This window comes from Arachis ipaensis, chromosome B8 (genome assembly GCF_059453495.1).
Source record: "Arachis ipaensis isolate K30076 ecotype BB chromosome B8, ASM5945349v1, whole genome shotgun sequence".
NCBI classification, from domain to species: domain Eukaryota; kingdom Viridiplantae; phylum Streptophyta; class Magnoliopsida; order Fabales; family Fabaceae; genus Arachis; species Arachis ipaensis.
In genome coordinates, this window is record NC_142443.1 from 33491179 (window position 1) to 33562913 (window position 71735).

Consider the following 71735-nt stretch of genomic DNA (forward strand, 5'->3'; position numbering starts at 1 on the left):
TAGCTTCCACCAAGAGAACCATCATAGCTGGGACTTCTTCGAACAAGGTGACCCCTTCCCCATTTCTTGCCCATATTTGGCTAAAGCATCGGCACATTGATTCGCCTATCTGAAGATGTGCCGAATCACCACCTTCTGTGGTTTTGTCAGCAACTCTTTGATCGACCTCACTAGGGAAGCTCCAATGTGAGTGATAAACCACTATTTTTTTTGTTTATATTGTGTTTAATTGTGTGGTTTTTATCAAATTTTTATCCACTTATTCATTAAATAAGCATGCATTTATAATTCCTTTCTAAAATTACTTTATGGTTGAAAACTTGCTTCCTAAAGACTTTTAATTTTGTATTTTAATTCTCCTTTATTCCATTCGATGCCGTGATCTGTGTGTTAAGTGTTTCAGGCTTTATAGGGCATGAATGACTTGGAGATTAGAAAGGAAGCTTGCAAAAATGGAAGGAACACAAGAAATTAAGGAGATGACCAGCGAGAAGTGACGCGGGCGCATGGCTCACGCAACCGCGCGATATAGAGAAAATTGCAGTGACGCAGACGCATGGCTCACGCGACCGCGCGGATTGGAAACTGCACCAGTGACGCGAAGGCGTGGACGACGCGCACGCGTGACAAGGCAAAACGCTGGATGACGCGATCGCATGACATGCGCGATCTACAGAATCTGCAGAATTCGCTGGGGGCGATTTTGGGCCCTGTTTTGACCCAATTTTTGGCCCAGAAAAGCAGATTAGAGCCAGGGAACATGCAGAGACCAAAGAACAACATTCATTCCACATAATTTTAGTTTTAGATCTGATTTCACCTCTCCTCTAGGTTTTCTCTCTACACATTCATAGTTCTTAGGATTTTGATATTATTGCTTTTTGGATTGGGATATTGAGAAGAGTTATTACCTCCGTCAAGACTTCGTCATTCTAGTTTGTTTCCTTACTTGTCTCTTTCTCTTCCATGTCCTCAATTTATTCAGAATTATTATTGGATTATTTTTAGAATTTATTAATACAAGAACTACGTTTATTTTTAATTGATTTTTTTATTATTATTTATCATGTCTTTATTTATTTCCCTTCCCTATGTTGTAAAGTTTACATTCATAATGAGCGAGTAGTTCCATAACTTGATGGGGAGTTGATTGAAAGGAGGACCTTGAGTTGGAATGCTCAAGAGAAAAATTGTAATTGGGTTTATTGTTGGATTGTCCTCTAGTCACTGACACTCATCCTTTCCAAGGGAGAGGATTGGAACTTGTGAATAGAAATAGCTTTCCAACTTGCTTGACTTTTCCCTACCTAGTAAGGGATAACTAAGTAGAACAACCTTCAATCATCAATTAGTCTTGAGAGTACTCCAACAAGAATAGGGCTTCCAACTAATCTACTCCCAGTCAAGGTTTTTATTTAAAATTACATAAATTCTCTAATTTAATTTCCTGTTTATCAACTCAAACCATTTTAGAAAACATCTGATTAATAAAATAGCACACCTTTCTGCAACTCGTTGGGAGACGACCTGGGATTCATACTCCCAGTATTTTGATTTTAATTTTAATTTTGTGACAACCCTTCTAAATTGATAAGTGGATTTTCGGTTGGTTAAGAACTGTACTTGCAACGTATCTCTTATAATAATTTCTTAACTCGCCAATTTCCGCCACGTCAGTGAGTCTCAGCCGCGGTACTCCGGATGAGATTAATAGCACAGATCGAGTCAGATTCAACTTCCAGGCAAGGGATATGCAAATCTACTGCTAATTTCATTCCTATAAAGAAACGCCAAAGCTCAGCTATAGTGATTGTACATTTTTCAATATTCATACTGAAACCAGCGATGAATTGTCCTTTGGAATCTCTGATTATTCCTCTGCTTGCTCCTTTGCTATCAGGTTGAAACACAGATCCATCAATGTTAAGCTTGGCCCATCCTCTTTCTGGCGGCTTCCACCCAATTCATACTGTTTTGGTAAGACAAAGTGCTCTTCTACTCTGTTCTGTGATATCTAGAATGTGGTTGTAATTCTCTGCTAAGTTTTGAATCTTGTGATGCATCTGATTATTCTGGATAATTAGGTTGCTAAACACTAATTCATTCCTGCATTGCCAAGCTAAGTTACAGGTTGTCACGAAAGTGATGGTCCACGGAGTACCATTCTGGGGTGGAGTATATTTACCCAAGTTATTTTTAAGCCATTCTGAATAGAAAAGGCTAAAAATTTCTTGTTGTAAACTACTATTGACAATGCTGTTCCAAACAGTGCGGATAAAAGGGCAATCACGCAGTGTATGGAGCAAAGTCTCTTCTTCTCCTTGGCATCTTGGGCAGTTACCATCTTCGGTAAGTCCTCTCCTTCTTCTTTTATGATTTGTCAACAATGCCTCATGAGTGAGTAGCCAGCAAAAAGATCTAAGTCTTTGTGGTAATTTGGCTTTCCAAATCTGTTTGTATAGAGAATACTCCTCTCCATCTTCAATATAAAAAGTTTCATAGGCTGATTTTATAGAAAACATGCCATTTGGGCAGGACATCTAACTGATGGAGGCTTCCCCAATTTGCAAATTAGGAGCTTTGATTGTATGTAGAATATCTATGACCTCCTCGAGTAGAACACGATTTAGCGCTTCCCAATCCCAGTCTCTATTTTCATTGATATAGTCTACAACCTTTTTCATTGAGTTTGTCCTCTTCCAGATTAGTTAAGGCAACCTCTTTCAGATTAGTAAACCCAAGGATCCATTGCTCCTTCCAAAAAGGGCTTTATTCCCATCTCCTAGTCTCCAAATAAGATTGGTTTTGAACTTCTCCCAGACCTTGTTACTTCCGAGCCAGGCATTTGAGTTACTTGATCTATGCTGAATCTTTGGTAAGATATCTTCACTGCAGGCATATTTGGCTCTCATGACTTTCACCCAAAATTTATCTCTGTTGTGAATTAGACTCCAGGCGAGTTTCATGAGAAAGAGCGAGTTTGAATCCTGAGCCTTCCTCAAACCCAACCCGCCTTTCTCATTTGGCTTGCATATGCTATCCCAATTTAGCAAGTGAATTTTTCTTTCCCCTTCACCGCTTTCCCATAGAAAATCTCTACAAATCTTGTCAATTTTTTGGCACACTGCTGCTGGGATTTTCATGGTCTGCATGCAATAGCTTGGAATCGTTGCAAGAACCGATTGTATGAGAGTACATCTTCCTGCTAAAGAGAGAGTCTTTCTGTTCCAGCTAGACATCTTGCTTTGCATCTTGTCAATAATAAACTAAAAGTGTTGTTGTTACACCGTTCATGAATGAGTGGGACTCCCAAATACTTTTCCAAGTTGACTGTGAGGTTGATTCCTAGCTCCCGACTCAAATGATGTCTAGTGTTATGGTTGACGTTGCTAAAGAAGAACACACATGACTTTTCAAGATTGACCTTTTGACCCGAGCAACCGCAAAAAAGGGAGAGAGCATGCTTGATGATCTGGACTTGCTTCATATCCGATTTAGCAAAAAGTACTAGGTCATCTGCAAAATAGAGATGAGAAATTTTAAGTCCACCCCTTGAAAGCATGATAGATTTCCATTTTTTGTCATGAATTAATTTATTTATCAAGTGAGATAAGCGTTCAATACAAAAAACAAAAATATAAGGGGATAAGGGGTCTTCCTATCGTATTCCTCTGGTAGGCCTGAATGTCTCTGAAGGAGAGCCATTCCAAAGAATATTCATGGAAATCGTTGATATGCAGTAGCTGACAACTTTAATGATGTTGTCCGGTATACCAGCGTCCTTAAGAGTGTCCATTATGAACGCCCAGTTTAGCCTATCATAGGCTTTTTTGAAGTCAATTTTTATAGCCATAAAACCCTTCCCATGCTTTTTGTTTCTCAGTGTGAACCACCTCTTGTGCGACTAAAATATTATCTGCGCTCACCCTGCCAGGCACAAAACTAGATTGGGTGTTAGAGATAAGTGTGGGCATAAATGTTTTCAGTCTTGAAGCAATAATTTTAGTTACAAACTTATAACAGACGTTACAAAGACTAATTGGCCTAAAATGCCCAAAATTTTCTGGTGAAGCAATCTTAGGAATTAAGGCAATTAGAGTTTTGTTAACTTTTGTAATATTGTTTGGTTCACTAAACACTCCCTTCACCCATACTGTAAAAGAGGTAGCCACCACATCCCATGCTTGTTGATAAAATTTTGCTAAGAGGCCGTCACTTCCGGGTCCCTTCCAGCTTCCCATTGAGAAGACAACATTCTTAATTTCCTCATTTGTCACCTCTCTTGCAATTTCTTCATAATCTCTGTCCTGCAATCTGGGAAATTGGTTAGAGATACCAAAGGGATTAGAGACAAAATCAGAGCAATAAAGAGTCTTAAAGAAATTAACACCCAATTTTTTAATATTTCTGCATCTTCCATCCAATCTCCTTCTTCACTTTTAAGCGCAGTTATTCTATTTCTCTTCCTCTTCCCATTAGCTTTTAAGTGAAAGTATTTTGAGTTCTTGTCCCCGAAGAGAATGGTGTCACATCTAGACATTTGCTGCCAATATGTTTCCTCCTCAATCGCTATGAGCTCATACTCCTTCCACAATTCTTTTTGTAGTTTATCCAAAAAGGGATTGTGATTAAAAGAATGCTTATTGTTGATGCCTTCCAGCCTTAATAGGATGTGTTGTTTTTTCTTGAAAATGTTTCTAAAGACCTCTTTGTTCCATATCTTTGCCTTCTCAATGAAACCTATTATATTATGTAAGAAATCGTTTTCTTCCAACCAGCTATTTTTAACCAAATTGTTGTAGTCTTCATGTAGAACTCACGGAGCAAGGAAGTTGAAAGGTTTAGGTTCTTTATCCCTGTAGGCCAAACAAAAATCCAACAAAATGGGAAAATTATCTGAATTTAGCTTGGGTAAGTGCTTAACACCCATATCTGGAAAAACATCAGAAAACTTAACATTACCTAAGAAACGGTCAAGTCTTCCCTTTGTGTTACCCCTTTGCCAAGTGAAAGGGGGTCCAATAAAGCCTAAATCTTTAAGATCACAATAAATTAAACAATCGTTAAATTTAAGTGTCGAGAGATAGGTTAGAGGATCCTCCTGTGTCATTTAGGGAGAGAATAGAGTTGAAGTCCCCTCCTAGTCACCAAGGACCACTTAAATTAGTGGCAATATCTTTTAACTTGGTCCAAAGCTCGTTCTGTTCCCCCACCTTTGGACTTCCATAAACCGCTGTATAGAACCAAGGATCGCTATTTTGCCACTGGACTTCAAGGTGAATAAATTGCCTATGAATGAGCAGCGATTTTATATTCCACGAATTTTGTTTCCAGAGACACCAAATAGCCCCCGGAATATCCTTCTGCATCACTAATGCACCAAGAGTCAAACTCCAATTTCCTAATAATTGATTCAGCTTTCGAACCTGAGACATGGGTTTCCAACAAAACACAGAAATCAGTTTTATATATGATCCTAAGGTCATTAACAATAGATTTGAAGCCTTTAGCCGAGGCTCCTCGACAATTCCAAATTAAAATATTCATAGATGACAATAAAACAAGAAAAAATTAAAGTCACGGGATATAGAAAACCAAAAACTCCCTGGTTCAGAGAAGCTCAGTCTAGGCTTCCATGTCCTTTGGTTCCTCAACCTTCCTAGCTGCATTTTCATTGATAGCAGATTCTTCAATTTTATACATATCAATAGCCATTCTATTAGCTTCACTGCTCGTGTCCTCATCTTCTGGCAGTTTATCCTTGTAATATTCGTTGCCTTGTGTTGAAATTCCTCCACCCATGATTTTCGTAATAAGAGCATCTAATATTGCGTTGTTAGAACCATTTGTAGGAATATAGTTTCCTTATTTGTGGCTTAGGTAGACTTCCTTGGCCATTCTATTGAACTGCCTCTAGTATTCCTGATGTCTTTGTTCTTGATCTTTTTTGTTGGTCTCGTATGAGTGTTGGCTGGCTTCCGCAATAATGATAGCTTTCTGTTTGTTTTGATTATTGCTCCATGGATTCAGATTATCCTAGTTCTGTTTTTTGTGATTTTCTGTTCCTTTTGTGTTCTTGTTTGGAGGGTTTGACTTTGGTGCTCCTTTTTTGCTTTGATTTTTGGTGTCCATCCTATCATGAGACTGATTTACTTTAGGAAACCCCTCTTTCTTCTGTACTCTACTCTTTTGACTTGCCTGATTGATGTTACCTTTACTTTCTTCTCTTGCCTGATCTTCCTCCACTCCCTGTAGAGCGTCAAATCTGGTATGCCTTTTTTATTCTCTTCATTTATATTTTTTGATCCTTATTTGTATCTTTTTGGAGGCTTTTTGACAACCATCCACGGGCCATAAGGACTTTCCTCATAAATATCAGATTTTATTCCTAGAATTTTGGCTCCTGATTATTGTTTGTTACTATTATTAGTAATACTACCCTCTGATTCTGTTAATCCCTGAAGATCCGTAATATTAATATCTTTCCTGATTTGGTTATCCTGGTCTTTCCGAGTTGTCTGATTCTGTGCTGCGGTTGTATCGTTGGTGTTCCGGTCGTTCTGATGTGTCATTGCTGTCTGATTCTGGCTGTTCTCCGTAGCATTCTTTGCTGTTTTAGGACATCCATCACTCTTGTGACCATATCTTCCACATTTGAAGCAGATTTGGTGAAGACCTTCGTATTTAAGCCCAAATTCTTTTTCCAAAGCTGTGAATGTTGGCACCAATTTTTTTCTCAGATCAATTTTTACGCAAATACGAGCAAATTTATTCCTTGAATGTATAAATGTGTGTTCATCCACTTTTAACATTGTTCCAAGCATTTTTTCTACTTTCCATAGAAAATACCTATTATACAATTCTGCTAGAAGATTAGGTATTCTTACCCAAACTGCTATTTTCTGGATCTCGCCTTCCTGAGGATAAACAGGGATCTCCATCTTTGCACCAAAAGGTAGTGATCAGCAATCATCCAGGGACCCTCGAATAAGGCATGAGAATAGTCCTCCTGGCTCGAGAAACGAATTAGGAAGTAACCCCCACAAGATCCATTATTCGAACTTCTTTTTTTGTCCATCTCCTATTTATCCATCTCTCCATTGTTTGAAGATTCAGACTCTTTCCTAGAGGTTTGATGATGAGTGCTTGCTTCTATGGCCTACATCATTCATCATAATCTTCTAGAGAAACATCTATAACTGGATTGGGAGTGAAGGGAGTCTGCTGGCTCTCCATATGCTCCGTGGGATCTTCACCGAAGATGTAATCTTCAGTGACCATCTCTACAATTTCATATGGGTTCAGCTTATCCAAACCATCACTCATAAGCCTATCCTTATAAGAAGGTTTATTGCTGGTTGTTGCAACATTATCAACCTGTATCTCTCCTATAGGTGTACCTTTTGATTCCTCTATAGCAAATTCTAGTGCCTCTTCTTCTTAGGTAACCTCTATAGTGCTTTTTTATAGCTTTTTGTTGTTTATTTTTACTTTTTTGTGCTCCTTTCTACCTGATCCTCTTCTTTTGGTGATCTTTTTTCAGGTTCAGGGCTACTTGTTGCTGCATTCAAAGAGAGCATTTTTTTAAAAAAAAAACTTTACTCTTAATAAAAAATAAATTAACTTAAAAAAATAATGTGATTAAAAATAAAATGTAAAAAATAATTAAATAATGATCTACCGTAAAAATTTGATATTATTGAATAATAAAATTAAAAATAAAATTTAATTAAATTAAACATTAAAAAATTTTGATATATTAGAGTACAATTTATATTTTATTATATATATCATTTTTTTCGCAAATTTATGTACTAGTCATTCTATAAACATTTCATGATAACTAAAAACCTTTAAGAGTAAAATTATAAAAAAAAATAATTTATTTAGAATGAAAGTAATGTGATTAAGTGTAATTTACTTAGATGTGATTAAAAAATAATTGAATAATATATACAGTAAAAAATTGATATTATAGAAGGATAAAATTAAAATTTATTTCTATATATCGTTTTTGTCTCCAACGTTTTCATCCTATTTAAATCTCTAACGTTTTAAAATCGTCTCAATTTTGTCCCGCCGTCAATTCTATTAACGGATCCCTAACGGCATGACAACATTGAGTCAATTTTGAAATATTAGAAACTTAAATAGGATGATTGAAACGTTAAGAGATAACTTTATAACTTATCCCAAACATTAGGAACAAAAACGATACTTTACCTTTGTAAATTATAATTATGCATTTTTTTGGCAAAACTTTACTAGGTGACGTGGATATTCTTTATGAGCATGATTTTGACTCGTGTTTACTTTAAAATCATATTAGAATCCGTTTGCTTAGTGAAGTTCGATTAATGATTTACACAGCATAAGCACCACTTGATGTTTTCCCCCTTTCTATCTTTTTCTGAGTTTGTTAGAATATAATAATTCCTCATTATTGATCCATTATTACTGAACCACATCATCATGATGATTCCATCTTCATCCTTCATAACATGCAATCAACTTCAATCGCGACTAGAACATGGACACATGCATGGTGCATATGAAAGTGATGGTTCTCTTTTCATGGTGAAGCTAAGGATGGACATATATAAAAGTGCTACAATTGATTTCATGTATGTTTGTTTATGAATATTGAGCAACGTGAGTGTTGTCTCAAAAGGATTCAGAGGCTACTAATTGAATTACAAGTAGAGTTGGCGGCTAAAACGTAAAAAATGCAAAATGCTCTGAGATATTTCATCAACAGTAAAATGTGCATTTGCCAGTTCAAGCAAATTAAAGCGGATAGCCTATTACGCAAAAGGAACTACTTTGGATAAATATGCTAAAAATATTTTTTTTAGATATTTTTTAATAATTAAAATTTAACATATATAATTAATTAAAATATATTATTTTTATTAAAATTAGACTAGACAAATTAGTTTAATCGAAAAATTAATAAATTAAATTTTAAATCGATTTAAATTAATTTTTTTTATAAAAAATAATTATAATATTTTTATTATAAAAAATTATAAAAATACTTTAATTTTATATATATATATTTATTGATTTTAAAAATTCTAAATTCTAAATTTATGACGGTAGAAAAGAAAAAGATTAGAATTTAGGATTCTCAAAATTAATTTATATAATATGAATATTTTAGTTATTTTCTATAATAAGAGTATTAAAGTTATTTTTTATAAAAAAATAATATTAATTTAGACCAATTCAAAATTTAATTTACTATTTCTCGGTCAAATTAATTTGTTTGAACTAATTTTAATAAAATAATACAATTTAATCAATTATATATATTAAATTTTAATTATTAAAAAACATCTTAAACAAAAAAATATTTTAAACGTCTTTATCTCAATCCCTCCCTTGCACAAATCTATCACTATTTATTAGCCTTTGGCTCCTTTCTTATATTCTTACAAGATACATTTTCTAGCTTTCTTCTATGAATTGAATAGCAAGTGTTGATATATAGACAAGGCAACCAAAGACTTTGTTGGCTTAGATACCTACAATATATGTTGATATTTATTATTATGCCATTTTGAAGCAATTAAACTCTCTTCTAACTTTAAGGGGAGAAATCGTGAGAGATGAATAATAAAGAATAAGAACTTCTTATATTAGTTAGTTGTATAAGGAGAGTTCTAACTAACTGAATCCAGCTAAATATCTAACATTTCTAACTGCCTAACAAACTCTATCATGAAATTAGTCCACATGGTTAAATATGCTAACACCTAAAATATCTTAACGCTAAGTGCTTCAACTACGTGAATACAAAGAAAATTGTCTATTGTATATTAGTAATTTCAATATAAAAACAACTCTCTAATAAATGTTCTTAAAATTGTATACCTTTCAATATTAAAATATACGTCATTCAACTAATGAATAATAACAATAAAATCTATTATATATTGATAATTTTAAAGGAAAAGAATCACTGATATATCTATTGTTAAAATAATTCTATATCTTACTATCTTACCATATTAGAATGTATGTTCATATGAATAGATGACATTGTAGATATGCTAATTTTTTTAATGTTATCACTTTACTTAAATTAATAATTATTCTTTCGACAAAGAAAAAGCAATTAGATAATAAGATATGTAATCGAATCTTAACTCTCATTTAAAATATCAGCTTCAACAAAGTTTGATTCTAACATATTAAAAACATGAAAAGAAAAATTAAAGCAAAAGTTAAGCTCGCCTTCTAAGTTCTAATACATGCTTGATGATCCTTTGTTATCTAGTTTTCACAACCTAAGTTAATCTTGAAATCTACTACTTCTACTACTATCATAAAGGGTTGAGGTACTTTAACTACCGTTTTTTTTTTCACATTTTTATTTTATTTTATCAGAAATTTTTTAGGCCAACAGTTTTTAGTAATTTTAATCAATATTTGACTAGCATAGATACCAAGTTATCTTTAATAAATAAATTTTATTAATTTATATGTATACATTTTTATAAATATAACTACAAATTATATTAATTTACGTGTTCAAATTCTAATAAATATAAGTATAAATTATATATTTTTATGTGCAAATTTTTTGTAAATATGAATATAAAATGCAAATTTTTATTGAGTAATTACTGATTCAAACAAAGTGAGTTCTACCCAACCCCTTTTAAATTAATATGTAAATTACTATTTATGACATGTCATATGTTAATTGGATGTTTAGTTTTAGTTTAAGTTAATTTAACTCAATAAGAGTTAACATCTTAACTAAAGTTGGACTATTTTATAATTAAATATTTTTTTAAGATGAATGATTAAATAATTTTTATAAATATTAAAAAATAAATTTATATGTTTTTACATTTTATAAAAAAAAAAGAAATCCTAAATTTATATGTATGCATTTTTAAGACGAGGGGAACTCGACTAGCATTTCCTATAAAAAATGAGAAAATAATCGGAGAAATTCAATTGAAATTGTACTTATGTTTCTTATGAATGATCAATATTGGGGGCAATTACAATCAATTCCAACTTCGATATATGTGACAAAAATTAGTGAACATCTGTCTCGCTTTCTTTTCTTCCTTTTCTCTCTTTTCTTGTACCAAATAATGAACGGCGGATGGATGAAAGCACTGTATCAAATATGTGCACAGCGGCGACGCTGCTACAAGCAGCAGCAGCGTGCTTGTGACGATAGCAGCAGTGATGATTTGGAGATAGGCGACAGCGATAGAATGGGAGAGAAGTTATAAAGAAATTAGGGTTCAATATCTGAAAGTATGATTTGGGGAAAAAGCAAAGATTCAGTTTTTAGTATTTTAGTAAATTATACAATTACCCATTTTGGGTTATAATTTAATTTCAAAATAATTTAACTATAGTTAACATAACAATCAATTAAAGAGTGACATGTCATAGAGAGTAATTTATATGTTGATTTAGAAGGGGTTGAGTAGAACTCACCTTCAAACAAATGATAATATTTACTAGTCATGTGTTGTTATTTTATTTCTATTATATTTTTATTGTTTCTCTTTTTACTATACACATATAATTATTTTCCACTAACAATCACATAAAAAGCACTTATATATTATCACATATATATGATACAAAATTAACTGGCACTATTATTTTATAACTATAAAAAATGTAAAACATTTTTTTTTAAAAAAAAAGGAACAAGATGGCCATAGTAATACCTATATCAAGACGTTAGTTTTAATAATAGTATTAGCCATTTCTATGTTTATACTGACTAAGGTCATCTTTACCTTAATTAGCAAGGGCTTAAATTTTAGAAAGTGGTTAAAAATTAATTTCACAGTAAAAAGAATATTAAAATAAAAATATTAAAACAACAAAAATTTATATATAATTTATTAAAAAAAAATTTGAAGTTTGGGGATATGGCCCTCCTTCCTTCAATAAGGCTCCGCCATGCTATTAATTAGGATCTAGAATAGTTGGCTAAAACTATAAATATTTAGTTAATATGTGTTCTAAAATATATATTAAGGTTATTAATTAAAAAATTATTATGAAAAGTATGCAAAATTTAAATTTCAATATATTTATTAATAAAACTAAAATTCATTAATAATAATAATTTTAGAATCAATCCCGCTACGTTATCAACAACATTTCTGTCAACTTCTGCCAATTCTTATTTATAACTGTGTTTAATGGAAGTGTCTTTGTGGATGTATCTAATAAAAATATTTTTTTATAACTGTGTTTAATAGAAGTGTCTTTATAAATATATTTTTTAGATATATCTCTTTATATATGTATTTAAAATATAATAATTAGTTATTATTGACAATAAATTAGTAGATAATATGTTAACTAAGCTCATATATTAAAACAATAAAACTAACTTTAATGTTTCAAGTTTCTATAAACAATATCAACCGATGTACTTTTCTTCACGGTAGGTCCAATTTTTTTAAAAGAAAAAGAAAAAACAATTCCATGTACTGATTGATGTAAACCTTGGTTAGAGAAATTTCGCACATGTATGTTGCTTGATAAGGGTAATTTGTAGCTGCATACGAATCATAAAAAGTCTCCATTCAGAGTGTGTGTTTGTGTTTTTTTTTTTAATGTCCTTTATTATTAAAAACTTAAAACATTTATTTTTTACGAAAAATTCTTTTTATATTTAAAATAATATCTTTACAGTACTTTTTAAAAAAAAAACAAATTAAGTTATCATTTAAAAGAAATCGTGTAGTTTGCACACAACTATGGGATAATTAGTGGCCTACACACCAATGAGCTTGCCATTATTATAAATAATCAAAGTTGCTAAATGCTTCGTTGAGATTAAGAATAATATTTACTGAAAGGCATGAGGTCAAGAAATAAATAAATAATTGGGGATGACTCCTTTTCCCTATTTAAATTCCTAAGCACATCTACTTTTTAAAAAGCAATTTAATCATCATCATGATCATGCAAGTGTGTAATCTAATTCTCAACGAACAAACAAAGAGATCAAGGACATGAAAGAAATTCACTATGAACTCCATCGTAGTTCTCCTAGCAAAGGGTTGGAGCATTGTCATGAAAGAAATTCACTATTTTCTTTTTGGACTGGACAGATAGTGTCTAATGCTATTATCCTAGCTACCTTCATTCAAGTTCCTCTGTTCTGAAAAATGTTAATTCACGTCTTCGGTGTAAAAAAAAATGTCACTGTTAATTCAAATGTAAGACAAAAAAAAAATGTATTAGTCATCTAGAATTTCTCTTTATATTACACTAAATATAAATGTAACGATAAAAATTAAAGGTTAACTACTTTGTAAGATATTGTAATTTAATTTAATTTAACTTTTATAGTTTAAGAATTTGCAATAAATTTTTTAGACAAAAATTTAAGAGTCAGCAATTTTAACTTATATTAATTAATATTTTTAGTCAATAATCTAATATTTTTAGCCTAGCAGTTCAATATTATCTTTTAACACATTTTTAAATATTGCCAATAAACTGTTAGCCAAAAAAATAAGTTATGCTTAACCAATTCTTTATTTGATATAAAACTTTTTAATTGAGTTCCTATCTTTTATTTTATTTATGATTAAATTCTTAATATAAAATATTTTTGGTTAGGTTTCTTTTGCTTAAAAATAAAAAAAATATTGTTTTAGTCTTAACATTTTATTTAAGTCTTAATTCTGTTTCTAATATTTACAACAACTTATTTTCATCTCAAATCTTTTATTTTGTTATATTTTTGTCATATAATCAAAATTTAAACTTTTTTTTCAAATTATTTTTCTTCTATTGTTATCTTTTGTTTTTTCTTTTATTCTTTTTCTACTTTCGTTACTAAATCGGTACAACTACTATCACAATTATAATTATCATGGCTACTAGAAAAAGATAATACTAAAAAAGAATTCCAAAAAATATAATTTTGATAAAAAAAATTATAACAAATAAAATATTTTAAATATTAAGAAATAAAATAGTATTTCTACATCTTAAATAAAAATTAGAAACAAATTCCTATGATTCTAAAAGTTTTTTTTTTTTGGGTGACTTTATGATTCTAAAAGTTTTAGTACAGTAAAAGTCCACCAAATTTTTAAATCAAAAGGTTTTAATAAAAAAGGATTTTATAATATCAAGACCCGGTTGCAAATATTTAAATTATATGATAATCGGAATTTGAGTGAAACCTAAAGAATTTAATATCCAGCAAATTTGGAGCAGATTAAACATATCTAAAAGATTTCAAATTGATTTTGAAAATAAAAATATTATGTATACATAAAAAATTAATAATTAAATAATTTATTTTATATTTATATATAAATATATATATTATTTTATATATTTTAATATATATTTTATAGAAATAATTAACTTTGTTTATACATGTATGATAAAGTTTTGAAATATAGTATAAAAGTAAAAATTGGATAAAGTGTGAATAAGCACTTAGGGTGTTGATTGATGCTAACGCTGATTCATTGATTACTGAGTGATTAGTGTTGGATTAACGTCACTACGACGTTTTTTGACTTTGCTATTGCCATCTCACCCTCTCTTTCAAATCACCCTCTCCCTTATTCTTCCTTCTTTCTTTCTCTCTCTCTCTCTCTCTCTCTCTCTCTCTCTCAAGCTTCTGCTGCCAACCAATCTCTGCAATGGGTTGTGCTGGATCCTCACAGTCCAAGCCTGATGGTTAGCATCATCCACTGTACCCCCCTTTTTTTTCTTTTTCTTATTTGCTTCCTTGGGTCTTGTTTTCATTTTTTATTTAATTTTTTCTGTGAGCTGAACTTTATCTTTTGCATTTGGTTCCGTTTTTGGTAAAGGCTTCGGTTAATTGATGACGGGTTGTGGTCAAAATCTATTCTTTCTTTCTTTCTTTCTTTCTTTCTTTCTTTCTGGGGATTTGTTTGCTGGGGATGATGTTGATCCTTATAATTGTGGAACCTCCCCAATCATTCTTCTTATCATGTTAATCACTCATCGAATAGTGAGTTTTAGTTGGTAAATATGAATAAAGAATTTCATGGCATAGTTCAGAGCTGCAAATTATTTATTTATTTTTTTTGTTTTGGGGCGGGGGGAGGGGGGGGGGGTTGGGGATGTGATTATGTGAAGTACATTTGTGTAAAGAAATGAAATTCATACCTTTTGATGATACTGTGAGCATTTTTTTTCCCTCTCCTATGGTATGGTTTTTGTTAACTCTGATTGTATCAAAATTGTTCCAAGCATTTCACATATCCGGTTAGCCGGTTTCAAGTTCGGATAAGCTGCGATAAAAGAAGAGATTTGTGTTTGGCTTTTGATAGCCAAAGTAAGATTCTGTGGAATTTCAATGAGAGGGATCAAACACAGAATTGTGCTATGGTCCTATGGCTCGAGTATAGTGTCAAATGAGAAAAGGAACGGTCGGCGAGAGAGTCGACCGACCTAGTGAGATAAAGCTTTGTTGTTAATCTGCTTGATTGTTTCTGAAGGTGTTCTTTTGTGTTAAACTCTAGATGGTGTTTAGATTTGCTTTAATTAGGTTCAGGTGATCTGTTTGGTCTATTTCTCTTTTTGGAAAATTTAGTCACTTAGTAAACAACTGTAGTTGGTTGTTGGTATTTAGTCACTTAATTGATTCCTTTGTGAATTGGGCAGTTAGAAAGGATAAAAACAAGTATCCAATTAGTTTAGTTCCCTTTTCCTTTGAAAATATGTTTTTTTCCCCCTTTTATTTTGAATCTTCAAGATTTTGGTTGAATCACTGTAATTTGGTGGACACATTTGAAACAGCTTGATGAAGTTTAGAGACCAAATACAGTTAAAACTTTTCCAGTATATTTATAAATTTATCTTTATTCCTTTAAATATATGGTCCCATGCAATTGACATTGAAAATGCTACCTTAGTTCCGAGGATCTGAATAAACATGATGATACTAAAAGTTTGTGTTTAATTTTCCTGTCTTGGAATAAGGAAGATAAGAAGCTGCAGCTTATATTTGAATATGCTATTTTCTAAGGCACATCAATTATCAATAGGACTTTCTCCGTATGATCTCTGCATTAAAGTATGTATCCACAAATAGATACATTCATATTGGAGCATTACAACATGATGGGGCCTTTTTTTCGTCTTTCGATAGTACCATCATCAATTGGTTCTGTAGTGATATTTGTTGATAGATAATAATACCATAAAGGGAAAAAGGTATTGTAGACTGATGATTAAGTAATATGTGAATTGAGGTGCACTCTCAGATTGTTGTTGTTTTCTGTTTCTAAGATTAAGTTGCGTATGTAAATCATGTAATTTCTTGTTATTCAATATTGTTAATACTTGCGGATAGAATTTTGATTCCATAATATACTCAAGTGTAAAATTACCATCCTAGTCCTAGAAGCTTGTTCTTGTTGCGAATTCTCTAGTGGTTTCAGCTTAAAGTTCAATATCAGTTTCCATTTGCACCAATATAAAATTGATGTATTTTATAACAGGGGCAATGAAAAAGATCCGGAAGCCTAAGCCTTGGAAGCATCCTCAGCCAATAACAAAGACTCAGCTAATACAACTGCGCGATGAGTTCTGGGACACAGCTCCCCACTACGGTGGCCGTAAAGGTATTACAAAAATTTGATAAGCTACTATATTTGGATTCTTTCAAGACTTACGCATAATGAAATGGGCTTAGTAAACACAAGTGGCCTAAATGGTTCTGCTAGGTTTTTGTTCATATCATGGTGAAATGAATGACGAAATGTGATTGAAGCGGGTTTATCCGAAGAAAATAGGTTCGCGCCTAAAGCTAATCAAGGAAAAATAGAAAATACTGCACTATTTTAGGAGCTCTATTTGATGTTAGTCACTCATGCATATAGGGTTTATGCGCTGTGGATTCTCTTGCTTTATACGTAGAACTCTGGCTGCCAAGGAACAGTAGATGGAATTATATACAAAATCGAGTTGACTCTGATGCTCGAGTATTGTCGAAAGAATCCAAATTAGAATTGCTACTTAGCTTAGCAATATGGAGATAAGATAAAAAAGGAAGAGTTACTTTTAGTTATTGTTCCCACAATGACTTTGCCAAAAGAATCCACATTAGAATTAACACTTAGCTCTATGGAGATAAGAAGATAGGCAGAGTTGCTTTTATTTATTGTTTCCACAATGGCTTTGCAACGTTTTAGTTATAGGAAACTATTGAAAGATGATGACGTCTTCAAGTGGAAATGCCAAGAATCATGGTATGTTTAAATAACAGCCATCTCTCGATAACATAATATAATAACTCCAATTCCGAAAAGAAAGTTAATATCATATGAGTATACAAGTCTGGTCAAAATCATTTTGTTTTGTTTCATGTATGAATAAATATGTTAGTTTTTTCAAGTTAATTGAAGTGCATATTCTGTTTTCTGGATGCTAGAGATTTGGGATGCTCTTCGAGCTGCTGCTGAGGCTGATCTAACTTTAGCACAAGCGATTGTGGATAGTGCCGGGGTTATTGTCCAGAGTTCGGATTTGACAGTATGCTATGACGAAAGAGGTAATCTATTTCCTATTGAAATCACTTATTTTATCTTGTTATTGAACAAAATTTTAAAAGTAGAAGGCGACCAGAAAATAGTTAAATGATTAGAGAGTCTTGCTTTTAAAGTTAAAATTGTAAATTATTAGAATCCAAATATCTTTTGTGGAGCTTCCAACAGCACTACCATACTTTTTTGTAATAATTATCCAACTGTGTGGTCCAACCTTACTCTTATCATGTGACATCCACCTTTATGATGTGGATTACTATTGAGTGAGTACATTGCCTGTTGTTGTTGACAGCTAGTTCACCCCACCACCATCACGTTTTTTCACCCAATCATGCTACATGTATATCAAAAATTAACTACCAAATCAGCCACCTATATAGAATATATGTTGAAATACAAAATATACATTAAAAATGAGTTAGACAATATATGGATACACAAATACAGTGACTGATTTTTTAGGTACACGTAGCATTGTTATTTTTCATCCTAGTTGCCCTGTCATATAAACATACAACATGCTTATGAAATATGAAATATGAAGTGTACATATATGCTACAAAATTCCCGCAAATACTGAATTTATTTTATGAAGGGTGGCATGTCTAATCCTTGCCCAAATTCATCGTTATCGACAACGAAGCTTTCCCAGTTGAATGGTTGCCTTAGTGTTCTATCATCAATCATATTTATTTATTTTTGTCAACCAAAAAGAGGGAAATTGTACTCTGGATCTAGTGTTCTTCATTATGCAGCTATGAGATTACCTTTTATTAGCAGTATTTTTTTTTCCCTTAAATGAAAATACCCAAAAATAAAAGAAAGAAAATTTATTTGTTTTGTTTTGATTGTTGCTTGTATATACTTGTTTTGCAGGAGCAAAGTATGAGCTACCAAAGTATGTATTGAGTGAGCCAACTAACCTGATTCGGGACAGTTAAATAACAGACATTATAAATAGTAACATTGAATGATGAGAAAGCTATATTGTAAATCAATGTATATTATGATCATCTCATTGATTTGGTAACTTTGCATAGAGTAGTAGCAACTGTTATTTTCCCTTTCCAACTGCAACTCACCTTTGACAACTGTCTGCTTTTATGTTTCCTCAATCAATTGAGCAAATCTCTTTAAGTCTGTTCCCTATTTAGCTGACTACTATGCTTTGCTAAATACGGCTCCATTATTTATTTTCCATCAAAGATTAATGAAATGGACATGGCAATTCTGATTACATGCTTGATTAGAATATAGAACTTCTCAATTGAGATTTTGATTTGCACTTTCCATAAGATGTTGTATAAAGGGCTATTTACACTATAATGCAAAAATACTGAACAAAATATGACTACGCTTAGCATGTTAATGGTTAACTTGTGTAATCAAATTGTTGGATTGGTAAGTGTAATACTAAATGCACTAATAGAAAAACTAAAAAAAAAAAAAAAAAAAATAAGAGGTTAATTGGGAATTTAGGCTACCATGCAATAAATATATTTTCACCAAGATTTTTCTTCTACGTATTCAACTTGTTATATTTGCAGTGTTATACCGATTACCGATATAAGCTCATGAAAAAAAATTCAGGCCAATTAAATCAGTGAAGTCACTAACAAATTGTCAAACTAATAACAAGATGATCAACTAAGATCTAATGTGGTTTCTCTAGCTTGACCAATTTGTAAATCGAATACCTCATGAAATTCAAGAATGACCAATTTGTATCATTGTAAAAAGACATCAAAAGCTTCTATTCTCAATTAGATTCACATTTTTTTTTCTCATTGAGCATTTGTGCACAGTTCAAGTGAAGATGCAGCTTAACTTTTTTTGACTGGTATTCTGCTTTTGCTTTATTGCACAATAGAATGATCCATTCTAACTGGCATAGCCTCGTATTGAAAAGGCATCTATGGTTTCCTCAAGAAGCCTTAAGAGTTGGCACTTCACAGTGGTTAAGACAAGAGGAGGATGTGAGAACAAATGAACAATATTAGAATGCGAGTGCTCAAGGAAAACATACAGATAAATGTATTTCAACTGCCTTGAAAACTTCCATGATAGTAAAAATATCTACACAATCCAAAACCCTCACTCACATCATTACTGTACTATCAGCAGCACTAATGGATCATACAGCTTAAACCATTGTCTCCACAATCCTGTAATTCTATCTTGATCTCAAACTCTCTTGAAGAATGAAAGTATATTGCCCTGTTTGGGATCCTTGTTTACCGTTTTCTTGCTTCCTTTTCCAGTGGTATTCACCACAGCTGGAGTCTTCTTAGTTGCCGGGCCACTGGAACTTCACACCAGTGAATACAAGGTTAGTCACAATTAAGAAGCTTGAACGACAAGGCAGTAAACGACTAAAAGTAATCAAGCTTAACAATCTACTTTATTAAATATCTTAAAAGTAATTAGTCCAAATTATTTTCAACACAACCACAAAATAAACAGGCTGTGTTTTTCTAATAGGTTCCATGTTTTATGTAAAAAGCTTCAAGCACACACAACTTAGCTGCACTAGATTCAAGCACAAATCTCCATAACGTTTAGCGTTAGTTCAATAAACTCAGTTCAAATTTTAATATCACAATCACAATTTTTTCTTGGAAGACCTTGAAAGTTGAAATATCAGAAATTCATTGTGGGGTGCAAGGAAGAGCCTAAGTGGCACTGTTATAGTGCTTAGAGGGCAACTGATTCTTTTCAGTGTTGCCTGTTACCAGTCATTTTGTTCAAATGCTAGAAATATAAGGAATTAAAGATGAATAGCACTAACCTGTTGACAGAATTGGTAGATACATTATTCTCAGATTTCTTTGTTGCAACCTTATCAGCTTTCTTCGCTTCTGTTTCCTCCCCTTCCCAGACTACTTCAGTTACTGGAGAGAAATAAATAAAATAAAATACAACAGAAAAAAAATGTAACATAAAAGACTTGTTTCCTGAGAATTGCTAAATTACTTGACATAGTTCACCCCAAGATCATACAAATAAAGTTTAAATGAAATTGATACTTAATGAAGTTGTAAAGGCAGATAAGTTGCTGTTCAAAAAAGATTCAAAGGTGGATAGTTGATCTTTAATAAAGAACAAAGTTCAAAAGAGAAGTTCCAAAGAAATCTATTATATTCATAGAAAAGTTAGCACATAATCTTTAAAGCAAATTGGGGATATGAAAACTGCTTTACAAAAGATAGATACCTTCTCTCCCTCGTTCATCAATTCTGGTCTTCATCACTTTTCTCCTCTTCGGTGAACCAGGTGCAGCATTCTTTGTACTATCTTTATTAACAGAAATATCAGGAGCACAACTCTGTGGCTTCTCACTAGATGATTTACCATTATTTGTGCATTTGTTGATAACCGATAACTCTTCCTGGAAAGGTTGGTTGGCTTTTTCATCAGATGATTTTTCTTCCTTAGCCATTGGTTTATTTTCTCTCTTTGTATCAGAATTTAAGGTGGCTTTCTCCGATGACTTGTTATCCTTTTGTTTAGAATCTTGAGATGATTGCTTCTTTGGCAATTCTGGTGATGATAAACTGACAACATCTTCATCTTCATCCGAGAAGTCAAAGACAACCCTCCTTTTCCTATTGGATGATCGCCTTACTGTGACATCTTGATTATCATCATCACCACTGCCATCTGCTTCACGAGCGCTAGCTTGGGCATCTTCAGTAGCTACTGAAACATTTGAGTGTAAATAAATATAATGGAGACAATATTAACTTTTATATTACTATTACTTTCCTATTAAAATTAAAATCACCAAGAAAATTGTGAAAATCTAAAATATTGCAATTGATACCAACCACTATGATTCGAAACTGCGTTACTACTTTCTACTGGCAGGGAGCTAGGCTTGGGTTTTGCAGATGCACGACCCCAAAAGCTTGCCAATGAACCACCAGTAGAAGAACCACTTTTATCAGATTGTGCTTTCTTTTTTCCTGCAGGCACTACCTTTTCTTTGTCTTCACTGGGTTTGTTAACCTGATCATGAACTCCTGTACTCCCTGTACCATTGCTTTCACTCTTTACATCTTTCACCACATCCTCTGACTTGAGATCAGCTCTGGGAATTGTATCGTGTGCTATATTTTTTTGAGGTTGCAGAACATTCATCTTTGTTTGTCCTATGCCTACTGAAGCTTTTGTCAGTGGAGTTGCAGCAACCACTGGCATGCCATCTACATTTCGTTGAACAAAAGAACTAGATATGCCACAGAACCTGAGAAATATGTTGGTTAGCATCGTGATGAAAATAGAAAATTCTACAACTGCTACTGTACAGCACACTATTTGTTGATTGAGCTAGCATGACATTTTATGTCTCCATGCATAATCATATGAAATATGTATGCAAATATTAAATGAAAATAGAAAATTGACTGAAATTAGAAATTAACAAACTCAAGATAACTAAATACTTTCAACCTCTCACTGCACCATCAGACACGCTAAACAAATGCTTCTGTACTGTATAGAAATTTTGAGGGCATCGAACCTACCTGTTATCTCTCAAGCAATTGTCAACTGACCATGGCTGCTTGAAGAGCTCCTCCGCTTGAATAAATTCTGCATTCCAAAGCACAGCCGGGTCCTTTGGGATGCTAGCTTGCACACTGTATACCTGAATTGAGCAATTGCCATCAAATTCTTGCTGTGCTTCTGCATAAGAGTGGGAAAAGATTAATGTATGTATGTATGTATTCCTAACCCCTGATGTACACAACCGATAGGCCACTTCATATCAAACAACCACAATCAAACACTTTCTGATCATACAACCAGTGAAAGCTCTTGATAAGAACTAACCATTTATTCCATTATATGCAAAACTGAGAGTGCAGGTCATACCAAATGTTGTGTAAGAGAATCACCAAATAGATTCAAATTGGGTTGAATAAGACACTAAATAACAACCCCTGTTTCGCAAGAGTTTAAGGAAACACAAATTAATGCAGGTTCTGTTTGTTTCAAGACTGGCCTTTAAAGCCTGATATCTTAAAGATTAATCACACGAGAGTAAGCTAAGCAGCTAAACAGCAATGAACGAAAATCATAATGGATCCAAGGTTTTATAATCAGAATTTGAGAACTAAGACACAGAACAAGAAATAGTTATGACACAATGAAAATCTCTTACTGAAAGGGTGCCGCAGTGAAAACATTAACCAATATGGAGTAGTTAAATTTGGTTCTTATATCCTCTCCTTTTCTAACAAATTCCTATAACGAAGATGAAATCACAGAATGTAAAACACTCTAGCATACTGATTAATTACTTCTTGGTTCAGAAAACCATCATAGAATAGTACCTGCTAGCTTTGGGCCAGTAACAAGCCTTATGTGGTAACTTGGGTGGCTGCCCTTTAACCAGCCAGACAAAGCATAAACAACCTCCAATCCACCATCATGCTTTTCAACAAACTCCTGAAGCAACCTTTAAAAAAAAATAACTGCTCATAAAATCATAGCATTATTTTTTGGGGAGGGAAAAGCAAAAAATTTAAGGCAATTTTTTTTCTTTTGAGGGGGCGTTAAATTTTACCTCTTTGCCTCATTGGAAGATATCATGTAATTGCGACTGAGCCACTTATATGAAACCTGAAAAGTACGCAACACCCTATCGAATCAAAATTTGCCACTAAAACGAAACAAAATTGGGAATAAAAAGACGCGAAATTTGTTTGACCCACAAGAAAAACCCTCCGAAATTCAAATCCAGAGAAAAAAATAACGAATTTAAGATTTCTCAAAGGAAAAAAAAACAAATGGTAAGTGTGAAGTTGCTTAAATTAACAGAGAATCAGAGAAAATGGGGGAAAACTAAAAGGAATGAGAAAGAGAGAATATACCACTTGAAGTTTATCGGAGACGAGGGATTCGATCTCTTCGACCAAAGCTAGGGTTTGGGTTTGCGCCATAGGGAGAGAACGATTACGAATTGTTAGAGAAGAAGGTTTTCGCGGTTTTTGGTTTCTAGTTTTCTACTCTTTTCCCTCTGCTTCGGATTCCAATTAGAAATACCTCACACTCTCATCGTTTTCCCGCCAAATGATGTTCCTTTGCCCTACACATATACATATTCACGATTGGCAAGAATTTCTGATAAAATCAAATAGTTTGTTAATATGAATGGGAAGTGGGTAACAATGTAGTTGGATACATAAATTAAACACTTAAACTGGTTCCACTAGATTTTAACAATATAGTTAATTTTTAAAATCATGATGCTATGGATAAAAAAAAAAAAAAAGTAGTATATAAGACAAATTTTATGAGATAAATTATAATATCAAATAAATAATTAAAACAAATAAAAATAAAAATTATTAATTAATTAAAATTTATATACAAATTTAATAATTTTAATAACTTATATACCAATTACCAATAGAACTTGTTAAATTTTTAATAGTAAGTCATCAAAATAAAAAACTCAATAATAATTATAATTGTCATTTTATTAAAAATATATTTTAGAGGTTATAATTAATGTGTTTGTAATTTTATAAAAAAAAATACATTAATTGTTGAATGATCTTATCAATATACATTAAAAGCTTTATTAATAGAATATTCCTTAGAATATTGTACCAACTTTAATAATGTAAAGGAGTTTTAAAATTCCAAACAATACAGGAATATGGAATTGGGCTCCCAAAAGGAGATAGAATGAACAAGTTAAGTTTTAAGGTGGTTTTAAAGTTATACTCAAAATTTAAAGTGGTCATTGAAATTAATAATTAGTTAGTTACTTAAATTTGTCTTTAAAATTACACTTCAGAAGATCAAAACTATTAAAGCACTTTCCGTTTATTGCTTGCCATTAAAAAACTAAACTGGACTGATTTTTACCACATTGGTATCGTAATGATTAGATAATGTATCCCGCTAAGAAGTTAATGGAGTATTTGTACAATGTGTACAATAAACTATTTATTTGGCTCAATATGAGTTAAAAAATGAACATCCAAAGTAAAATACTACTAATTTCTCAAACACAATACACACATACTATCCAGAATAATCATTCAGGTACCAGAGATAATAAACATCTAATATCCTACTACTGAATCAAACATTTCTATATCCCCATTGTATACGTTGTATACATTGTATAGATACTCCATTGACTCCCTATACTTCCTCTTAGATAATATGATGGAAAAAAACTTTATTTTTTTAATTTGGTCTCTTTTCTCACTTTTAAAACCCTAATATCTAAATTATCTTTAAATTATATTCAAACCTAAATCTACGGGTATCAAAAAATACTCCTTATTTCTTCCTGTTTGCAATACTCCATTGTCCTTGAATTCAAAAAGTAGTATGTTTAATTAAGGGAATAGATCATTTTAATTATTAAAAAAAATTGAGAGTGTAAAGTGTGATCTTTAATCTTCTATTATTTTTTCTTTCATATTTATTATTGGTCCCACTTATAAAACTAATTGTGAGAGATCATATTTTACTCCCCTAATTATTAAAAAAAAATAGGGAGAATCTATTTCGTATGTTTAATGGGCCACTTAAGTTCCTCATATTTTTTTTTTGTTATCTTACAAGAAATGTAGTTCAACCGGCATTCCTAAAATATCCTACAAAAAATCAACTTCCTGAATCACTCATTCTTCTTTCATTGATGCATTAACTTAAATTCCTCCTTTCTTTTCACCTTTTTCTTCTTATTGGATAATACCTTTGGAAGAAAAGAATAAAAGTTCAACAACAACAAAGGTATATGAATGCCGTTTGATAGTCCAAAGAGCCAGCAATATTCAAGAAATTGTTGAATTATTATAAAATATAAGAACGAAAACTAGTCATATTGATGATAATGCTACTTTACAGTCTCATTTTTAGTGCAAAGCAATTGAGTATAAATTTAATTCTCTAAACATATCTAAATTATTCAGTGCCATCTAAAGATCTACACAATTGCTAGAGTACTTATTGGCACCAAGTAAGAGAGTTTTTCCTAAAATTTTGTTTGGATAAATACTGGTAATATAATTACTAGAAATAATTACTAGAAATAATACTTTTAAACTCATGAGCAGAAACCACTTGCTAAGACTATTCTGAATCACTTGAACTAACATGAGCATTTAGATTCAATTTATTCCCAACATCATCAACAATCTTCCATCTATTATATGCAATAATAGATATTAGCCAAATCAGAATTAAAGTTATCAAAAACAAAACTTTCATTTGATCTTATACCTCAAGCCCACTTTTTTCTTCCTTGAATTTTTTTTTATCATGCGCAACAATCTAAAGAAATCCAAACTAGTTACTAATTAACATTAAACTAAGATCATTTTCCAGCAATACGAACACACTGTCTAGAAAGTGCGACTTTTTTCTTCCTTGAATTTTTTTTTATCATGCGCAACAATCTAAAGAAATCCAAACTAGTTACTAATTAACATTAAACTAAGATCATTTTCCAGCAATACGAACACACTGTCTAGAAAGTGCCTCACATTTGGCGCCTTTGGGGTCAGCGAGAATGTGCCAAGCCTCAGTAAGGCACGAGTGCGAGCTTCTTGAACTGCTGCTGAGGGAGGAAGAGGTCGCCGGCAAATTTAGAGGAGCTGAACTAGGGGAGGGAGTACCAATCGCAACTTTGAGCGGCAAAGAGGATGTTGGAGATTGCAATGATTTGGTGGGCAACAGTGTGGTGGGAGCGTGGGAGGCAGAGGGCAAAGTTGCAGGCAGTGAAAAAGCAACAATGGAAGTGAATGGCAGTGCACGACTGCACGCAGCCAAGAGAACAAAGGAGAAAATAAGGGAAGGTCGGCAAATAGTGAAGATAATTTGGAAATTAGGGTTTTAAAAGGAGAAAGGAACCAAATTGCATAAAGAAGTTTCTTTTACCACATCAGCTAGCTGTTACAGTGTGATTGTGACAGGAATCAGTTCAGCTCAGTTTTTTTATGACAAGCAATGGTCAAAAAGTGCCTTAAAGACTACTATGAGTCCCGGAGTGCAACTTCGAAGACAAATTTAGATAACTATTTCACAGACCACTTTGAGAGTTAAGTGCAACTTCAGAGACCATTTTAAAGCTTAACTCTAGTCATGATAAATCGAGTGATATCATGTATAATATTATCTAACGTAAGAATTCTAAGGTTGGGGGTATCATTATTAAAAGATATTGTTGAGTAATACAACATGCTAATGAGGATAGCCGAGTAGTTTCTCCTCCTTTGTGCACAAAAATATTATTTCTGAAACATACAGTGATGATAATACATAGTACCCAAAATAGCATCCATTGACTCCTCCATTTTTACTATCTGAAGAGATAAACTTCATCATATCCTTTTCTGCAAGCAGCAAAAAACATCAACATCAATAACTTTATATGCAAATAAAATTGTTTTTTTTTTCCAAAAGATATGTTTATTGGCCGTACCCAGCTTTTCCAACATAAGTAGGACTGTAATTGTAAATAAGATTGTCTCTCACTTCTTGAGCATCTGGTCTTTTTGAGGATTTCCTAGCTTCACTGGAGCCATGTCCACAAAAGAAAATGACATATTAACTTAGATGTTGACAAGTGCATCAGTGTCATGAACCATTTCTCCGAAACATGAGTGATTTTATATCTAACGAAGTGATCATAGCAATGGAGATCAAAAAGGAGAGGCGAGTAGGAATATAAGTGTGAACATGACTTTAATAGCCCGTGCGAAGCATATCATAAGAGCTTCTTCGAGCTTATTTCATTAGAATAAGGACTTGTGTTTGTTGAAAAGTGATAATCAATATATTTCAAGCAACTAAATTGCATCATTATTCACTTCCATTGCATTGGCTTTTATAATTAATTAGTCTCTATGACTATTTAGGTAACCTAATGACTTTCCAGGAACATATATGCATCAGCTATGCTTCACGATATTATTATCAAACCATAGAATACTAACCTGACCAAGAAGCTTGCTGTAGAATGAGTTACCCGAATGGCATCCTCTGTGTGTGGGATATTTGCTGAGCCCCATTCAAAGGCATTTTTCTGGGACATCATATATAAAGGACGTTACATGGTTAGAAAATTGAAATGTGATTTGTCAACTGAAGCTTAAAACACAGAAGCAAACAATGATGGATAAATTTAAGGATCACCTCTGGATGCCATTGAAAGGCAGTGACAGGATAGTTGCGAGATTGCATTGTGGAAACATATACCTAAAACAGTTACTGATCACATCACATTCGTTCTTTAACAAAAAAGTAGCTTTTTCTAAAGAAAAGACATTCTGAGGGGTTTGGAAATCAGCATAAGAACTCATATAGACTAAATTTGATACCTTATCATCTTCATCCTTACATGTTGTCAAGACATCAAAAAAACTGGACAACTTCTTGTTGTTCAAAAGCTTTTCTGGGGATATACCAAACTGTCATGTCCAAAATGAATTGAAATTATTTAACTGAAATCATATGATGAACTTCATCAAATTATATACATATTCTGTTAAATTAACTAATCCTGGAAACATATCATCTTGATGACTGAAAAAATGGCATGCAATGGACAATTCTATCTTCTAGCCTCTGCCTAACATCCAGCTATTGTTTGATTGCTCATTATAACTTTTCTATGCAGCTATATTTGATAGGAAATTGCAGGCCAGGCCACCTTTGATAAGGGCATATATCCCATTCGCCCTCTCCCCCTCACCCTTTTTTTTTTCTGAACACACTTGGCTAATTTTAGAACTTAACATCATTGCTACTTCCTGAGAGAGAAAATAATAAAAGATAGATGAAGTAGACAAATGACTTATTGAATGCCAAAAAGTCAAGCATCTAAATATATTGAATTATAATTAAAATGCCTTGAAGGATTCTATTCATTTTCATTCACCATCCTATGGATGAAACTTTTGACTATAAAATAAGTTGTACATCAAACTCAAAAGAACAAGAATAGTTTAGAACTGGATTCAACCTGAAACTATAAATGGATCAATCAAAATGTGAAATTCAGTACACGGATCATGCAGTGCAATAGATTAATAATAAATATAATAATATCTCACGTGATGATTTTGCATAACAATACAATCTGTACTCAACTTCTTCAACAAGTCTGGAGGAAAACTGCAAGAAAGAGAAGAGAATATGAACTCACAGAGTAACAGATCTCACTTGGTGACTTGAAAAGGTGATACAAAGGCAAGGGCCTATAAATTTAGCTTAAGGGAAATTAAAATTTCAGATTCTCAGGTATACTAATATTTTGTTAAATGATTTCCATGTCCTTTAAAATGAACAGAATGGAGCACAACATTACCTTTTGATGTTTAGGGAAAAACATATAAATGGTAAGAACAGATAAAACCAAATTGCTAGGGGTATCCGCGGATCGGATCGGATCGGATATGGCTAAAATTTCGATCCGATCCGCACTAAAATCATCGGATCGGATCGGATCCAATATCCGCAGTTTTTAAGGTTGGATCCGATCCGATCCGATCCGCACATTTGCGGATCGGATCGGATCGGATATATCCGCAAAGCACAAAAATATTTTTAAAAGCTTATTTTTATTAAAAAAATATCAATAAAATTTATTTTTTCTATTCTTTTAAATATGTTTATTCTTAAAATAATATTAAACATACTTTTTTTGAATAATAAATTAAAATAATTTAACATATATGATAATTATTAGTTAAAATAAAACATAAAAAGAATATTTTACTTATTTATTTCTTTATTTTTGCGGATACGCGGATATGCGGATACCAACACAAAATCCGCAATCCGATCCGATCCGATCCGAAAGCCTTGCGGATCGGATCCATATCCGCAATTTTCGGATCGGATTCGGATAAACACCGCGGATATGCGGATCGGATCCGATCCATGGACACCCCTACAAATTGCAGCTTCAGTGTCATAAATATTAATACATGTTAAAACTTCTGCAAGTAGTGTTTATTGATGATTTAAAATAATGTAGATGATATTCAAGAGAATCTCAAATCGCCCAAGACTCACAAGTAACTCATAACTACTCTTACTGATTCTTACTAATGGTATCCTAACAATACAGTTGATATTGTATACCTTTGAAATAAACTTCCCTCGATATCTGCATTCTCCACAAAATGAAGAGCACTTGCCTGATCTGAAGCACTAAATTCTTCAAGAATATTATTGTCCTATTATCAATAAAAAAAAACAGCTAAACTTGTAAAAAGCCAAAAACAGAAACGATTGAAATGTTATGTCAGAACTTTCAAAAATGTTCTGAACATGTCATGAACAAGGTTCACCAGGTTGAAGCAGGGGCCTAATTTTCCGAATATCATGGTGTGTTGCGAATTTGAAATCTAGTCCAAGAAAAACTACAAACATTAAACAGCAAATGTTCATAAGATATCATAAGAAATAAAGTTTATGAACTAAATTCTCCGAGAGCAACTTAAGCAGAAAGCAATCCTGTGCCTAAATCCGGTCTCGTATATGTACGAGTCCTTCTAGAATTTCCTAGTGACTTGCCTAGGCAGTCTACCTCTTTTGAAAGAGTGATTTTATAATGAGTCAGAAGCACAAACATAGCATTACTTACCCCGCTTACAATCATTGTTATGAGTTCAAAACCTAAGCAGATGGCATATAATGGGAAATGTTCTCCACCATCATTTCTCTCCAACACTTTCTGCACATCATTTAAATAATAATTCAGAACTAAGCTTCTTACAATAACAAAGACAAAATTGAAAGTGAAACTTCTAAATTCACATTACTACTATCACTAAGATGAGCAATTGACCTTAAAGATTCTCCTAACAGTTTCAAAGTATTGACCATCCTTGGCCCATCCACCTGTGAAGAGCACCCCGTTTACCAAATCCAGCTTCTGCAAAGTAAACAAAATTTCATCATCAATCAAAATCATTTACTCAAGGATTTCAACTTAATTGAATAAATATAATGAACAAGATTTACTCTTTTGGATATAGTAGTATTAATAAAGCTTTACAAAATCATGAATAATGATAGCATGGATTTGAAATCTTTAGATTCTTAAGATTTGTTTCTTTAACATGTAAGTAAAATTGCAAAATTAGAGAGCAATAATGCCTTGAGAAGTTTTTGGGGAGACTCGTTGTAGACAAGGGGAATAACTCTGGCTCCACCAGCTTCGACGAATTTGACGTAGGATGCGGGGATGTTGGAGACGGCGGAGGAGTTGGAGAGGCGGCCGGAAGCACCGTCACCGGGGTGGGTGACGATTCCGATGACAGGTTGGTAGTAGAGGTTGGGGTTAGGAGCTGGACAAGAAGAAGAAGAAGTGTGGTGGTGTCGGTGAGTTGGTTGAAGAATGATGATGTTGTTGTTGGAAGAGTGAGAGTAGAGAATGGAGTTGAAAAAGACGAAGAAGAAGAAGAGAGCGAGGAAGAGAATCCGGCGAGACCAGGTGGGAATTGCCATGGTGAGACACAAGGGGATTCATCAATGCACTTAAACAGGACCCTCTTTATTCCTTCCAACTTCCAACAACTACGCTTATTGCTCTCTTGTTAATTCCACTCGTTTCTATAAATTATTATTTTTTAAATAATATTATGAGAAAAGGACAAATAGGTCTCTGTCTTTTTGTCCTGCGGACATTTTTATCCCTAACCATTGAAAAATACTTTTAAGTTCCTGACCTTCACAAAATTTGGACAGATCAGTCCTTGACGGAGACATTTGGACGGATCAGTCCTTGACGGAGACATTTGGACGGAGGGACTGATCTGTCCAAATTTTGTGAAAGTCAGGAACTTAAAAGTATTTTTCAATAGTCAAAAACAAAAATGTCCGCTGAACAAAAGGTCAAGGATCTATTTGTCTTTTTCTCTAATATTATTTATTTGATCGCAAAACTCACTGTTATTTTTCAAAAATATTTTGCCTACTTGGTTACTTGTCATGTTCCATAACTCATCTAGTCATGTTAATCATTAGAGTAAGATTTAGATTGATTGTCATTTGAGTTTTAGTTGCATACTTGCTTTAAGTTAATTTTAAAGGTGAAATCTTCTCTCCTCTATAATCTTATAATTACAAATTAAATTATTTTGAAATTAGTTACCACAAAATACATTGCTTTAAGAATATTGCAATTGCACACAACTTTAGCCTAAATTGATATTCAAAGAAATGGGTAATTTTGTTATGTATCCTCAAAAAAGTCATAAAAAATCATCTTACCAAATAGGACAGACAATGAGTAGGACAAAGATTAGAATTTATCCTAATTCTATTAGTTGATTGAAAACTTTTTTAAAATTTAATTTTATTTCTTGCATCCTAAGGAGTGTGTTTAATTTGTATTTTTATTTTTTGTTTTTATTTTCAGTGTTTTTTAATTTTTGAATTTTATGAAAGAAAAAGTGAAAATAATAAAATTTTGTTTTCTTTTCTTATCTCTTTTTTTTTTCACAAAATTTAAAAAATAGAAATAGAAAATAAAAATGCAAACCAAACGCACCCTAAAGTTTTTTATCTTATCCTACTCACACGAAAATCAAAATTTTCCAAGCAAATATAAAATGAGTTGAATTTTGATGCACTGACAGTGTAAAACATTTCACACAGTCGTACAATCACATCTGTTACCATTCTCGCGGTCAATGTAAGAGATAATTATTTTTATTAATATGACATTATATAATTGGATGCACGTGTAAAACTATTTTACACAGATTAAATTAAATTCATATAAAATTCAATCATTCTATTTCATACATATTAATAAAATAAAAAAAATAAAAACTAAGTTCAAATTAAAATTAAAAACAATAAAATCTAAAAAAAATTTAACCTAAAATTACAAATAATATAATCATCAAGTTCTTAATAAAATTAAAATAACACAAACAAAGATAAATGTCTTGTCACTCTTTTTAAGTTCTTGCAATATTACTCTTTAAATAACAAATGTATTAAATTAATAATTTAAACGATTTGCTTAGTGATTGTTTTGAGTTTTTACAAGAAAGATGTTGTGGGAGTTCAACACCCACTTCTTTCACTACATATATAATTTTTAAATATATATTATATAGTATAAAATATATTAGGGGTACGGATAGGATGGGATAGAATATACTCTAAAACCGCACCCGATCCTACTCACAAGCAAATCTGCACCGCACCCTACCCTACCCGCAGCAGATTCTGATAGGGTTGGGTAACTACGGGTAGGATTAGGGGTGGCAAGCGGGGAAGCCCGCCCCGCCCTGTCCCGCCCCGCCAGAAGCCCGCCCTTTGGCGGGCTGGTCCGTCCCGCCCCGCCTAGTGAGACGGTCCCAGAATCCTAGCCCACCCCGCCTAACGGGGGCTGGCGGGCCGACGGGCTAAGCCAGCCAAATAACCTCTTTTTTTACTTTTTTTTTTTTACTTTTAACTATTAAATAATATATATAAAGGCATAAAAAAATCTCTCCTATTTTTTACTTTTAACTATTATAATTTCTAAAAGTATAAACAAATTATAATTTTTATATTCACAAACATTAAAGTCTTTGTAATTATAAATATCTAATAAATATAATTATAAACTAAGTTTTCATCCAAAACATAATTATAAATATTGTTCCCAAAACAAAATAAACATAATCCAAAACATAATTATAAATATTATCTCTAAAACAAAATAAATATAATCCAAAATATTCAATTTTCATCTTCATTCTTTTGTAAGTTAGGTTGGGAGAAGTTGGATTTTGGTAAAAAAAATTGTAAAAATACCCCTTGCTAAAAAAATTCTAAGCCCGGCGGGGAAGCCCGCCCCGCCCCCGCCAAAGCCCGCAGTTTAAGCGGTGCGGGTTAGGCGGACTTTTACTATTTGACGGTCCCAAATTTCCAGCCCAGCCCACCTTTTTTGGCGGGTTACGTGGGACGGCCCCAGCGGGTTTAGGCCCGTTTGCCACCCCTAGGTAGGATAGGGTACATATTGCCGGCCCTAGCCATAGACCAAGTTCAACTGCATCCGTAAGAATATAGATTATACAAAGAATTCAATCAATGTTACAACTTTGCTTATGCAAGCAATAGTTTCAATATTATTGCCTTGGCAATTATTTTTCATTGAACAAATTGAACTTAAACTTTTGGAAATCATCATGATATAAGAGGAGAAGATCCTTGTGACTCACTGATCATATCACTTTCAAGGTATCATATCCAACCATGATTATGAAACCATCTTGATTCTTCTGAACCAGGCTATTGCCAACATCTACATGTGCTCCCTTGATGTCAGTTTGGTTAGTTGCAACCCAGTTTATAAAATCCCCTTGACTTTCAACCCTGCTTCATGAATTATAGAGCCTGCATTTTCCAGTCCCAGCACAAACAGAACAGTCTTCGGCATCTCCGGATATGTGCTTCAGCCTTCAAGCAATGCTTGATCCTATCATTCACAACGTCCTGCGGCACAGGAGTGTTCAAGTTCCACATGACAGTTATAATGAAACATAGATCCATTATTTGGTACTTCCTTTTTAAGAATATTGCAATTGCCTGATTCAGAATGGCCTCCAATAAACAAGGAAAGAATAGCAGAAGAGGAAAAACGGTATGAACCCTTGCCAAAATCAATGCTTATGCTTGGCAAAAGCAGGATAAATGATATAATACTGATTCAACTTTTTATGGTCATTGTTGAGTTATGCCGTTGGATTTCAATCTGTTACAATGCTCATGATCATGGTTTATCTGTTAAGAACGTCCAACAAAGCATGATATTCCCTAACTAACCAGATGCCTAAGGAGCACTTCCCATAAGAGAGAAATCTCATCCATTAAACAACTCCAATTGAAATAAAACCATTTTAATGATCACTTTTGAAACATGATACTTTTAGGAATTTTAATTAAATCAGAGTTGTTTTGTTCACCATGATATAAAATTGTTATCAAACTTGAAACACGAGGAAACAGAATTTATATAACTCAACTCGTGACAGCAAACATGACATTCTGAAATGTACAAGAGTTCATACCACAAGTAGCTCATGCAGTCCAAGGGGTGCGGTTACAATGTATGACACGCCAGGGTGCTCCTTTGCTGCCTCTGCACTTAAAGAAGGAATATCCTATACATAATACAGTGTAGAGTTTTAAGAATTTTGCCATTTTCTGAAAGCTTCAATCTTCATCAAGTTGAAGAATCACAACAGCAACTTTACAACAGCCTACCTGATTCCAATGCCTTCCAGGAGAGAGGAAAAAGGGGCTGATAACAACACGTTGTGCACCTTGTTCGACACAAGATTGAAAGGCATCTCTAATTGATGGTTCTGCTAACTCCTAAAAATGTATATATATTATGAAACATTAAGAATTTCCCCCAGCCATCCAAATTACAATATTGTCATAAAATGAAAAGGAAAAGGATGTTGATTTATGCACCATGAAGAAAATTGTTAACACTATTTATACCTCTATGAGCCAAATCTAGCTGCCTGATCAAACCATGAAAGAAAAGAGAAAGAAGCTTTATCTCTTTTTTACTTCATGTTGGGAAAAGGCAAGTCTCATTGCCATTGACAAACAAACAACCTAAGTAAAATGCTAACAGTCTCATTCCAACATTAGAAATAGTTCATCAGCTAACATTTCTATAAATCTATGTTTTTCTTTACCTGATAACATCTTACAAATAAAATTTAAGAAATATATATATAGGAAATTAGTAAATTACCATATGAGCAGGCTCCACAATCTCGTAAGCGGTTTTATGTTTAAACATCTTCACAAATTCATCTGACATCAAAAACCAAAACCAAAACCAATTTTATACCTCAAATTATATATTCCCAAAGTACAATAACAGTGGTAGTAGGAGTAATTAAACTAAGACAAAGAACCGAGCTTACTAAGCAAGAGATTGGACTCTCTTCGACGCGACCCATGATCCACAATTATCACTGCCTCACCATCACCAGCCCCACCATTGCTTTTAGCTCTCAGACACAATACTCTGCTTAAAGTTTGAGTCTTTGGTGACAAAATTGAGGTTTTGAAGGATACCCATATCGTGTTCGTTCCTGTTTCACTTGTAGAAAGTCTGTAGCAATAACAAGAACACCACCAACGGAAGTAAGAGAATAAAAAAGAAAAAGTTCTTCTCCAAAAGAAAAAGGGGAATGGAGGAAGTACCTTGTGAAGGGAAGGGAAGGAAGTGAAAGAGAATTCATTGGCACATCAAATGACTAAAAAGTGTCTTCTTTTTAGTTTGGGACTTTGGAGATAGCCTCATTCGGTCATTCCCTCTTCTCTCACTAATTTTGGGTTTAGTAATGCAAGTCTGACTTTTTTTTTTTTGCTCGATTTATTAAGATTACAAATATGAAAACTTCAAATTAGTTTTAAAAAACTTTAGTCAAATATTTTATTCTTTACCAAATGTTAATTATTAAAATTTTAATCAGCAAATCTCATATTTTCTCAATTAGTGATAGTGCTCAATTGCTTTCACAAAGATGCTTCCAACTCTATTTTTAACGAAAGAAACTAAAATTGTTTCCCAAGTTGGCAAATGAGGCAATGACCCCCAAGTAACAAGAATTTCAACCAATCTGAACTTTTGATCTCTTACTTCCAGAGCAGCCAGGAATTGTTGAAGGTTGCGCATGAGAACGGGGAAAGAATGCATGGGATAGGAAAATCAGAGAGAAGAAGGAGTGAAAATGTGAACTTGTATTAAATGATGAATCACACTTTTACATAACTGACCTTCCTATATTTATACAAAGCTAACTAACTACTGATTAGCATAAATATCTAACTACTCTAATCAATTTTCTCTAACTAACTATCAGCAGACTCTCTTGTTAAGTAACACCCTCCCTTAAGTTTGGAGTGCTGACCGCGAAGATGTTCAGCAGCCCAAGCTTACTATGGATGTAATGGAAAGGACCTGGTACTAGTGGCTTAGTTAAAATGTCTGCAACCTGCTCATGTGTAGAGATAGGTAGCAGATTAATCACGCCTTCTTGTAGTTTGTCGCGGACAATGTGGCAATCCGCTTTGATATGCTTTGTCCGCTCATGGAAGACTGGATTAGTGGCTATATACACAACAGACTTGCTATCACAGTAAATGTTCGTTGCCTTCTGAAGTGGTGTGCCAAGTTCCTGAAGAACATAACTCAACCATTGGACCTTCCTAGTTGCAAGCGCCAACACCCTATATTTTGCCTCGGAGGAGGAAGCAGCGACTATAAGTTGCTTCTTGCTCTTCCAACTAACAAAAGATGATCCAAGGTAAAAGAAATAGGATGAGATCGACCTCCTGGAGTCAGGACACCCTGCCCAGTCCGAGTCTGAGAAGCCTGTGAGATTCAAGTATGATTTGGCTGAGAAGAAAAAGACAGCAGCTGGGGATCCTGTCACATACCTCAATATTCGATGAGCAGCTCGCAAATGCTCTGTGATAAACCACTATTTTATGGTTTATCTTGTGCTCAATTGAGTGGTTTTATCAAGTCCTTACCCACTTATTCATATGATTTGCATGATTTTACAATTCCTTCCTAAGTTTGTTCTATGGTTGAAAACTTGCCTCCTAGAGATCTTTAATTTGTGTATTTTAATTCTCTTTTATACCATTCGATGCCGTGATCCGTGTGTTAAATGTTTCAGGCTTTATAGGGCAGGAATGGCTTAGAAAATGGAGAGGAAGCTTGCAAAAATGGAAGGAACACAAGAAACTAAGGAGATGACCAGCGAGCATCGACGCACACGCATGGCTCACGCGAGCGCGTGATATGAAGAAATTTGCAGCAACGCATGCGCGTGCCTGACGCGTACGCGTGACACGCCAAAACGACTAGCGACGTGTACGCGTGACTGACGCGTACGCGTGACATGCGCAATCTGCAGAATTAACAGAAGACGCTGGGGACGATTTTGGGCCGCGTTTTGACCCAGTTTTTGGCCCAGAAACACAGACTAAAGCCAGGGAACATGCAGAGACTCAACACACATTCTCATTAGGATAGTTTTTAGGTTTTTAGATCTGAATCTAGAGAGAAATTACTCTACCTCTAGGTTTTCTTTACATTCATAGTTTATTAGTTTTATGCTTTTGCTTTTGGATATTGAAGAGTCATCACCTCCGTTGAAGATACTATTCTAGTTTGTTTCCTTACTTACTCTTTTATTTATTCCATATTCTTAATTCTTGTTTAGAGTGGTAATTGGATTATTGTAGATTTATTAATGCAAAGGATTACTTTTATCTTTAATTTATTTTCTTTCAAGCTTTATTTTATTTAATTTATCAATGTCTTCTTCTTAGGTTTTTATGAGCGTTATATCCATGTCAATGGAGTAGATTTCCCACTTGACATGGGGGTTGATTAAGAGGAGACACTTGAGTTGGAATGCTCAAGTGCTTAGTTAAATTGGAAGTTGTTGGCTAATTCTGTATTTACTAACGCTAGACCTTCCCAAGGGAGAGGACTAAGATTTGCGAATAAGAGTTAGCTCAATCACTTGACTTTCCTTTATTTAGTAAGGGTTAACTAAGTGAAAATAACAACCTCTTTATACTACACTTGAGAAAATTCCAACAAGGATAGAACTTCCAATTGATCATTGGTAGCACGAATCACGAATCACACTTTTCACAACGCGTGCCACTGACCAGCAAGTGCACTGGGTCGTCCAAGTAATACCTTACGTGAGTAAGGGTCGAATCCCACGGAGATTGTTGGTTTGAAGCAATCTATGGTTATCTTGTAAATCTTAGTCAGGAAGTCAATTATGTTTATCAATTGAATTGTGAATAACCAGTAGAGCATAAATTAAAAGTTACTTGTTGTGCAGTAATGGAGAATATGTTGGAGTTTTGGAGATGCTTTGTCTTCTGAATCTCTGCTTTCCCCTGTCTTCTTGTTCACGCACGCACGTCCCCCTATGGCAAGCTGTGTGTTGGTGGATCACCGTTGTCAATGGCTACCTTCCATCCTTCCAGTGAATACTACGCTCACGCGCTCTGTCACAGCACGGCTAATCACCGGTTGGTTCTCGATCCGGTTGGAATAGGATTTACTATCCTTTTTCGTCTGTCACTAACGCCCAGCCTTCAGGAGTTTGAAGCTCGTCACAGTCATTCAATCTTTGAATCCTACTCGGAATACCACAGACAAGGTTTAGACTTTCCGGATTCTCATGAATGCCGCCATCAGTTCTAGCTTATACCACGGAGATTCTGATTAAGGAATCTAAGAGATACTCATTCAATCGGATATAGAACGGAGGTGGTTGTCAGGCACACGTTCATGGTTTGAGGAAGGTGATGAATGTCACGGATCATCACCTTCATCACAGTTAAGCGCGAATGAACATCTTAGATAAGAACAAGCGTGTTTGAATGGAAAACAGAAATACTTGCATTAATTCATCGAGACACAGCAGAGCTCCTCACCCCCAACAATGGGGTTTAGAGACTCATGCCGTCAGAGAATACAAAGTTTAGATCTGAAATGTCATGAGATACAAAATAAGTCTCTAAATGTTGTTTTTATACTAAACTAGTAGCCTAGGGTTACAAAATATGAGTGGACTATGATGGATGATGCAGATATCCACTTCTGGGGCCCACTTGGTGTGCCGGGGCCCACTTGGTGTGTGCTGGGGCTGAGATTTCGTGCAGAGGCCATTTGTGGAGTTGAACGCCAGTTTTTATGCCAGTTTGGGCGTTCAACTCCAGTTTTTGATCCTTTTCTGGCGCTGGACGCCAGAATTGGGCAGAGAGCTGGCGTTGAACGCCAGTTTACGTCGTCTATCCTTGTGCAAAGTATGGACTATTATATATTGCTGGAAAGCCCTGGATGTCTACTTTCCAACGCAATTGGAAGCATGCCATTTCGAGTTCTGTAGCTCCAGAAAATCCACTTTGAGTGCAGGGAGGTCAGAATCCAACAGCATCAGCAGTCCTTTTTCAACCTGAATCAGATTTTTGCTCAGCTCCTTCAATTTCAGCCAGAAAAATACCTGAAATTACAGAAAAACACACAACTCATAGTAAAGTCCAGAAATATGAATTTTTCCTAAAAACTACTAGAAATAGACTAAAAACTAACTAAAACATACTCTAAACTATATGAAATTATCCCCAAAAAGCGTATAAAATATCCGCTCATCACAACACCAAACTTAAACTGTTGCTTGTCCTCAAGCAACTAGACAAATAAAATAGAAGACTAATAGGTTGAGAAGCAATAATATCTCAGAGTTTTTGATTGAAGCTCAGATCCTAATTAGATGAGCGGGACTAGTAGCTTTTTGCTTCTGAACAGTTTTGGCATCTCACTTTATCCATTGAAGCTCAGAGTGATTGGCATCTATAGGAACTCAGAATTCAGATAGTGTTATTGATTCTCTTGGTTCAGTGTGATGATTCTTGAACACAGCTTCTTTACGAGTCTTGGCCGTGGCCCTAAGCACTTTGTTTTCCAGTATTACTACCGGATACATAAATGCCACAGACACATAATTGGGTGAACCTTTTCAGATTGTGACTCAGCTTTGCTAAAGTCCCCAATTAGAGGTGTCCAGAGTTCTTAAGCACACTCTTCTTTTTGCTTTGGACCTTGACTTTAACCGCTCAGTCTCAAGTTTTCACTTGACACCTTCACGCCACAAGCACATGGTTAGGGACAGCTTGGTTTAGCCACTTAGACCAGGATTTTATTCCTTTAGGCCCTCCTATCCACTGATGCTCAAAGCCTTGGGATCCCTTTTATTTGCCCTTGCCTTTTGGTTTTAAGGGTTACTGGCTTTTTCTGCTTGCTTTTTTTTTTTTTGCAAGCTTTGTTCTTTGCTGCTTTTTCTTGCTTCAAGAATCATTTTTATGATTTTTCAGATTATCAATAACATGTCTCATGTTCATTATTCTTTCAAGAGCCAACATATTTAACAGTCTTAAACAACAAATTCAAAAGACATATGCACTGTTCAAGCATTCATTCAGAAGACAGAAAGCATTGCCACCACATTTAACCAATTAGAATTTGTTTTATTTAAACTCGAGATTTTATTGCTTCTTATTCAAAAGATCTACTATTTTATTCATGTTTAATGATGATGAAAAAAATAAACTATAGCTTAATTGGAGATAAAATCAAAATAGATACTAATTACTACTATATGACTCCTAAGGTAAAATTAAAATAAGAACAGTTATCACAGAGTTAAGGCTAAGATTAGAACTCAACAACCTTGAGGTTTGGGAAGTGGATGTTCCTCTAGTTCTGGCGCTTCAGTTCCTTTAAATCACGCCCTTGCTCCTCTTGGAGTGGGTTGTTTTCCTTTAGGGGCCATGATCTTAGTGATCACGGATAAGCACACCAAACTTAGAGCTTTGCTTGTCCTCAAGCAAAAGAAAAAGAAGGAGATGGGTTGAAGGAGAGCTCCTCCCCACCATCCTGGCGTTTGAACGCCCAAACACTGCCTGTTTTGGGCGTTCAACGCCCAAATGCTGCTCTCCTGGGCGTTCAATGCCCAGTTGCCCTTTTCTGGCGTTGAACGCCAGATAGCTATCCTTACTGGCGTTCAGCGCCCACTGGATGCCCATTTTGGGCGCTGAACGCCCAAAATGGCCTTCACTGGCGTTTTCTTGCCAGTAAGCTCCCTATCTCTGTTTTGTGTGTAGATTCCTTCTGTAACCCTGTAAACTTATGCAAATGATTCTTTACCTTAGTGTCAGTGAACTTTATATAAACAAATAAAAATAAAAATAAAAATAGGGCAAAAATGCTTAGAGGATTGATGCCCCATGGCTGGGTTGCCTCCCAGCAAGCGCTTCTTTATTGTCTTTAGCTAGACCTTGCTGAGCTTTTAATCTAGCTGCAGCCTTGAGCATTCTTGCTCAGTGTTGCCTTCAAGATAATGCTTGATTCTCTGTCCATTGACAATGAACTTCTTATCAGAATCAATATCTTGAAGCTCCACATAACCATATGGTGACACACTTGTAATCACGTATGGTCCCCTCCACCGGGATTTCAGTTTCCCGGGGAATAGCCTGAGTCTAGAGTTAAACAACAGGACCTTCTGTCCTGGTTCAAAGATTCTAGATGACAGCTTTCTGTCATGCCATTTTTTTGATTTTTCTTTATAAAGCTTGGCATTTTCGAAAGCTGTGAATCTGAATTCCTCTAGCTCATTTAGCTGGAGCAATCGTTTTTCTCCTGCTAATTTGGCATCTAAATTTAGGAATCTGGTTGCCCAATAAGCTTTATGTTCCAGTTCCACGGGCAGGTGACATGCCTTACCATACACAAGTTGGTATGGAGAGGTCTCTATAGGGGTCTTGAATGCTGTTCTGTAAGCCCACAGAGCATCATCCAAGCTCCTTGCCCAATCCTTTCTACGGGTATTTACTGTCCATTCCAGGATTCTCTTTAATTCTCTGTTAGAGACTTCAGCTTGCCCGTTGGTTTGTGGATGATATGGAGTGGCCACTTTGTGGCGAATTCCATACCGAACCATGGCAGAGTAAAGCTGTTTATTGCAGAAGTGAGTGCCCCCATCACTGATTAACACTCTAGGGACACCAAACCTGCTAAAGATATGTTTCTGGAGGAACTTCAGCACTGTTTTAGTATCATTGGTGGGTGTGGCAATAGCCTCAACCCATTTTGATACATAGTCAACTGCCACCAGAATATAAGTGTTTGAGTATGATGGTGGGAAAGGTCCCATGAAGTCAATTCCCCATACATCAAACAACTCTATTTCCAAGATTCCTTGTTGAGGCATGGCGTAACCATGAGGCAGATTACCAGCTCTTTGGCAACTGTCACAATTACGTACAAACTCTCGGGAATCTTTATAGAGTGTGGGCCAATAGAAGCCACATTGGAGGACCTTGGTGGCTGTTCGCTCACCTCCGAAATGGCCTCCATATTGAGATCTATGGCAATGCCATAAGATTCTCTGTGCTTCCTCTCTGGGGACACACCTACGGATAATTCCGTCTGCACATCTCTTAAAGAGATAGGGCTCATCCCACAAGTAGTACTTTGCATCAGTAATTAGTTTCTTTTTTTGTATTCTATTGTACTCCTTGGGTATGAACCTTGCAGCTTTATAGTTTGCAATATCGGCAAACCATGGTGCTTCCTGAATGGCAAATAGATGCTCATCAGGGAATGTCTCAGAGATCTCAAGGAAGGGGAGGGACGTCCCTTCCACTGGCTCTATTCGGGACAGATGATCAGCTACTTGGTTCTCTGTCCCTTTTCTGTCTCTTATTTCTATATCAAACTCTTGCAGAAGCAATACCCATCTGATGAGTCTGGGTTTTGAATCCTGCTTTGTGAGTAGATACTTAAGAGCAGCATGGTCAGTGTACACAATCACCTTTGATCCCACTAAGTATGATCTGAACTTGTCAATAGCGTAAACCACTGCAAGTAGTTCTTTTTCTGTGGTTGTGTAATTCTTCTGGGCATCATTTAGAACGCGACTGGCATAATAAATGACATGCAGAAGCTTGTCATGCCTCTGTCCCAATACTGCACCAATGGCATGATCACTGGCATCACACATTAACTCAAATGGCAATGTCCAGTCTGGTGCAGAAATGACTGGTGCTGTGACCAGCTTAGCTTTCAGCGTTTCAAACGCCTGCAGGCATGCTGTGTCAAACACAAATGGCGTGTCAGCAGCTAGCAGATTGCTTAGAGGTTTTGCGATTTTTGAAAAATCCTTTATAAACCTCCTATAGAATCCTGCATGCCCCAGAAAGCTTCTGATTGCCTTAACATTGGCAGGTGGTGGTAATTTTTCAATTACCTCTATTTTTGCTTGATCCACCTCTATTCCCTTGTTTGAGATTTTATGCCCAAGAACAATTCCTTCAGTCACCATGAAGTGACACTTTTCCCAGTTTAAAACTAGGTTGGTTTCTTGGCATCTTTTCAGAACAAGTTTTAGGTGATCAAGACAGGAGCTGAATGAGTCTCCGTATACTGAGAAGTCATCCATGAAGACCTCCAGAAATTTTTCCACCATATCAGAGAAAATAGAGAGCATGCATCTCTGGAAGGTTGCTGGTGCATTGCATAGCCCAAAGGGCATCCTTCTATAAGCAAACACTCCGGATGGACATGTGAATGATGTTTTCTCTTGATCCTGGGGATCTACTGCAATCTGGTTATAGCCTGAGTAGCCATCCAAAAAGCAGTAATAATCATGACCTGCTAGTCTCTCTAGCATCTGGTCTATGAATGGTAAAGGAAAATGATCCTTTCTGGTGGCTGTATTGAGCCTTCTGTAGTCAATACACATGTGCCACCCTGTAACTGTTCTTGTAGGAACCAGTTCATTTTTTTCATTATGAATCACTGTCATGCCTCCCTTTTTTGGGACAACTTGAACAGGGCTCACCCAGGGGCTATCAGAAATGGGATAAATAATCCCAGCCTCTAGTAATTTGGTGACCTCTTTCTGCACCACTTCCTTCATGGCTGGATTTAGCCGCCTCTGTGGTTGAACCACTGGTTTGGCGTTATCCTCCAATAGGATTTTGTGCATGCATCTAGCTGGGCTTATGCCCTTAAGGTCACCTATGGACCACCCAAGAGCTGTCTTGTGTGTCCTTAGCACTTGAATAAGTGCTTCCTCTTCCTGTGAATTTAAAGCAGAGCTTATGATCACTGGAAAAGTGTCACCTTCTCCTAGAAATGCATATTTCAAGGATGGTGGCAGTGGCTTGAGCTCTGGTTTAGGAGGTTTTTCCTCTTTCAGAAGAAAGTTCAGAGGCTCTTTCATGTCCCCTGAATCCTCCAAATCAGGCTGAACATCTTTAAAGATGTTTTCCAACTCTGATTCGAGACTCTCAGCCATGTTGATCTCTTCTACCAAAGAGTCAATAAGGTCAACTTTCATGCAGTCTGTTGATGTGTCTGGATGCTGCATGGCTTTGACAGCGTTCAACTTGAACTCGTCATCGTTGACTCTCAGGGTTATTTCCCCCTGCTGGACGTCAATGAGGGATCGTCCAGTTGCTAGGAAGGGTCTTCCTAGAATGAGAGTAGCACTCTTGTGCTCCTCCATTTCCAGCACAACAAAGTCAGTGGGAAAGGCGAATGGCCCAACTCTGACAATCATGTCCTCAATCACGCCTGATGGGTATTTAGTGGAACCATCAGCAAGTTGGAGACATATCCGGGTTGGTTTAACTTCTTCAGTTAAGCCAAGTTTCCTGATAGTGGATGCAGGTATTAGGTTGATGCTTGCCCCAAGATCGCATAAGGCTGTCTTGGTGCAATCACCTTCCAATATGCATGGTATCAGAAAACTCCCAGGGTCTTTAAGCTTTTCAGGAAAGCTTTTCAGAATGACTGCACTGCATTCTTCAGTGAGGAGAACTCTTTCTGTTTCTCTCCACTCCTTTTTATGACTCAAGATCTCTTTCATGAACTTGGCATAAGAAGGTATTTGCTCAAGTGCCTCTGCAAATAGAATCTTTATTTCAAGAGTCCTTAGATAATCTGCAAAGCGAGCAAATTGCTTATCCTGCTCCTCTTTCCAGAGTTTTTGAGGATAAGGTATCTTGGCTTTATATTCCTCAACCTTAGTGGTTAAAGAAGCCTTTTTAGAGGGGTTGTTATCAGCACTTGTGGGTGTCTGATCCCTCACTGGCAATTGAGTACCAGAGTCAGAAGCTGGAGTGACGTTAGACGCCAACTCACTGTCTGTTCCTGGCGCCTGAACGCCAGAAATGTGCCCCTGTTGGGCATGGTCTGGGCGTTCAGCGCCAGCCTTCCACCTATTTTCTGGCGTTTTAGTGCCAGAATTATTTTTCCCTGGGCTCTTACTGTCCTCAGGGGAATCTTTGGTGGGTTGCTCATTTCTTGAATTTTTGATGCCTTGAGGTGGGGTATTTAATGTTTTCCCACTTCTTAATTGAACTGCTTGGCATTCTTCTGCTATTTGCTTTGATAGCTGCTGCTTTGTTTGCTTAAACTGTTCTTCCATATGTATATTAGCCATCCTTGTCTCCTGTAACCTGTCTTTGAATTCGGCTAGCTGCTTTGTTAGCAAATCTAATTGCTGATTGAATTCAGCAGCTTGTTTTACAGTACTGAATTCAGCAGTTACTGTTTTAACCTCTTCGTTCATGGAAGGGTTGCTGCTTAGATACAGATGCTGATTCCTGGCAACTGTATCAATGAGCTCTTGAGCCTCTTCGATTGTCTTTCTCATATGGATAGATCCACCAGCTGAGTAATCTAAAGACATCTGAGCTCCTTCTGCAAGCCCATAGTAGAAGATGTCTAACTGAACCCACTCTGAAAACATTTCAGAGGGGCATTTTCGTAGCATCTCTCTGTATCTCTCCCAGGCATCATAAAGAGATTCATTATCTCCTTGTTTAAAGCCTTGGATGTCCAGCCTCAGCTGTGTCATCCTTTTTGGAGGGAAATATTGATTCAGGAATTTTTCTGTCAGCTGTTTCCATGTCCTTATGCTGGCCTTGGGTTGGTTATTTAACCACCTCTTAGCTTGATCTTTTACAGCAAATGGAAACAGTAATAGTCTGTAGACATCCTGATCTATTTCCTTATCATGTACTGTGTCAGCAATTTGTAAAAATTGTGCCAGAAACTCTGTAGGTTCTTCCTGTGGAAGACCGGAATACTGGCAACTTTGCTGCACCATGATAATGAGCTGAGGATTCAACTCAAAGCTACTAACTCCAATGGAGGGTATGCAGATGCTACTCCCATATGAAGCAGTAGAGGGGTTAGAATATGACCCCAAAGTCCTCCTGGGCTGTCCATCTCCACTTATGTCCATGATGGATCTATGGATATAACTTGGACTGATTTACCTTTTTATTTATTTTATTTTATAAGAAGTAAATACTTAAATAAAATAAAATAACTAAAAAGAATGTGAATTTTGAAAAATTTTTTTTTCGTAAAAAAAAATTTAAAAATAATTAGTTAAAAAAAAAACAGAAATTTTTGAAAAAGAGGGGAGATATTTTCGAAAATTTGAGAGAGACAGAGTTAGTTAGGTAGTTTTGAAAAAGTTAAGAAACAAACAAAAAGTTAGTTAGTTAGTTGAAACAAATTTTGAAAAGATATGAAGTTAGAAAAGATATTTTGAAAAGATATTTTTGAATTTAGTGAGGAGAGAGAAAAACAATAAGATAGTACAAGATTTAAAATTTTTAGATCTAATGCTCCTTGTTTTCGAAAATTTTGGAGGGAAAAACACCAAGGAACACCAAACTTAAAAATTTTAAGATCAAGACACAAGGAAACTCAAGAACACTTTGAAGACTCACAAGAACACAAGAACATGAAGGAAGAACACCAAACTTAAAATTTTTTTGAAAACCAAACAAAATTTTCGAAAATCAAAGGGAAATCAACAAGAAAACACCAAACTTAAAGTTTGGCACAAGATTTAATAGAAAAAAAATATTTTTGAAAAAGAATGTTTTGAAAAGAGTATAAAAGATTCTAACCCAATCAAATTAATGTTCTAGCCAAATGAGTTATGGGACCTTATTTTAAGAAAGATTATTTTTGAAAACACCAAACTTAAAGTTTGGCACAGGATTTAATAGAAAAATTATTTTTGAAAAAGGTTTTAAAAAATATGATAGCCAATTATCATGAACATAAACACCACGTTCTAAATAACTGAGCTATAAATTTAAAGTATTTTAACAAGGGGTAATTAATAAAAGACTCTAAACCAAAAAAAAGAAAGATTTTTCCTAATCTAAGCAAAAAAATAATCCGTCAGTTGTTCAAACACGAACAATCCCCGGCAACGGCGCCAAAAACTTGGTAGCACGAATCACGAATCACACTTTTCACAACGCGTGCCACTGACCAGCAAGTGCACTGGGTCGTCCAAGTAATACCTTACGTGAGTAAGGGTCGAATCCCACGGAGATTGTTGGTTTGAAGTAATCTATGGTTATCTTGTAAATCTTAGTCAGGAAGTCAATTATGTTTATCAATTGAATTGTGAATAACCAGTAGAGCATAAATTAAAAGTTACTTGTTGTGCAGTAATGGAGAATATGTTGGAGTTTTGGAGATGCTTTGTCTTCTGAATCTCTGCTTTCCTCTGTCTTCTTGTTCACGCACGCACGTCCCCCTATGGCAAGCTGTGTGTTGGTGGATCACCGTTGTCAATGGCTACCTTCCATCCTTCCAGTGAATACTACGCTCACGCGCTCTGTCACAGCACGGCTAATCACCGGTTGGTTCTCGATCCGGTTGGAATAGGATTTACTATCCTTTTGCGTCTGTCACTAACGCCCAGCCTTCAGGAGTTTGAAGCTCGTCACAGTCATTCAATCCTTGAATCCTACTCGGAATACCACAGACAAGGTTTAGACTTTCCGGATTCTCATGAATGCCGCCATCAGTTCTAGCTTATACCACGGAGATTCTGATTAAGGAATCTAAGAGATACTCATTCAATCGGATATAGAATGGAGGTGGTTGTCAGGCACACGTTCATGGTTTGAGGAAGGTGATGAATGTCACGGATCATCACCTTCATCACAGTTAAGCGCGAATGAACATCTTAGATAAGAACAAGCGTGTTTGAATGGAAAACAGAAATACTTGCATTAATTCATCGAGACACAGCAGAGCTCCTCACCCCCAACAATGGGGTTTAGAGACTCATGCCGTCAGAGAATACAAAGTTTAGATCTGAAATGTCATGAGATACAAAATAAGTCTCTAAAAGTTGTTTTTATACTAAACTAGTAGCCTAGGGTTACAAAATATGAGTGGACTATGATGGATGATGCAGATATCCACTTCTGGGGCCCACTTGGTGTGCCGGGGCCCACTTGGTGTGTGCTGGGGCTGAGATTTCGTGCAGAGGCCATTTGTGGAGTTGAACGCCAGTTTTTATGCCAGTTTGGGCGTTCAACTCCAGTTTTTGATCCTTTTCTGGCGCTGGACGCCAGAATTGGGCAGAGAGCTGGCGTTGAACGCCAGTTTACATCGTCTATCCTTGTGCAAAGTATGGACTATTATATATTGCTGGAAAGCCCTGGATGTCTACTTTCCAACGAAATTGGAAGCATGCCATTTCGAGTTCTGTAGCTCCAGAAAATTTACTTTGAGTACAGGGAGGTCAGAATCCAACAGCATCAGCAGTCCTTTTTCAGCCTGAATCAGATTTTTGCTCAGCTCCTTCAATTTCAGCCAGAAAAATACCTGAAATTACAGAAAAACACACAACTCATAGTAAAGTCCAGAAATATGAATTTTTCCTAAAAACTACTAGAAATAGACTAAAAACTAACTAAAACATACTCTAAACTATATGAAATTATCCCCAAAAAGCGTATAAAATATCCGCTCATCAATCATTCCCCCAGTCAAGGCTTTTTATTTTGAATAATATAAATTTCTTTTAATTTTCGTTGCATTTAATTACAATTATTTATTTTCTGTCATTCAACTCTCAAAATCCCTCGGAAACTCCTGATTAATAAATTAGCACCCTTTTTAGCAACTCGTTGGGAGACGACCTGAGACTCATACTCCCAGTATTTTTATTCTAAACTTTTGTGACAACTTTTCTAAATTGATGAGGCGGATCTTAGCTGGTTAAGAACTATACTCGCAACGTTGTTTTTATATTGACTTCTTAATTGGCCGACTCCCGCCCTACCCTATCAATTTTTGGCGCCGTTGCCGGAGAGTTGCAATAGTGTGCTAAATTATTAATTAGTGTACATATTTTTATTTTTATTTACATATTTTATTTTTATTTTGTTACCATGAGCTATATGTATCTCTCATTGAATGACGCGTTCACTGCCTGATCCGAGCTTAGCTGCATTTGATCCTGAAATTGAAAGAACTATTTCACGTATTAGGCGAGCTCGGCGTCGGTTAGCCTCTAAGGGTAGTGAAGTGATTATTATCGATTCACCAGTCTCATTTGAGGACGAATCTGAACCGCCATCTGAGAGCGAAACAAGCTCCTTTACTACTGATTCAGTTGATTCGCGTGCAGATAGAATGGCAGCACCTAGGAGGATCACTCTCCAGGAAGCTAGAGCCCCAGATTTTACACTGTAGCCGTATCAAGTGCATCATCCAACTCTGGCTGCAGATTTTGAACTAAAGACTGCACTAATCAACTTGATGCCCAAGTTTCATGGCTTACCTGCTCAGGAGCCTATCAAGAACCTAAGGGATTTTCAGACAGCCTGTTCTACTGTTAGGCGTCATGGTGCAAATGAAACTTCTATTTTGTTAACCGCTTTCCTGTTTTCTCTTGAGGGAAAGGCGAGGGAGTGGTATTACTCCCAACCTGAAGCAACTGTTACCAACTAGGATACGCTTAGGAGAGAATTCATGGAAAAATACTTTCCAGCTGAAGTTACAGATAGATTGAGAAAAGAGATCTCCTGCATTGTTCAAGGTGAATTAGAAACTCTCTATGAGTATTGGGAGCGCTTTAAGAACCTTCTGGACGCATGCCCCCATCACATGATTGATAGGTTAGTGTTGATCAGCTACTTCACTCAAGGAATGAAGCCTAGGGATAAGATTACACTGGATGGTGCTAGCAATGGTTCTCTGAAAAAGTACAAGACCGCAAATGAAGCATGGCAACTGATCAGCGACTTAGCTGAGTCTACTAGGAATCACAGGCACAGGAACAACCACTCAAAGGCTGTTGCAGAGGTTTCCTTTAGCAGTGAGACTACTGCTCTTACACAGAGTATATGTGAAATGACTAACCTACTGAAGCAGATGCAGTTGAATCAACAACAAACTCAGCCTTCCCCCACCACAACAAAGCCAACAGTTAGTTCCCCAAAGAGTATGCGAAATCTGTGCTGATTATAGTCATTATACTGATGAATGTCCGCAGCTCCAACAAGAAGACAACACTGTGGTAGCCACTCATAACTTCTATGACCGCCCGAATCAAGGATACAATCAACAAAACGGTAACTACAACTAAGGTGGGAACTATAACCAAGGGTGGCAGGACAACTCCAACCAGGGTTTGAGAAATAATTCCAACCATGGTTGGAGGGAAAACTATAACAGAGGAGGCAGAGACAATAATGGAAATTAGAGGTGGAATAACAACAACAGACAGCAAAATCAGAACCAGCCTTACAGAGCACCTCACCTAAGGCAGTCTCAAGGACCCCAGCACAACCAACAACAGATCCCTCAGATCACTTATCCCCCTTCCTCATCAAATGACGAGATGCTACGCTCTCTTGCACAAGGACAACAGGACATGCAGACTACACTGAACTCTACTCTAAATGGTCTGAATGCCACTTTACAAGCTCTTGTCTCCCGGATAGATTCATTACCTGCTTCCACCAACCAACCTTCAAGCTCCAGTGGAATTCTTTCTCAACCTTTACCTAATCCCAAGGGTGGCATCAATGCCATTACTTTGAGGTCCAGAACCACACTACAAGAGAGGGATCATGAGGAGCCAAGCCCACAAGAATACACCCCAGTTGAAGATGTGGTAGAAATGGAAGATGCTGAAGAGGAAGAGGAAGTACAAGACAAGGTTGAAGAAGAAGTAGCTCAGCAAGGGAATGGAGCACCAAGGGATGCAGAAGCTACAAATAGCGCCATTCCTATCCTATTTCCACACCTTGCAAGGAAGTCCAGAAAGCAGATGGAACTTGATGCCAAAATGGTAGAAATTTTCAAAAAGGTTGAGGTAACTGTTCCCCTTTTTGATGTTATTCAGCAGGTACCTAAATATGCAAAGTTTCTGAAGGATTTATGCATACATAAAGATAAAATTAATGAATTAGAAACTATTCCTTTAGGTAGTTCTATATCTACTTTAATGGGAGTGATGAGCGGATAATTTATACGCTTTTTGGTATTATTTTTACATAGTTTTTAGTATGATTTGATTAGTTTTTAGTATATTTTTATTAGTTTTTAAATAAAAATCACATTTCTGGACTTTACTATGAGTTTGTGTGTTTTTCTGTGATTTCAGGTATTTTTTGGCTGAAATTGAGGGACTTGAGCAAAAATCAGATTCAGAGGCTGAAGAAAGACTGCAGATGCTGTTGGATTCTGACCTCCCTTCACTCAAAGTGGATTTTCTAGAGATACAATAGTCCAAATGGCGTGCTCTCAATTGCGTTGGAAAGTAGACATCCAGGAATTTCCAGCGATATATAATAGTCCATACTTTGCCCGAGTTTAGACGACGCAAACTGGCGTTCAACGCCAGCTCTCTGCCCTATTCTGGAGTTAAACGCCAGAAACAGGTTACAAAGCAGAGTTAAACGCCAAAAATAGGTTACAAGCTGGCGTTTAATTCCAAGGAAGACCTCTACACGTGAAAGCTTCAATGCTCAGCCCAAGCACACACCAAGTGGGCCCGGAAGTGGATTTCTGCATCATTTACTCATTTTTGTAAACCCTAGTAACTAGTTTAGTATAAATAGGACTTTTTACTATTGTATTTACATCTCTGGTCGTTTAGTTCTTAGATCATGGAGGCTGGCCATTCGTCCATGCCTGGACCTTATCACTTATGTATTTTCAACGGTGGAGTTTCTACACACCATAGATTAAGGTGTGGAGCTCTGCTGTTCCTTATGAATTAATGCAAAGTACTATTGTTTTTCTATTCAATTCAAGTCTATTTCTTCTCTAAGATATTCATTCGCACACAAGAACATGATGAATGTGATGATTATGTGACGCTCATCATCATTCTCACTTATGAACGCGTGCCTGACAACCACTTCCGTTCTACATGCAAACAAGCTTGAATGTGTATCTCTTAGCCTCCTGATCGTGAGATCAGAGTCTTCGTGGTATAGGCTAGAATTATTGGCGGCCATTCTTGAGATCCGAAAAGTCTAAACCTTGTATGTGGTATTCCGAGTAGGATCTGGGAAGGGATGGCTGTGACGAGCTTCAAACTCGCGAGTGCTGGGCGTAGTGACAGACGCAAAAGGATTACTGAATCCTATTCCAGCAGGATCGAGAACCGACAGATGATTAGCCGTGTGATGACAGCGCATTTTAGACCATTTTTACTGAGAGGACGGGATGTAGCCATTGACAACGGTGATGCCCAACATACAGCTTGCCATGGAAAGGAGTATGAAGGATTGGATGAAAGCAATAGGAAAAGAGAAGTTCAGAAGGAATAATAGCATCTCCATATGCTTATCTGAAATTCTCACCAATAAATTACATAAGTATTTCTATCCTATTTTATATTTAAATTATATTTTAATTATCAAATCTCCATAACCAATTGAATCCGCCTGACTGAGATTTACAAGGTGACCATAGCTTGCTTCAAGCCGACAATCTCCGTGGGATCGACCCTTACTCACGTAAGGTTTATTTCTTGGACGACCCAGTGCACTTGCTGGTTAGTTGTGCGAAGTTGTGACAAAGAACTAAGATTATGAACGGGCGTATTAAGTTTTCAGCGCCGTTACTAAGGAATGAACGATCACGATTTTGTGCACCAAATTTTTGGCGCCGTTGCCGGGGATTGTTCGAGTTTGGACAACTGACGGTTCATCTTGTTGCTCAGATTAGGTAATTTTATTTTAATTTTTAAGCTTTTTATTTCTTATTTTCGAAAATAATACAAAAATTTTTTTTTCTTCTTTTTCGTTTTTCCCAAAATAATTTTCGAAAAAACCAAAAAAAATTCTTATAAAATCATAAAAACAAAAAATTTTATGTTTCTTGTTTGAGTCTAGTGTCAATTTGTAAGTTTGGTGTCAATTGCATGCTTTTAACTTTTCTTAAATTTTCGAAGAACACATGCATTGAGTTTCTTTCTTGTTCTTCATGATCTTCAAGTTGTTCTTGATGATTTTCTATGTTTGATCTTTAATTTTTCTTGTTTTGTGTCTTTTCTTGTTTTTCATATGCATTTTCAATTTGTTAGTGTCTAAAGTTTGAAAATTTCTAAGTTTGGTGTCTTGCATGTTTTTCTTTTCTTAAAAATTTTCAAAAATAAGTCTTGATGTTCATCTTGATCTTCAAAATGTTCTTGGTGTTCATCTTGACATTCAAAGTGTTCTTGCATGCATTGTATGTTTTGATTCATAATTTTCATATTTTGAGTCTTTTCATTGTTTTTCTCTTTCATCATTCAAAATTCAAAAATCAAAAAAATATCTTTCCCTTATTCTCTCATAAATTTTCGAAAATTTGGTTTGATTTAGTCAAAAAGTTTTTAAATTTAATTGTTCTTATGTGTCAAATCAAATTTTCAATTTAAAAATTCTATCTTTTTCAAATCTTTTTCAAAAATCAAATCTTTTTCATTTTTTTTCATAATTTCAAAATTTTCAAAATTTATATTCAAAATCTTTTTCTTATTTTTACTTTATATTTTCAAATTTATTACTAACATTTAATATTTTGATTCAAAAATTTCAAGTTGTTACTTGCCTATTAAGAAAGGTTCAATCTTTAAAATTTTAAAATCATATCTTTTTATTTCTTGTTAGTCAAGTAATCAACTTTAATTTTCAAAATCAAATTTTTTTAAATTTCCTTTTCAAATCTTTTTCAAAATATCTTTCAATCATATCTTTTTCAATTTTAATTTCAAAATCTTTTTCTAACTTCTTATCTTTTCAAAATTGATTTTCAAATCTTTTTCAATTAACTACTTGACTTTTTGTTTGATTTTAAAAGTTTTATGTTTCAATCATATCTTTTTCAAAACCACCTAACTACCTTTCTCTTTCCAATTTTCGAAAATTACTAACCTCTTTTTCAAAATTACTTTTCATTAACTAATTGTTTTAAATTTCAATTTAATTTTATTTCTCTTCTTAATTTTCGAATTTTAACTTTAATTTTAAATTAAAAACAAAAATATTTTTATTTTATTTTATTTTCGAATTTTCTCCCCCTCATCTCTTTCTAATTATTTTATTTATCTACTAACACTTCTCTTCTTCTTAAAAATTCGAACCCTCTCCCTCTTTTTGTGTTCGAATTCTTTTTCTTCTCTTCTACTCACATAAAGGAACCTCTCTATTGTGACAAAGAGGATCCCTATTATTTTCTGTTCCCTTCTTTTTCATATGAGCAGGAGCAAGGACAAGAACATTCTTGTTGAAGCTGATCCGGAACCTGAAAGGACTCTGAAGAGGAAGCTAAGAGAAGCTAAAACACAACACTCTGAAGAGGACTTTACTGAAATTTTCGAAAAAGAAGGAGACATGGCCGAAAATAATAACAATGCAAGGAAGATGCTTGGTGACTTTACTGCACCAAATTCCAACTAACATGGAAGAAGCATCTCAATTCCTGCCATTGGAACAAACAATTTTGAGCTAAAGCCTCAATTAGTTTCTCTGATGCAACAGAATTGCAAGTTTCATGGACTTCCATTAAAAGATCATTTTCAGTTCTTAAATGAATTCTTGCAGATCTGTGATACTGTTAAGACCAATGGGGTTGATCCCGAGGTCTACAGGCTTATGCTTTTCCTGTTTGCTGTAAGAGACAAAGCTAGAATATGGTCGGACTCTCAACCTAAAGATAGCCTAAACTCTTGGGATAAGCTGGTCACGGCTTTCTTAGCCAAGTTCTTTCCTCTTCAAAAGCTTAGCAAGCTTAGAATGGATGTTCAAACCTTCAAACAGAAAGAAGGTGAATCCCTCTATGAAGCTTGGGAGAGATACAAGGAACTGACCAAAAAGTGTCCTTCTGACATGCTTTCAGAATGGACCATCCTGGATATATTCTATGATGATCTGTCTGAATTATCTAAGATGTCATTAGACCATTCTGCAGGTGGATCCATTCACCTAAAGAAAACGCCTGCAGAAGCTCAGGAACTCATTGACATGGTTGCAAATAACCAGTTTATGTACACTTCTGAAAGGAATCTTGTGAGTAATGGGACGCCTCAGAGGAAGGGAGTTCTTGAAGTTGATGCTCTGAATGCCATATTGGCTCAGAACAAAATATTGACTCAGCAAGTCAATATGATTTCTCAGAGTCTGAATGGATTGCAAGCTGCATCCAACAGTACTATAGAGGCATCTTCTAAAGAAGAAGCTTATGATCCTGAGAACCCTGCAATAGCAGAGGTGAATTACATGGGTGAACCCTATGGAAACACCTATAATCCCTCATGGAGAAATCATCCAAATTTCTCATGGAAGGATCAACAAAAGCCTCAACAAGGCTTTAATAACGGTGGAAGAAACAGGTTTAGCAATAGCAAGCCTTTTCCATCATCCACTCAGCAACAGACAGAGAATTCTGAGCAGAATCCATCTAACTTAGCAAATATAGTCTCTGATCTATCTAAGGCCACTCTAAGTTTCATGAATAAAACAAGGTCCTCCATTAGAAATTTGGAGGCACAAGTGGGCCAGCTGAGTAAAAGAGTCACTGAAACTCCTCCTAGTACTCTCCCAAGCAATACAGAAGAAAATCCAAAGAGAGAGTACAAGGCCATTGATTTGACCATCATGGCCGAACCTACAAGGGAGGAGGGAGACGTGAATCCCAATGAGGAAGACCTCATGGGACGTCCTCTGAACACTAGAGGGTTCCTCAATGAGGACCTGAAGGAATCTAAGGCTCATACGGAGACCATAGAGGTTTTATTCAACCTGCTTCTGCCCTTCATGAGCTCTGATGAGTATTCTTTCTCTAAAGAGGATGAAGACATTACTGAAGAGCAAGTTGCTAAGTACCTTGGTACAATCATGAAGCTGAATGCCAAATTATTTGGTAATGAGACTTGGGAAGATGAACCTCCCTTGCTCACCAATGAACTGAATGCATTGGATAGGCAGAAATTACCTCAAAAGAAACGGGATCCTGGTAAATTCTTAATACCCTATACCATAGGCACCATGACCTTTGAGAAGACTCTGTGTGACCTGGGGTCAGGCATTAACCTTATGCCACTCTCTGTAATGGAGAAACTTGGGATCTTTGAGGTGCATGCTGCCAGAATCTCATTAGAGATGGCAGACAACTCAAGAAAACAGGCTTATGGACTAGTAGAGGACGTACTAGTAAAGGTTGAAGGCCTTTACATCCCTGTTGATTTCATAATCCTAGACACTGGAAAGGATGAGGATGAATCCATCATCCTTGGAAGACCCTTCCTAGCCACAGCAAAAGTTGTGATTGATATGGACAGAGGAGAATTAGTCCTTCAACTAAATGAGGACAACCTTGTGTTTAAAACTCAAGAATCTCCTTCTGTAACCATGGAGAGGAAGCATGAAAAGCTTCTCTCACTGCAGAGTCAACCAAAGCCCCCACAGTCAAACTCTAAGTTTGATGTTGGGAGGCCACAACCAAACTCTAAGTTTGGTGTTGAACCCCCACATTCAAACTCTAAGTTTGGTGTTGGGAGGTCCCAACATTGCTCTGAATATCTGTGAGGCTCCATGAGAGCTCACTGTCAAGCTATTGACATTAAAGAAGCGCTTGTTGGGAGGCAACCCAATGTTATTTAATTATATCTATTTATTTTCCATTGCTATTTTATGTTTTTTTAGGTTGATCCTCTTGTGGAGTCACAAAAACTACTAAAAAATCAAAAACAGAATGAAAAATAGCATTGAAAATAGCACACCCTGGAGGAAGAATATTCTGGCATTTAAATGCCAGAAACAAGCATCTGTCTGGCGTTTAACGCTAGAAACAAGCACCAAGCTGGCGTTTAACGCCAGAAACAAGCATCAACCTGGCGTTAAATGCCAGAAACAAGCTACATTTGGGCGTTTAACGCCAAAAACAGGCAGCAAGCTGGCGTTTAATGCCAGACATGCATTCTAAGGGCGTTTTGCACGCCTAGTTGGTGTAGGGATGAGAAATTCTTGACACCTCAGGATCTGTGGACCCCATAGGATCCCCACAGGATCTGTGGACCCCACAGGATCCCCACCTACCCCACATCTTCTTCTTTCCTCTTTACACCTTTCCATAACACTCTTCCCCAAAATAACCTCCACCAATCACCTCCATACCTCTTCCCTAAATACCCTTTTCACACATTACAACAACCACTTCTCCCCCTTGGCCGAATACACTTTCTCCCTCCATCTCCTCCATTTTCTTCTTCTTCTACTACTTATTTTCTTCTTTTTCTTGAAGATGAGCAAACATTTTAAGTTTGGTGTGGTAAAAGCATTGCTTTTTTGTTTTTCCATAACCATCAATGGCACCTAAGGCCAGAGAAACCCCAAGAAAGAGAAAAGGGAAGGTAATTGCTTCCACTTCTGAGTCATGGGAGATGGAGAGATCCATCTCAAGGGTCCATAGCTCAGTAGTAGAGCATTTGACTGCACAACAAGAGAGCCCACTCATGGACCTCAACAAGAGCATGAGGAATTCCCTCACCAAGAAATCTCTGAGATGCCTCAAGGGATATATTTTCCTCCACATAACTATTGGGAGCAACTAAGGATAGGAGCACCAAAATCACTAGGGATGAAGCAACAAAGGCAAGGAAGAGACATAGAGGAGCTCAAGAGCACCATTGGTTCTTCAAGAAGAGGAAGACGCCACCCTCACTAAGGTGGACCCGTTTCTTAATCTCCTTGTTCTTATTTTCCTGTTTTTCGTTTACTATGCTTTATGTTTATGTTTGTGTCTTATTACATGATCATTAGTATTTAAGTGTATATGTCTTAAAGCTATGAATGTCCTATGAATCCATCACCTTTCTTAAATGAAAAATGCTTTAATTAGAAAAGAACAAGAAGTACATGAATTTTGAATTCATCCTTGAAACTAGTTTAATTATTTTGATGTGGTGACAATACTTTTTGTTTTCTGAATGAATGCTTGAACAGTGCATATGTCTTTTGAAATTGTTGTTTATGAATGTTAAAATTGTTGGCTCTTGAAAGAATGATGAAAAAGGAGAAATGTTATTTGATAATCTAAAAAATCATAAAATTGATTCTTGAAGCAAGAAAAAGCAGTGAATACAAAAGCTTGCAAAAAAAAAGAGAGAAAAGAAAAATGGCAAAAAAAAAAAGAGAGAAAGAAAAAGAAAAAGCAAGCAGAAAAAGCCAAAAGCTCTTTAAACCAAAAGGCAAGAGCAAAAAGCCAATAGCCCTTAAAACCAAAAGGCAAGGGTAATAGAAAGGATCCAAGGCTTTGAGCATCAGTGGATAGGAGGGCCCAAAGGAATAAAATCCTGGCCTAAGCGGCTAAACCAAGCTGTCCCTAACCATGTGCTTGTGGCGTGAAGGTGTCAAGTGAAAACTTGAGACTGAGCGGTTAAAGTCGAAGTCCAAAGCAAAAACAGAGTGTGCTTAAGAACCCTGGACACCTCTAATTGGGGACTCTAGCAAAGCTGAGTCACAATCTGAAAAGGTTCACCCAGTTATGTGTCTGTGGCATTTATGTATCCGGTGGTAATACTGGAAAACAAAGTGCTTAGGGCCACGGCCAAGACTCATAAAGTAGCTGTGTTCAAGAATCAACATACTGAACTAGAAGAATCAATAACACTATCTGAATTCTAAGTTCCTATAGATGCTAATCATTCTGAACTTCAAAGGATAAAGTGAGATGCCAAAACTGTTCAGAGGCAAAAAGCTACTAGTCCCGCTCATCTGATTGGAGCTAAGTTTCATTGATATTTTGGGATTTATAGTATATTCTCTTCTTTTTATCCTATTTGATTTTCAGTTGCTTGGGGACAAGCAACAATTTAAGTTTGGTGTTGTGATGAGTGGATAATTTATACGCTTTTTGGTATTATTTTTTCATAGTTTTTAGTATGATTTGATTAGTTTTTAGTATATTTTTATTAGTTTTTAAATAAAAATCACATTTCTGGACTTTACTATGAGTTTGTGTATTTTTATGTGATTTCAGGTATTTTCTGGCTGAAATTGAGGGACTTGAGCATAAATCAGATTCAGAGGCTGAAGAAGGACTGCAGATGCTGTTGGATTCTGACCTCCCTATACTCAAAGTGGATTTTCTAGAGATACAGGAGTCCAAATGGCGCGCTCTCAATTACATTGGAAAGTAGACATCCAGAGCTTTCCAGAAATATATAATAGTTCATACTTTGCCCGAGTTTAGATGACGCAAACTGGTGTTCAACGCCAGCTCTCTGCCCTATTCTGGAGTTAAACGCCAGAAACAGGTTACAAAGCAGAGTTAAACACCAGAAACAGGTTACAAACTGGCGTTTAACTCCAAGGAAGACCTCTACACGTGAAAGCTTCAATGCTCAGACCAAGCACACACCAAGTGGGCCCGGAAGTGGATTTCTGCATCATTTACTCATTTCTGTAAACCCTAGTAACTAGTTTAGTATAAATAGGACTTTTTACTATAGTATTTACATCTCTGGACGTTTAGTTCTTAGATCATGGAGGCTGGCCATTCGGTCATGCCTGGACCTTATCACTTATGTATTTTCAACGGTGGAGTTTCTACACACCATAGATTAAGGTGTGGAGCTCTGCTGTTCCTCATGAATTAATGCAAAGTACTATTGTTTTTCTATTCAATTCAAGTCTATTTCTTCTCTAAGATATTCATTCGCACACAAGAACATGATGAATGTGATGATTATGTGACGCTCATCATCATTCTCACTTATGAACACGTGCCTGACAACCACTTCCGTTTTACATGCAAACAAGCTTGAATGTGTATCTCTTAGCCTCTTGATCGTGAGATCAGAGTCTTCGTGGTATAGGCTAGAATTATTGGCGGCCATTCTTGAGATCCGAAAAGTCTAAACCTTGTCTGTGGTATTCCGAGTAGGATTTGGAAAGGGATGGCTGTGACGAACTTCAAACTCGCGAGTGCTGGGCGTAGTGACAGACGCAAAAGGATTACTGAATCCTATTCCACCAGGATCGAGAACTGAAAGATGATTAGCCGTGTGATGGCAGTGCATTTTGGACCATTTTCACTGAGAGAACGGGATGTAGCCATTGACAACGGTGATGCCCAACATACAACTTGCCCTGGAAAGGAGTATGAAGGATTGGATGAAAGCAATAGGAAAAGAGAGGTTCAAAAGGAATAATAGCATCTCCATACGCTTATCTGAAACTCTCACCAATAAATTACATAAGTATTTCTATCCTATTTTATATTTAAATTATATTTTAATTATCAAATCTCCATAACCAATTGAATCCGCCTGACTGAGATTTACAAGGTGACCATAGCTTGCTTCAAGCCGACAATCTCTGTGGGATCGACCCTTACTCACGTAAGGTTTATTACTTGGATGACCCAGTGCACTTGCTGGTTAGTTGTGCAAAGTTGTGACAAAGAACTAAGATTATGAACATGCGTATTAAGTTTTCAGCGCCGTTACCAAGGAATGAACGATCACGATTTCGTGCACCAGGGAGGTATACCTGAAAAATGTAGTGATCCAGGTCCATGCATGGTTAATTGTACCATTGGAGGTGTAATATTTTCTGACTGCATGTGTGATTTAGGAGCGTGTGTTAGTATAATGCCATTGTCTATATATGATACTTTGAGGCTCTCTCCCTTAAAAAGGTCGGCAGCTCGTTTTGTGTTAGCATATAAAAGCATTATTACAGTAGTTGGAATTGCTGAAGATGTATTAGTGAGCATTAAGGGGCTCACATTTTCCATTGACTTCTATATCCTGGAAATGCCCCCTAATAACTCAGGAAGACCATCATCAATCCTGCTTGGAAGACCATTCCTGAAGACTTCGAAGTTCAAGCTGGATGCATTCTCAGGAACTTACTCCTTTGAGATAGATGGCAGAGCAGTGAGTTTCAGTTTAAATGAAGCTATGAAGCACCCTCCAGAAGATCATTCTATCTTCCAGTGCGACATCATTGATGAAACTGTAGCGAAAGTTCACCAAGAAGAAGTAGAAGAGAAGCACATGGAGCAAGGTCCAAGTGTGGGGACACCCTCTGAACACAATGAGGACACTTTGCCATTATCACTAGTCCCGGATGATCCAGAGCCTAGCCATGAGCAAAAATTGGAATTAAATCCCCTTCCTCCACACCTCAAGTATGCTTACCTTGAGGATAATCAGAAGTTCCCAATTATCATTGTAAGGGAACTCACTTCCCAACAGGAAGAGCAGCTGCTTAGTGTGCTGAGAAAACATAAGAAAACAATTGGGTGGAGCTTGGCGGATATAGTAGGCATCATCCTTCAAGTTTGTGAGCACAAAATATTCTTAGAAGAGGGAGCAAAGCCTGTCTGTCAACCCCAAAGAAGATTGAATTTCACCATCTTAGAAGTTGTCAAGAAAGAAGTGACCAGGCTGCTTGAAGCAGATATAATTTACCCCATCTCAGACAGCGAATGGGTCAGTCCAGTACAAGTGGTGCCCAAGAAGTCTGGAGTCACAACAGTAAAGAATGAGCATGGAGAGCTCCTGACAACTAGAGTGCAGAATTCATGGAGGGTTTGCATTGACTATACGCATCTCAACCAAGCCACTCGCAAGGATCATTACCCCTTGCCATTTATTGATCGGATGTTTGATCGCCTGTCAGGTAGATCTCATTACTGTTTTTTAGATGGTTATACAGGCTACTTTCAAATTTATATAGTTCCTGAAGATCAGAAGAAGACTACTTTTACATGTCTTTTTGGAACGTATCCATATAAGAGAATGCCTTTTGGCTTATGTAATGCACCGGATACTTTCCAAAGATGCATGATGAGTATCTTTTCAGATCTTATTAAGAACTGTATGGAAGTATTCATGGATGATTTTAGCGTTTATGGTGATTCCTTTAACCTTTGCTTGGATAGTTTAGCTAGAGTATTAGACAGGTGTGTTAGTTCAAACCTTGTATTGAATTTTGAAAAATGTCACTTTATGGTAAAACAAGGTATTATACTAGGACATGTTGTGTCTAATACTGGTATTTCTGTAGATCCAGCAAAGGTAGATGTCATTTCTAGTTTACCTTACCCCTCCTACGTGAGGGAAATCCGTTCGTTCCTTGGCCATGCAGGTTTCTACAGGAGATTCATTAAGGACTTCAGTAAGGTAGCATTACCTTTATCCAGACTGCTGCAGAAATATATTGAGTTCGAGTTCAATGAGGATTGCTGATTAGCGGATAATTTATACGCTTTTTGGCATTATTTTTAGGTAGTTTTTAGTATAATTTAGTTAGTTTTTACTATATTTTTATTAGTTTTTAAATAAAAATCACATTTTTAGACTTTACTATGAGTTTGTGTGTTTTTATGTGATTTCAGGTATTTTCTGGCTGAAATTGAGGGATTTGAGCAAAAATCTGATTCAGAGGTTAAAGAAGGACTGCAGATGCTGTTGGATTCTGACCTTTCTACACTTGAAATGGATTTTCTAGAGCTACAGAAGCCCAATCGGTGCGCTCTCAATTGCGTTGGAAAGTAGACATCAAGGGCTTTCCAGCAATATATATATATAATAGTCCATACTTTGCCCGAGTTTTGATGACGAAAACTGGCGTTCAAACGCCAACTTCCTGCCCTATTCTGAAGTTAAACGCCAAAAACAGGTTGCAAACCAGAGTTAAACGCCAGAAACAGGCTACAACCTGGCGTTTAACTCCAAAAAGAGTCTCTACACATGAAAGCTCAATGCTTAGGCCAAGCACACACCAAGTGGGCCCGGAAGTGGATTTCTACATCATTTACTTATCTTTTGTAACCCTAGCTACTAAACTACTTTTAGTGATTTATTTTATATCTCTGGTTAGTCTTTGAATAATTTTATGTTCAGAGATCATGTTTAGGGGGCTGGCCATTCGGCCATGCCTGGACCTTCATCACTTATGTATTTTCAACGGTAGAGTTTCTACACACCATAGATTAAGGTGTGGAGCTCTACTGTTCCTCATGAATTAATGCAAAGTAATATTGTTTTCTTATTCAATTCAAGCTTATTCCTATTCTAAGATATTCGCTTGCACTTCAACCATGATGAATATGATGATCCGTGACACTCATCACTATTCTCAACCTATGAACGCGTGCCTGACAACCACTTCCATTCTACCTTGGATTGAGCGTTTATCTCTTAGCCTCCATTCTGAAAGATCGGAGTCTTCGTGGTATAAGCTAGAATTATTGGTGGCCATTCTTGAGATCCGGAAAGTCTAAACCTTGTCTGTGGTATTCCGAGTAGGATCTGGGAAGGGATGACTGTGACGAGCTTCAAACTCGCGAGTGTTGGGCGTAGTGACAGACGCAAAAGGATCACTGAATCCTATTCCAACATGATCGAGAACTGACAGATGATTAGCCGTGCAGTGACAGCGCATTTGGACCATTTTCACTGAGAGGACGGGAAGTAGCCATTGACAACGGTGATGCCCAACATACAGCTTGCCATAGAAAGGAGTATGAATGATTGGATGAAGGCAGTAGGAAAGCAGAGGTTCAGAAGGAACAAAGCATCTCCATACGCTTATCTGAAATTCTCACCAATGAATTACATAAGTATCTCTATCTTATTTTCTGTTATTTATATTTTAATTATCAAAATCCCATAAACATTTGAATCTGCCTGACTGAGATTTGCAAGATGACCATAGCTTGCTTTAAGCCGACAATCTCCGTGGGATCGACCCTTACTCACGTAAGGTTTATTACTTGGACGACCCAGTGCACTTGTTGGTTAGTTGTATCGGAGTTGTGAAAAAGAATTTGAGATTATGAACGTGCGTACTGAGTTTTTGGCGCCGTTGCTAGAGATCACAATTTCGTGCACTAATTGCATGCAAGCATTTGATAAGCTGAAGATTGCCCTGACTCAAGCTCCAATTGTGAGAGGACCAGACTGGAGCCAGTCATTTGAGATTATGTGTGATGCCTCCAACCAAGTAGTAGGAGCGGCGTTGGCTCAGCGCGAAGGTAAGGATCCTTTCGTAATTGCTTATGTGTCTAAGATCTTAGACGCTGCTCAATCTAATTACACTACTACTGAAAAAGAGCTTCCTGCTATTGTTTTTGCTCTGGATAAATTCCGAGCCTATTTACTTGGTACTAAGGTGGTAGTGTACTCAGACCATGCAGCTCTAAAATATTTATTAGCTAAAAAAGAGTCCAAACCAAGGCTAATACGTTGAATACTGCTGTTGCAAGAGTTTGATTTAGAAATTAAGGATAGGAGTGGTAACCAGAATTTAGTGGCAGACTACTTGAGTCGTCTTGAGCACATTAAGGATGACTCCACTCCTATCAATGATACTTTCCCATTGGATAGCTTGCATGCAGTATCTGAAGTAGCTCCTTGGTATGCACCTGTAGCTAATTATCTAGTTAGCCATACTTTTGGTGGACGAAATTGTGATTACACTTTGATTATGTAAAATTCATTGCTCTTTCTTTCCCTGGCAATGGCGCCAAAAAAACATGATGCCAATACCATGGTTCACAACTTCGCACAACTAACTAGCAAGTGCACTGGGTCGTCCAAGTAATACCTTACGTGAGTAAGGGTCGAATCCCACGGAGATTGTTGGTATGAAGCAAGCTATAGTCACCTTGTAAATCTCAGTCAGGCAGATATAAAATAGTAATGGGGTTTTCGAAAATAATACTAAAATAAGGATAGAAATACTTATGTAATTCATTGGTTAGAATTTCAGATAAGCGTGTAGAGATGCTTTCGTTCCTCTGAGTCTCTGCTTTCCTGCTGTCTTCATCCAATCAATCTTACTCCTTTCTATGGCTGGCTACTTTCGATCTCTCTCGGGAAAATGGTCCAAATGCTCTGTCACAGCACGGCTAATCGTCTGGAGGCATCACCTTTGTCGTTGGTTGCATCCTATTCCTCCCTGTGAAAATGGTCCGATGCGCTGTCACTGCATGGCTAATCATCTGGAGGTTCTCGATCATACTGGAATAGGATTTACTATCCTTTTGCGTCTGTCACTACGCCCAGCACTCGCGAGTTTGAAGCTCGTCACAGTCATTCAATCCCAGAATCCTACTCGGAATACCACGGACAAGGTTTAGACTTTCCGGATTCTCATGAATGCCGCCATCAATCTAGCTTATACCACGAAGATCCCAATATCTCGGACTCGGTCCCCTGTATTAGTAATCTAAGAGATACTCGTTCAATCGAAGGTAGAACGGGAGTGGTTGTCAGGCACGCGTTCATAGGGAATAATGATGATTGTCACGTTCATCACATTCAGGTTGAAGTGCGAATGAATATCTTAGAAGTGGAATAAGTTGAATTGAATAGAAAATAGTAGTACTTTGCATTAATCTTTGAGGAACAGCAGAGCTCTACACCTTAATCTATGGAGTGTAGAAGCTCTACCATTGAAAATACATAAGTGAAGGTCCAGGCATGGCCGAGAGGCCAGCCCTCAAAACGTGATCAATAGATCAAAAGATAATCCAAAGATCCCAAGATGTCTAATACAATAGTAAAAGGTCCTATTTATAATAAACTAGCTACTAGGGTTTACAGAAGTAAGTAATTGATGCATAAATCCACTTCCGGGGCCCACTTGGTGTGTGCTTGGGCTGAGCTTGAGTGTTACACGTGTAGAGGTTATTCCTGGAGTTGAACGCCAGCTTTTGTGCCAGTTTGGGCGTTGAACTCCACTTTGCAGCTTGTTTCTGGCGCTGGACGCCAGAATTGGGCAGAGATCTGGCGTTGAACACCGGTTTGCGTCATATAAACTTGGGCAAAGTATGTACTATTATACATTGCTGGAAAGCCCTAGATGTCTACTTTCCAACGCAATTGGAAGCGTGCCATTTTGAGTTCTGTAGCTCTAGAAAATCCATTTTGAGTGCAGGGAGGTCAGAATCCAACAGCATCAGCCGTCCTTCTTCAACCTCTGAATCTGATTTTTGCTCAAGTCCCTCAATTTCAGCTAGAAAATACCTGAAATCATAGAAAAACACACAAACTCATAGTAAAGTCCAGAAATGTGAATTTAACATAAAAACTAATGAAAACATCCCTAAAAGTAACTAGATCCTACTAAAAACATACTAAAAACAATGCCAAAAAGCGTATAAACTATCCGCTCATCACAACACCAAACTTAAATTGTTGCTTGTCCCCAAGCAACTGAAAATCAAGTAGGATAAAAAGAGGAGAATATACTATAAATTCCAAACTATCAATGAAACATAGCTCCAATCAAATGAGCGGGACTTGTAGCTTTTTGCCTCTTGAATAGTTTTGGCATCTCACTTTATCCATTGAGGTTCAGAATGATTGGCATCTATAGGAACTCAGAGTTCAGATAGTGTTATTGATTCTCCTAGTTCAGTATGATGATTCTTGAACACAGCTTCTTTATGAGTCTTGGCCGTGGCCCTAAGCACTTTGTTTTCCAGTATTACCACCGGATACATAAATTCCACAGACACATAATTGGGTGAACCTTTTCAGATTGTGACTCAGCTTTGCTAAAGTCCCCAATTAGAGGTGTCCAGGGTTCTTAAGCACACTCTTTTTTTGCTTTGGACCTTGACTTTAACCGCTCAGTCTCAAGTTTTCACTTGACACCTTCCCGCCACAAGCACATGGTTAGGGACAGCTTGATTTAGCCGCTTAGGCCAGGATTTTATTCCTTTAGGCCCTCCTATCCACTGATGCTCAAAACCTTGGGATCCTTTTTATTTGCCCTTGCCTTTTGGTTTTAAGGGTTATTGGCTTTTTGCTCTTGCCTCTTGGTTTTAAGAGCTTTTGGCTTTTTCTGCTTGCTTTTTCTCTTTCTTTCTATTTTTTTTCGCTCCTTTTTTTTTTCTGCAAGCTTTGTTCTTTGCTGCTTTTTCTTGCTTCGAGAATCATTTTTATGATTTTTCAGATTATCAAATAACATGTCTCCTAGTCATCATTCTTTCAAGAGCCAACATATTTAACATTCTTAATCAACAACTTCAAAAGACATATGCACTGTTCAAGCATTCATTCAGAAAACAAGAAGCATTGTCACCACATCAATATAATTAAGCTAAGTTCAAGGATAAATTCAAAAATCATGTACTTCTTGTTCTTTTGAATTAAAACATTTTTCATTTAAGAGAGGTGATGGATTCATAGGACATTCATAACTTTAAGACATAGTTACTAACTACTAATGATCATGTAATGAAGACACAAACATAGATAAGCACATAACATAGAAAACGAAAAACAGAAGAAATAAGAACAAGGAATGAATCCACCTTAGTGATGGTGGCATTTCCTTCTTGAGGAACCAATGATGTCCTTGAGTTCTTCTATGTCTCTTCCTTGTCTTTGTTGCTCCTCCCTCATTGCTTTTTGATCTTCTCTAATTTCACGAAGGATGATGGAGTACTCTTGATGTTCCACCCTTAGTTGTCCCATGTTGGAACTTAATTCTCCTAGGGAGGTATTGATTTGCTCCCAATAGTTTTGTGGAGGAAAATGCATTTGAGGCATCTCCGGAATCTCATGGTGATGAGCTTCATATGCCTCTTGAGCTCCATGAATGGGCTCTCTTGCTTGCTCCATCTTTTTCTTAGTGATGGGCTTCTCTTCCTTAATGGGAATGTCTCCTTCTATAAAAGCTCCAGCTGAGTAACATAGATGGCAAATAAGATGAGGAAAAGCTAGCCTTGCCATGGGGGATGACTTTTTGGCTATTTTGTAGAGTTCATTAGAGATGACTTCATGAACTTCTATTTCCTCTCCAATCATGATGCTATGAATCATGATGGCCCGATCCACAGTAACTTCAGATCGGTTGCTAGTGGGGATGATGGAGCATTGGATGAATTCCAACCATCCTCTAGCCACAGGCTTGAGGTCCAATCTTCTTTGTTGAACCGGCTTGCCTTTGGAGTCAATCTTCCATTGAGCTCCTTCCACACATATGTCCATAAGGACTTGGTCCAACCTTTGATCAAAGTTGACTCTCCTTGTGTAGGGGCGTGCGTTCTCTTCCATGTTTGGCAAGTTGAACGCCAACCTCACATTCTCCGGACTAAAATCTAAGTATTTCCCCCGAACCATTGTAACATAGTTCTTTGGATCCGGGTTCTTACTTTGATCATGGTTCTTGGTGATCCATGCATTGGCATAGAACTCTTGAACCATTAGGATGCCGACTTGTTGGATGGGATTTGTTAGAACTTCCCAACCTCTTCTTTGAATTTCATGTCGGATCTCCGGATACTCATTTCTTTTGAGTTTGAAAGGGACCTCGGGGATCACCTTCTTCTTGGCCACAACATCATAGAAGTGGTCTTGATGGGCTTTGGAGATGAACCTTTCCATCTCCCATGACTCGGAGGTGGAAGTTTTTGTCTTCCCTTTTCCTTTTCTAGAGGATTCTCCGGTCTTGGGTGCCATCAATGGTAATGGAAAAACAAAAAGCTTATGCTTTTACCACACCAAACTTAGAATATTGCTCGCCCTCGAGCAAGAGAAGAAAGAATAGATGAAGAAGAAGAAGAAATAGAGGAGAGGGAGAAGGGGTTGTGTTTTGGCCAAGAAGAGAAGAGAGGGTTGTGTTGTGTGAAAATGATGAAGAATGGATGGTTATATATAGTGGGGGGAGAGGGGGTTAGGTTCGGCCATTTAGGGTGGGTTGGATGGGAAATTGATTTTGAATTTTGAAGGTAGGTGGAGTTTATGAGGTAGGTTTATGGGGAAGAGTGGATGGATGTGAGTGGTGAAGAGGTGATGGGGAAGAGAGATTGAGGTGATTGGTGAAGGGTTTTGGGGAAGAGTGTTTATGGGATTTTGTGAAAGAGGGGTGAGAAGAAGTGAGTGGAGGTAGGTGGGGATCCTGTGGGGTCCACAGATCCTGAGGTGTTCAAGGATTTACAATCTTGCACCAAATTAGGCATGTAAAATGCCCTTGCATACAACTCTGGGCGTTCAGCGCCAGGTTGGTGCTTGTTCTGGGCGTTGAACGCCCATTTGTAGCCTATTTCTGGTGTTGAACGCCAGAACCATGCTTGTTTTGGGCGTTTAGCGCCAGCTCTCCTCCAGGGTGCATTTCTGGCGTTCAAACGCCCAGATGCTGCCCATTTCTGGCGTTCAGCGCCAGAACCATGCTCTGTTCTGGCGTTGAACGCCCAAAACATGCTTCTTACTGGCGTTTAAACGCCAGTAAGGTCTTCCTCCATGGTGTGATTTTTCTTCTGCTGTTTTTGATTCCATTTTCAATTTTTATATTTATTTTGCGACTCCACATGATCATGAACCTATAAAGACATATAACTAAGAAAAATATCGTTAGATAAATAAAAATTGGGTTGCCTCCCAACAAGCGCTTCTTTAATGTCAATAGCTTGACAGTGGGCTCTCATGGAGCCTCACAGATGTGCAGAGCTTTGTTGAGACCTCCCAACACCAAACTTAGAGTTTGGATATGGGGTTTTGACACCAAACTTAGAGTTTGGTTGTGGCCTCCCAACACCAAACTTAGAGTTTGACTGTGGGGGCTTTGGTTGACTCTGCTTTGAGAGAAGCTTTTTGTGCTTTCTCTCCATGGATGCAGAGAGAGATCCTTGAGTTGTAAACACAAGGTTGTCCTCATTTAATTGAAGGATTCACGTCCTCCTCTCTCTCTTTGGGTTCGGCCATTTTGGTTATGTCAATGGCCTTGCACTCTCCTTTTGGATTCTCTTCTGTATTGCTTGGGAGAGTACTAGGAGGGATTTCAGTGATCCTTTTACTCAGCTGGCCCACTTGTGCTTCCAAATTTCTAATGGAAGACCTTGTTTCATTCATGAAACTCACAGTGGCCTTACATAGATCAGAGACTAAATTTGCTAAGCTAGATGGATTCTGCTCAGAATTCTCTGTCTGTTGCTGAGTGGATGATGGAAAAGGCTTGCTATTGCTAAACCTGTTTCTTCCACCATTATTAAAGCCTTGTTGAGGCTTTTGATCCTTCCATGAGAGATTTGGGTGATTTCTCCATGATGGATTATAGGTGTTTCCATAAGGTTCACCCATGTAATTTACCTCTGCTATTGCAGGGTTCTCAGGATCATAAGCTTCTTCTTCAAGAGAAGCCTCTTGAGTACTGTTGGATGCAGCTTGTATTCCATTCAGACTCTGAGAAATCATATTGACTTGCTGAGTCAATATTTTATTCTGAGCCAATATGGCATTCAGAGTATCAATTTCAAGAACTCCCTTCTTCATAGGCGTCCCATTATTCACAGGATTCCTCTCAGAAGTGTACATGAACTGGTTATTAGCAACCATGTCAATGAGTTCTTGAGCTTCTGCAGGCGTTTTCTTTAGGTGAATGGATCCACCTGCAGAAGTATCCAATGACATCTTTGATAGCTCAGATAAACCATCATAGAATATATCCAGGATGGTCCATTCTAAAAGCATGTCAGAAGGACACTTTTTGGTTAACTGTTTGTATCTTTCCCAAGCTTTATAGAGGGATTCACTTTCTTTTTGTTTGAAGGTTTGAACATCCACTCTAAGCTTGCTCAGCTTTTGAGGAGGAAAGAATTTGGCTAAGACCGTGACCAGCTTATCCCAAGAGTTCAGGCTGTCTTTAGGTTGAGAGTTCAACCATATTCTAGCTCTGTCTCTTACAGCAAAAGGGAAAAGCATGAGCCTGTAGACTTCAGGATCTACACCATTAGTCTTAACTGTATCACAGATCTGCACGAATTTAGTTAAGAACTGAAAAGGATCTTCAGATGGAAGTCCATGAAACTTGCAGTTCTGCTGCATCAGAGAAACTAGCTGAGGTTTCAGCTCAAAATTGTTTGCTCCAATGGTAGGGATAGAGATGCTTCTTCCATGTAAATTAGAATTTAGTGCAGTAAAGTCACCAAGCATCCTCCTTGCATTATTATTATTTTCGGCTGCCATCTCCTCTTCCTGTTCGAAAATTTCTGACAGGTGCTTGCTGGATAGTTATAATTTAGCTTCTCTTAGTTTCCTTTTCAGAGTCTTTTCAGGTTCTAGATCTGCTTCAACAAGAATATACTTGTCCTTGCTCCTGCTCATATGGAAAAGAGGGGACAGAAAAATAATAATAATAGAGATCCTTTTTGCCCAAGCATAGATGTTCCCTTATGTGAGTAGAAGAAAAGAAGAGAAAATCTGAACTCAGAGAGAGAGAGGGTTCGGATTTTTGGGGAGTGAGGGAGAGATGTTAGTAGATGAATAAATA

The 71735-nt window shown here is 36.4% G+C and overlaps 4 protein-coding genes and 2 non-coding genes across 10 annotated transcripts; 1 reads left to right on the forward strand and 5 right to left on the reverse strand.

Annotated features, from left to right (window-relative positions):
* Positions 1 to 14454: 14454 nt before the first annotated feature.
* Positions 14455 to 18783, forward strand: LOC107614164 (uncharacterized). The gene is made up of 4 exons (XM_016316394.3): positions 14455 to 14706; positions 16500 to 16622; positions 17432 to 17551; positions 18423 to 18783. The coding sequence occupies exons 1-4, from the start codon at positions 14670 to 14672 to the stop codon at positions 18485 to 18487; spliced, it is 345 nt and encodes a 114-aa protein (XP_016171880.1). The 5' UTR covers positions 14455 to 14669; the 3' UTR covers positions 18488 to 18783.
* A 740-nt stretch (positions 18784 to 19523) lies between these two features.
* POLD3 (DNA-directed DNA polymerase) lies at positions 19524 to 23759 on the reverse strand. 4 transcript variants are annotated; one of them, XM_016316333.3, is made up of 8 exons: positions 23423 to 23759; positions 23116 to 23171; positions 22883 to 23007; positions 22073 to 22232; positions 21374 to 21792; positions 20760 to 21245; positions 20335 to 20437; positions 19524 to 19848 (listed from the first exon to the last, which is right to left on the reverse strand). In XM_016316333.3, the coding sequence occupies exons 1-8, from the start codon at positions 23489 to 23491 to the stop codon at positions 19731 to 19733; spliced, it is 1536 nt and encodes a 511-aa protein (XP_016171819.1). In that variant the 5' UTR covers positions 23492 to 23759; the 3' UTR covers positions 19524 to 19730. The 4 variants fall into 4 exon arrangements, with proteins under 4 accessions (XP_016171819.1, XP_016171817.1, XP_016171818.1 ...); XM_016316331.3 differs by having other exon boundaries at positions 19524 to 19854; XM_016316332.3 differs by having other exon boundaries at positions 19524 to 19854; positions 20760 to 21242; positions 23423 to 23718.
* A 2898-nt stretch (positions 23760 to 26657) lies between these two features.
* Positions 26658 to 31111, reverse strand: LOC107613260 (gamma-glutamyl hydrolase 2). 2 transcript variants are annotated; one of them, XM_016315183.3, is made up of 11 exons: positions 30684 to 31111; positions 30373 to 30459; positions 30169 to 30258; positions 29873 to 29929; positions 29664 to 29758; positions 28631 to 28691; positions 27896 to 27985; positions 27711 to 27773; positions 27512 to 27600; positions 26998 to 27090; positions 26658 to 26908 (listed from the first exon to the last, which is right to left on the reverse strand). In XM_016315183.3, the coding sequence occupies exons 1-11, from the start codon at positions 31032 to 31034 to the stop codon at positions 26875 to 26877; spliced, it is 1110 nt and encodes a 369-aa protein (XP_016170669.1). In that variant the 5' UTR covers positions 31035 to 31111; the 3' UTR covers positions 26658 to 26874. The 2 variants fall into 2 exon arrangements, with proteins under 2 accessions (XP_016170669.1, XP_016170670.1); XM_016315184.3 differs by lacking the exon at positions 29873 to 29929 and having other exon boundaries at positions 30684 to 31109.
* A 2651-nt stretch (positions 31112 to 33762) lies between these two features.
* LOC107613261 (sirohydrochlorin ferrochelatase, chloroplastic) lies at positions 33763 to 35897 on the reverse strand. The gene is given in 7 exon segments (XM_016315185.3): positions 33763 to 33976; positions 33978 to 34022; positions 34598 to 34690; positions 34794 to 34904; positions 35299 to 35360; positions 35474 to 35664; positions 35757 to 35897. Coding segments are annotated over 7 exon segments (609 nt in total). The 5' UTR covers positions 35795 to 35897; the 3' UTR covers positions 33763 to 33907.
* Positions 35898 to 50004: 14107 nt separating this feature from the next.
* LOC148547648 (small nucleolar RNA R71) lies at positions 50005 to 50108 on the reverse strand. The gene has a single exon (XR_015897119.1). It is a non-coding gene; the product is annotated as a small nucleolar RNA R71 (small nucleolar RNA).
* A 5118-nt stretch (positions 50109 to 55226) lies between these two features.
* LOC148547649 (small nucleolar RNA R71) lies at positions 55227 to 55334 on the reverse strand. The gene has a single exon (XR_015897757.1). It is a non-coding gene; the product is annotated as a small nucleolar RNA R71 (small nucleolar RNA).
* Positions 55335 to 71735: the final 16401 nt, after the last annotated feature.

Bases quoted from the DNA above. Each gene is read 5' to 3' on its own strand.
- LOC107613260 (XM_016315183.3), bottom strand. From the start codon at position 31,034: ATGGCAATTCCCACCTGGTCTCGCCGGATTCTCTTCCTCGCTCTCTTC. The intron at 30,460-30,683 runs GCATTATTGCTC...TTTACTTTGCAG, and splicing joins CTCCCCAAAAACTTCTCAAG to AAGCTGGATTTGGTAAACGG. The intron at 28,692-29,663 runs GTATACAATATC...TCTTTCTTGCAG, and splicing joins GAGGGAAGTTTATTTCAAAG to TTTTCCTCCAGACTTGTTGA.
- POLD3 (XM_016316331.3), bottom strand. From the start codon at position 23,491: ATGGCGCAAACCCAAACCCTAGCTTTGGTCGAAGAGATCGAATCCCTC. The intron at 23,172-23,422 runs GTATATTCTCTC...CGTACTTTTCAG, and splicing joins TCTCCGATAAACTTCAAGTG to GTTTCATATAAGTGGCTCAG. The intron at 21,246-21,373 runs GTTGGTATCAAT...CAAATGTTTCAG, and splicing joins CGCAGTTTCGAATCATAGTG to TAGCTACTGAAGATGCCCAA.
- LOC107614164 (XM_016316394.3), top strand. From the start codon at position 14,670: ATGGGTTGTGCTGGATCCTCACAGTCCAAGCCTGATG. The intron at 14,707-16,499 runs GTTAGCATCATC...ATTTTATAACAG, and splicing joins CTCACAGTCCAAGCCTGATG to GGGCAATGAAAAAGATCCGG. The intron at 16,623-17,431 runs GTATTACAAAAA...TCTGGATGCTAG, and splicing joins CCACTACGGTGGCCGTAAAG to AGATTTGGGATGCTCTTCGA.